Below are 69,871 nucleotides of genomic sequence, written 5' to 3'. Positions count from 1 at the left end.
TAGTAGTAGTAGTAGTGGTAAAGAGGGTAGTTGCAAATACTGCAGCATCCCAAGTTGGAGCTTCCTCTACATTCAGAGTGTAATCACATGCAGTACCTGTGAGGTTTAGTGTGGAGGGTGACATGGCCACTGGATCTGACAGGGAGTTGAGAGGAGCACCGTCCTGCAGCCAGATGACCCTGACGGGCTCTGGGGGCCCGTGGGCCACACAGCTCAGGCTGATGGACACGTTGGCCACTACAGACATGTGCTGGGGCTCCACAGAGAAATGAGGAAGACCTGAAAGAGAGGTGACGCCATTAGTCTGGTATCTATATCACCAAAGCACATGAAACTGGCAGCAGTCAGTAGTTTGTCCTGTACCGAAACAGTGGAAGAGGAACTCACCCTCCAACTGAATACCTCCTTCCTCAGAGACAATCTGGTGACTTTCCGACAAAACAGCACATCGATAAGAGCCCATGTCAGGAAGTTGGACCTTTTCGATGCTGTTAGGTGTGTACACGAGAATTACAATTTATTATTAAATTATTATTATTAAATACTATTATTATTCTTAAATGCTAAAAGATGCTCAGTCATTGGTTTTTAGCATACAGAATCATTTTACAGCAGCTTAGGCTGACAGTGTGGTGTGGGTGGTGCTGTTCTCTGTACTGACAGTTACACACAATGGTGATGTAATCCAGCAGCAGAACTGGTTCAACTTGGTGAAAGTATAAGGCGGAGTATTGAAAAAGAAAGTTCTCTCACAGCTGACTGGTTTGGGCCAATAGGCGTGGCTTATTTAAAACATATTAAAGTATCCTCACCTCAGTGTGCTCATGATGGTCCAACTGTTGCTCCCCGTATGCACTTGAAACTGGTTGGTGTCTGCGTACTGAAGAGGCACGTTGTCCCTAAGCCAAAGAACATCAGGAGGATCCTCTTCCTCACCTCCCATTCCTGTCAGGGCGCAGTGCAAACGAACAGGTTTCCCCAGAGAGGAGATAATCGTAGCGGGACTTCTCTCAAACTCCAGCTCTGAGAAGCAGAAAAGACAAAACTACTGTTAAAAAAATGTATTACAGCATTCATCATCAAATAGGAGCAAATCCATCCCACGCTCTATTCCTTCTGTAGTTGTTCCCTAGAAAATAGTAATGTCATTCTGGCAATTCTTATTAGGTATGTGATTAAATATAAATTAATGCAATCTAATTTTCAGGAATTGTGGTTTCTGACAAACCTTGATAAATGCATTCTATTTGTTAGACAAATTTAAAATTAGAGCTGAAACACTTTTTTAAAGTTTGGGTGACAATGTTTAAGTCTAAGGTTTAAACAATAAATAAAAATGTGTGCACACCAAATCTTGTTTCTACTAAAGCTGCTGTGTGTGTGTGCTCACTCTGATTAATGTGTCTATTAATTCTGGACGTGGTTAATGACAAGTGATCACAACACACAACTTCTCCGTAGCTTCACGAGTCTGGTTATCTGATAGGGAGGGAGGGAGGTGACCTGGGAAGGACAGACACTGATACTGGGACAAAGGGTCCTTGTTAAGAGGACGGCAGCTCTGACAGAGTCAGTGCACGGAGAGCTCAACGCTAACGCAGATGAAGAAATTAGTCCTTGATTTGTAACACTCGGTTACATCTGTGAGTCCATTCAGTGTCCACATGTGATGTAAGGCATTAAATGACGACTAAAGCATTTCTGGGTTTCCTTTTAGTTCAAAAAGATCCAGCAGAATTTAGAAATGATGCTGTGGACATATCACATGTACAGTCGAAGGGTAACAGTTTTTTTCTCGTTTGTCAAATTGGCAGTTGATCAAAGTTCTATGATCTTTGTGTGTGGCTCGTAAACTTTACCTGACACCGAGTTACAGCTACAAAACCTAAAGTGAATTGAACTGCGCACATTTTGGACTGCCTTCCAGTGTGGACTGACAGCCAATCAGCAAACGGCCAAGCAAACATTCAATCACAACTTTCCTCAGACTAATGTGTCTGCCTCTGTTTGTCAAGAGTCAATAAACACATAAAAGAAGAAGAAGAAGAAAAAACTGATAAGAGATCAGCCTCACCGGGTACTGAACAAAATCCAGACACAATCAAAGTATTTATAGAGCTACAAACTTTTTACTATACATTAAGTTAGGGGAAATACTTTACAGCATTTCATATAAAAACTAGTTTTACAGATTTGACTCCATAAACAATTCCTTAAGTTGAGGAAATAAAAGTAATGGAGCAAAAACAAATATGGTACAACAGCGACAACTAGTACTTCACTGCACAGCTCTTCCCAATGAAAGAACTAACGAATTAATGTGCAATAGGAGTAATAAAAGATCCCAGAAATTCCAACTCTTGAACAGTACATTTTTGTCTCTCGTTCTTCTCCTGGGATGTGGGGCTGTGCTATGATTGGTGACTTGGATTAAGTCTCTTGCCCAAGTTGCCACGCAGACAGGCCTTTTGGATGGAAGATGAGCTCCACTGCCAAGCCAATTTTTTTTTGCAGGAAACCTCAACATAATAACTGAGATGAGGCGTTTTCCTGAATATCGAATATGATTCAGGAAAAAGTTTGGAGACAATATACAAATGTTTTAGTCAAATTTTTGCCGACTCTTGTAACTATTTTATCTCGTACTGTTTACGGTGTGTTTGTGGTTTACGCTTAAATGCAAGGACATGGGCACTGATTCCCCGTGCCCCTTTTCTCCATCAAATAAAAATGTGAAGTATGTGCAGGCAGCCATGGCAGAGCCTGCAGCACATGTTCCTGCACTTGAGAAAACAGATAAAAGATAAAAGTAATATGGGAATGTTCCAACTTGACTTAAGCCAAGAATAAATCACACTTGTTTCCCAGAGTGATATCTGTAAAGACTTTCTCAAGCTTGTGTCCCCACCCACCCTGTCTATTTCACAGTCAACCTTCAACCTTTGACTCCACAACCGTGACCTGTCCCACAGCAGCTGAATGTAGACATGCAAAGTAGGGAATACACACAGTGACATTGGACTTGTGTATTGACCATGTGATCAGCAGAAGAGGCTCGGTCTGCCATAATTGAAGGAGTCTCTGCTTCACTGCCTCACTGTCACTGAGAATGCGCCTGGCATCTAAAGTCATTCCTCCCTCTGGTTTTAAGCTTGACTGAGCCTTTTCAAGTATCTGCAGGGCCCTGATTTGTTTTTGTTTTTTCCAGTGGTGCCTCGTTCTACAAAAAGAAAAATCCCTATTTTTCTCCACTGTCCCTGTAATGCTGCATTCATGAATTAATATGTCTGTAAAGCCCTTTATGAAGATGCAGATGAAGACAGTGAGGGCAGGTCACGGTGAGTCTCTCTCTGTGTGTGTGTGTGTGTGGCCCCTGTTTCTTTTGTTCTTATCTCCTTCCCTCTGTCTCCTAAATTCCCTAGAGGTCTTACACTCACTTTGCGATCTGTCTCTCTCCAACTCTTTCTCTGGACTCCTACTTTCTGTCTCTGCTGGAGAATGCTCACATGTTAAATGTCAGTGGACATGCACATACCCGAAATACCCAGCGCACAGTTCAATCACTTATTCTTCTCCGGCCCTTTTTTTAACTTTGTACTTCAGTAATTCAGTCCCGCCATTCAGTGCCGCGCCTTTGCCCTTGTTCCCATTTAGCCCCCTTTTCATGCCATTCTTCCGATTCATTGCTACACATTTTGCCACCTCCCCTCCTTACCCCTATCCTCCACTCTTGCCCCTTTACCCCATCCATCATTCCCACTACTTGACTCAGAGCTGGTTTGACTCTGACTCACAAACCAAAGCATCCCTCTCTCCCCTCACAACCACTTCCTCATGTCTTAAGTCCTGGCCCACAGCCATATACAGCTCTCTACCAATGGGAAGCTGAAACACTAGGAAAATTCTCCAGTGAAACTGTTCAACTGAGCTTATAAATCACAGCAGTGTCTAGTAAATTTGGTCTCTCCTGGTCATGCATCCTCTGAGGGCAGAGGTGCAGCTCCCAGAGAGCCAGCATGACTGTAATGGTCAAAACACATGAGCCAGCAGGTGGAGGCCCCTGAAGGGCCTCTGTGTTGTTATCCACAGTCTGTGGAAGGCGGTGGATTCCACAAGGTTCAAACTGACAAGTTAATATTTTTACCAGAGAAGACCTTACATGTAAGCCTCATAAATGTGGTTGTTTATTTTAATATGTCTGACTGTGGAGTGGATTCTTTCCATAACTTCCTCACAGGATTTGCTGTAAACCTTTCTTCCTGTTTGTAGAATAAAATACCACAGCACTTGGTTCTCCATCAGAACTGCAAAGACAGCATAACTGTTTTTTTGCCACTCATAATCACAAAACATCACTTTCATCTTGGATGTTAGAGAAGAAAAACAGTTTCCCCTGAAAGAAAAAAACCCCTCCTGTCTCCACCGTTATCTTTATTTCTTTTAAATAGTATAGTGATCCCTCATTTGTATTTTTCCTTGATCCCATAAAGGCCATTGTTTAAGGTGGGTTAAATTAATGTTTACGTTGCCCAGATGTTGAGAAGGCACTGGCAGCCTGTGGTCGCGCTCTCCACCCAAAAACAAATTGATTTAACAAGTCAGGAGTAGAAGCTCGCTGTGCTAATTGCTCATTAAACATGTTTGCCTGCTTTGCACTAAAGTTGCCAAACATCACTCGGACTGGATCAAGCGTACCTGTGGCACACAGCCAGGAGTGCAGCTTACCTGTCAGAGTCCCGGCGGTTACTGGTCCCAAAGCAGGTAAAACAAAGCCGAGGACCAAAAGAGACCAGTTGAACCTGCCCATGGTGCTTCTTGGTATGGGTACACCTCTGAGAAGCAGCTTCAAGAGAGGAGCAGTCGCCTTGAGAATCTCACGGGACACCATCACCGCATCTCAGCACTTCCAGAGTTGTGCGCTCTTTAACCCAGATGTTGCAAAAACAATATAATCCTTAAAACAAATCCGTTTGTTTCAGTTCCTCTAATAAAAGGACAGACCCCTGGTTAAAAAAGAAAGAAAGAAATGTAAAAGTCTTCTTGCTTCCCCTTGCGTTGTTGTTTTGGTTGATCCAAAACCGCACGGATGTCCAACAAACTCTCGGGCGAAGCGACCCTTTAGACCGATGATGAAGTTGTCCAAAGTACAAAGAGTGTATTTCTGGAGACTCGCTGGGTATTTTTAACACAGACCGTCCTGTGGTTCCAAACTTCTTTTCTCTCCTGCTCACCGGTGCCTACAGACTCACTCAGACATTCAGCCCCCTGCTCTTTTCTCCACGCTCTCTCTCCCCCTCCAAACAGGATTCAAATTCCTCAACTCAACTTCTTTCCACCCTCCTCCCACTCCTCCTCCTCCTCCTCCTCCCTCCTTTTTGCCTCCTCCTCATCCTCCTCCTCCTCCCTCCTTTTTCTCTCAGAGGATGTGTGAGAAAGAGTGCCGCACGCTGATTGTCTTAACACAACCCCCCATTGTTTTTTCTGATTACGCGCGGATCCACGGAGGTTGTAAATAGCCGCGACTATTTACCATAGTGGAAACAAAGTAAGTCAGATGTCAGTCTGTGGCAGTCACAGAGCTGTAAACCACTATGTTTACCCTCACTTCAAGGCAGGTTGATTTAAAGACCTTTCACGTGAATCGTTTCATTTTCTCCCATGAACACAAAAAGTCCGGCCTAAATACACAATATCTATTAACACCACGTGAAAAACGTAATCAGATTATATAGTGACAAACCAAACACCTAAGTTGTCTTATCGACCCCCTGTGGACCACAGAAGCACTTATGTCAACTCCCAATGCATTGTGACTTTTATTATTATGCTGCCAAATTAATCATTATGTTCGCACAAAAGCGCGTATTTTAGCAATATCAAAAATGCTTGGTTTAATTGAGTTCGCGATGAAATCTATGACGCTGTCTAGACGTTTTTCTACAAACTTTAGTCTTATCTCTGGTATTTTAAGTTGTTCTAAAACACTAAATATTTGCAGAGTGATTAGCCAATTAATGCCGGTTCAAAAATGGACAAATTTGCCATTACATTAAATATAAATAGTAAGCATTAACCAAAAACAGCTAAACAGTAATTTAGGCATGTAGGTTATGGATAAATTAGAGAAAGAAATTAGAAATAAGAAAAGTGAGTTAGAAGATAACCCAATGCTGAAAATTGTTTTTTTTTTTTTAAACAGCAGCAAAAAGTTTCCTCAAACACAACAGGATTAAGAAAACACACACACACACCTAACCAGATTAACCCAGGGTTAGCAAATATTTAGCAGGTTAATTCAAATGTATCTCTCAGACATACTGAGATCCTGGCTCTGTGTTTATCAAACAACTTTATTTACTTCACATAAATGTAGTTAAAACAATGCTCCAGATTTAAGATGTGATTAAGGAGTCATAGACTAAACACCACTCTGTTGATCTCAGCTCCACGTATCTGGGGTCATGTTGGAGCTGCCGTCTAAGTACATGCTGATTCGCAGACGTTCCAGTGTCTTTTTTCAGCCTGTATTGTCTGTGGTGATTTTTGTGTTTAGACAGAGGTTGATGCTGGTCAGGTCTAAAATGGGCCTTTGTTGAGTTCACATACAATTTCTCCACCATTTCTTTAAAGTATGGTCTGATTTTGTACTTGGGCTAAGAAGACCTGGAGCCCGCTGGCCCTTTAAGAGTTCCTCTGTGGACAGTGTTGTGTTCCCAGGGTTTTTAATGGAGACAGAGGGAGACTGAGAAAGACCCCATTGTATATGTTCCCTTTTCAATAGGAGCTTGAGCAATGGAGCTCTCAGTGCTCTCAGATAGACAGAGAGAGAGAGAGAGAGGGAGAGAGAGAGGGAGGGAGGGAGATGAAGGGAGGGAAGGAAGAGGGTCACAAAAGGGGTCCCGTACAAGAATGAAGGTTGATCAAAACAAAAACACAAAGATTTTGGGGGCTGTATGAACCAATCATAGGGCGAGTGTTTAGGTTTTCACTGGGATAGACTTCATCATCAAGTGTTTCTGCTGAGGCAGCACCAAAAACCTGCAAACCGGATTCGCCAACAGCAAGACTTGGCATAATTTTTTTTAGATGACGCTACAGAAATATATAGTATGATGTACAGTGAAAAGCACATGAGCCCAGACACTCCAGCAATACAAGTTATGTGAACTCTCCTTCATGTTCCCTCACAAAGGCAGGCTGTGGAACAAATATCCTCACTGAACTTCACTGCTAAACAAAACAACCTGTTAGTTTAAAAAAGGGGGAGGTGGGGGGAGGGGGGCTATTGGCTCCAGGACATGGGAAACACCTTCCTCATACTCTCCCAGCTACAGGGACACCGGGGGGTCACTAACAATGAAGTCGACTTTTCCCTTTCTTCATGTTGTCTCTGGAGCCTGGATGCAGCCAACGATGAGCTGCTTCTTCCAACCTGTTGATCCATCACAGGGACGGTGGGGAGCGGTGACTAAGAGTTTAGCAAATCACTTCTGCCCCCTGCTGGTTACAATTAGTAAGCTCTTTTTAAATAAATGGAATAAATAGATTCACAGCGACAAGACAAAGACAAGGTCGTGTTTCAATGTCTGAACACAGTGGTAATTTATGGTTTTGCCTGCATTAGAGTATTGTTGTGTATTTCAGCAACAATATGTATTTTCACCTTTATCATCCCATACGCCTATTAATCACATTTGTCCGGATTATTCAATTAATTAATCAAACAATGTTTTTTATTTATTTCAAATTAGCCCTGTAAAACAACAGCCTGCATTAAAAACAACTTATTTTATTTTGCTCATGTCAAAGCCTATGGATGTGGCATAAAAGTACCCAGTGATGACTCAACGGCTGAATAGAAGCCACAGAAGCACGCCATTAACTTTAATGACTCTGGCTAACCCCAAATAGAGTTCAGCTGTTGTATTTGGATTTTTACATCAGTCACCAACTTGCATCATAAAGAGACAGTTGTGGTTAGCAGAGCATCATCAGGGTGAGAGAAATACAATGGAATACAGTTAGAACAGTTCACTTGAAGTAGTGAACATGATGCAAGAGCGAACATTCTGCCAAAATGTCTAAAACAGACTAATGCCAAACTGTCAAGGAGGTTGTTAAGAATCCCACAGCAGCAATTATAAACTACATGGATCTCTGACAGGTCTGACTACTCCCTCAATTTATCAAAAACGTTTGATGCCAATATTAGACCAAGATTCAACAGTTTGGCCTTGATCTAATGCTGTCACTGCAAACGCTGTGAATACAGTGGTGGCAGGACAGGAGGGTGGGTTGGGTTTTTTTTTTTTTTTTTCTCAGCTGCATTAATTGCTGTCGTTGACGGTTCATCGGTCTGTGAAGAAATTTAAGATGAAGAACAATTAAATAAACTATATTTATTAAAGCTCTGACCACAATCGTTTTAAAATCAGTTCTGACGTTGACCTGAAGAGGTCGGTATTTTACACAGTCTGACTGCTTTGTGGTGACCGTGATTTAGATCAGATACAGCGGACAAATAAAGAAGAGGCATAATAAATTAATTTAGTAATAAAGTGAATGCTACATTAACAAAAGATACATTTAATGATAACTACAGTCCATTATAGTACATTATAGTACAGTCAGAGTCTACAGTATGAGAAGATGCTACATTAACAAATGATACATTTAATGATAACTACAGTCCATTATAGTACATTTGTGTCGGAGTCTACAGTATGAGAAACAGATTTCTAATGAGCCCATCCCTAACCTCCACAAAGACACTAGTTAATTCAGCACATCTGCTTTGTTTTAAACAAGCATCTGCACTTGACAGTACACATCTGGGATATGAAGAACAACAGTGGATCAACTATGGAACCAGGTTGTCATGCTGGAAACCCTCGTGCAAAACTAAAGCAAAAACTAAAAAGCAGACTAAAATATGTCTTTTTGCCAAGTGCAAATAAAATACACAGTCCAACCAGAACAGTTCACTGAATAAATCTTAAAATAATTCATTTTCCTTTTATTTTAAATACAGGCTATACCTGTGGTCTTGATGAGACTGAACATGTCTTCATTCACAAATATATCCCCCAGGATAATTAAAGGCAAACAGAGCATTTAAAAATGAAACAAATGAAAGTCAGGTATGATAGATGTGCAGAGAAGAAATATATAGAATTTGAAGATTGTGCAGTAAAGTCTGAACTTTACTGCAGTAACATTTTGACCCTTAAATTTGCAAAGATGCCTTTGCAGTCCTAGGAAAAACTAGGCAAAGCTTAATGTTTTGGTCAAAGCAATTGAATTACACATTACATTTGCCTCTAATTTGGTTGAAGTATTTCCTCCTCATTACAATGACCCACAGCATGATCTTCTTCTTGAATAATCTATTGTTGATATTGGATTTCAAGAAGACAGAGTAGTAGAATACATTAAATCCAATTTGGAAATGTAAAAATAATAAAACAGTTACTCTGTGTTTACCAAATCTGGGCAGATTAAAGTTGGTGGTTTAGTCTCTCTGTGTTATCGCAACTGACTTTCAGGCCTGCAAGAATAGTAATCTCCGCTTTTTAATCTGTCTGAGCGGAAGGTGACCGCATACACTAAATCAGAGGTCATCCAAGGGCATAATCTGAAGCAGATTCGATGATGGTTTGAGGAAGAAGCCTCACATTTTGTCATCAAGAGGCCTTACTCTGTGTGCAGGATGAGAAAATAAAGGGTTTAATCTGGACGCGGACGTGGTCCTGAGAGAGACAGAGCACGATGCACATCTGGTGATGAGATTCACTGGGTGTTTTTGATGGGTGGAGATTAAACACAGTTCAGATTACCGCAGCCCTACATGTTAATGCTACATCTATGTGCCAGCGGAGGGGACAGCTGCAGTTCCACTCACAGCTGCCTAAGAAGAATATCCTAAATAGTCTGGATTATGTCTGTCCGTCTGTCCCCCCTCCTCTCTCTCTCTCTCTCTCTCCCTCTCTCTCTGTGTGTGTCCCTATTTTTCATCATCAAAATCTCTGTGTATTATTTCAGTCCCGGCTTTCATGATGACCACAGGCTTGAACACAGCGGGCATTCACAGAGGTTTCCTCAGAAAATATGGTAGGCCCATCTCCGTTACGTGTTATTTTTTATTTAACAGAATTTTAAATATTACCAATTCAATACAATACTAATGTTTTTTTAAAAAAGGACTTGAATTACACAGCAGCTAGAATATCCAACGGTGTTTACCACATCCATTGTGTTTATACCCTGTAGGTCACATGTCAGAGTCGCTGTGTTTACCCTGATGTTATTTCACAATAGCAGGTTAACTGTAGCTTCAGCAGTTCTCAGGAAAGCTGTGTCATGGTTACCAGGTCATATTGTGTGAACCGAGACTCGTGTTGACATGGAGTCAACAAGCTTTACTTGATTCTAAAAAGAGGTGCATTTGCAGTTTTTCATTTTTATGACCCTTCATGTATTCTGTTAAGGTCACTGGTATTATCAGTGTTGGTCAGTGACCCAACAGTGAGCTGGGAGGCTGATGTTAGTGACTCAGAGGAGGAGATGAGACTTTAAATACTAATTTTGTCCAGCTGTCAGTTTTCATCAGCTGTGTTTATGTGACAACAGCATGTGTGAAAGTATCATGCATCACTGAACTAGTTTTGTTAGCATTGTCTCTAAGTCATAAAGAAGTCTTATATTCAAGTACAGTGTGCTGCACCCTGACCCCCTGTCTCTCTACTTCAGCCATGTCCAAACTATTCCTTAAAGGGCCGTGTGGCTGCAGCTTTTTCTTGAGCTGTCTGAAGACTGAGATCAGTTCATTAAACCTGTCGACTCAGGTTGGAAAAAAAAGCCTGCAGCCACAGTGGCCCTTTGTGGAACAGTTTGGGCACCCCCGCTCTACGTGCACCTGCCTCCTGGGCTTTCTGTGCTTCCTGTTTCTCTGTCTCGCAATCAATCGTACCTCAAGCACCTGTCCTGTGATTACCTGACGTGCTGCACCTTTGTCACCGCCTCCCGTGTCTTTGTAGTCCTCTCTCACTCTCTTCCTATGGTGGAATTGTTAGGTCTTTGCTCTTGGTTTAGCGTGAGTCTCAGCACTTGTTTTTTTCTTTTCTTTTGTAGTCTAGCGTGTTTAGTTTCGTCAAATCACTTTACTTCCAAGGAAAGTTAACAAATGTACTTTGTCACTGATTATATTCTTGTTTACTAGACCTCAAACTAGAGACCTCATAAGACAGGATTTATGTGTTTGTTTGTGCTGCATTTGGGTCCAAACATTTTATTTAAATCTTCTCTCATTGTTATGATCCATACTTGTGTTGTTCAATAAAGACAGAGGCCAGAATAAAACCGTAATGTTTTACAAAACTATGTCCTCACTGCAGGGAACGTGGCCTGAAACCTTTTTTGAACATGTGTCACAAATCATACAACTTTTAATGACAGACTCAACAACACAAATCAGATTTTTTTTTTAATCTGGTGCCTCTCATGTGTGTTCCTAAAACTGTAAACAGATCTGATGTTATTTAAAACTTACTCAGCCTGAATATGAATGTTGCATACAAACATGCATTTAAGACCTTTGACAATTCTGCACCTGAGGTGGCCAATAGTGACACAATCACTTGCCCTCCCCCAGATAATATAGTCTAGAATTTTGTACTTTTATGAGTAAAAATGATGCTTGAACCACATGAGTGATCTCTCTGCAGCTGTGTACTTGTAGCTGTGTACGGTGTAGCTTATATAATGTCTGTGGCAGATGATCCTGAAAGAAGCTTGGGTCAGTGTTTCAAATGTCTTTGTCCATTAAAAAGAAATCAAAAAACAGTAAACATTAGTAAAGAAAAAATAATCTATACATTCCACAGTCTCTACCATTTTCTGTCTGTCCTTTATGTAGTGAAATACTGTATGTCTCTCCCAGCGTTAGCATATGCTCACCCACTGTTATCATAATTAAAAACTGATCAGTGTCTGGAACACTGTGCCATTTAATAAATCACTCAATGCACACAGGTTTTAGACTAAGCTCCCGTAAAGGACTTGTAGAGTTTTGTGTAATATCTTTTAATTTATGAGTAATGTCACTTAGGTTTATTTCACATTTTAATTCACTTCGTGAAGGGACTGCGTATGTTGTCACTTTGCTGATAAAGCAGTTTTTTCTAGCAGATTAAAACAAAAGGGAAAATTTTCAGATTTGAAAATGTCCTTTTCTCCACATGTAGACTACAGTTTGTGTATTTTGGCTGCAGGGGGCTTCATGTTCAAACAGTGGAAAGAAAAGTACCTCGTACTTACCATGGAGGGAAAACTGCTGGTGTGTCGTGATGCAGAGTCTCCTCCAGACCAGGTGGTGTCACTGCAACACAACTGTGAGTCGATTGCAGAGGGACGGGAAATACTTGACTTGCCCAAATTGCCTCCAGGGGGCAGGAGAGACTGCTGCTTTGCCCTCATCCTGCCACAGGACAAGTTTCTGCTGTTGCTTGCGGACAGTCCAGATGACTGCAAGTATGCCTTCCCCCCCTCCCCCCACCCCTCACAGACACTTTTTTAAAAGACTGGGAATACTTAAATAATGACAATATAAATGGAGAATATGAGAATTCTGTCAACAAAACTGAGGAAAGAGTCACTTTATCTGATAAAAAAGAGAAAGCAGGAAGTGCCTTAAGATTTAAAATTCATAAAAACATGTACTTCATATTTTTGTTGTCTTGGCTGAGTGGCATTGAACAGGTCGTGAGCTTGTGTTGTCTGGGCTGTTGTCTGCCTGGTTATCAGTTACACCACACTTAATAACATGCAGGTCATGTTTAACTCTTTCTTTTACAGTTTGTGGATGAATTTAATCAGAAAGGTCAGAGAGGTGAGTCTGCAGTCTTTGATCTGTGTATATATCTCAGTACTCATTTCATTTTCAAGTTCATTGTACATGTAACACCCTTCGTCCTGTGCAATGATTAAAGATTGATTGATTGATTAAAGTTCTTTGTACTTCTACTTAAGTATTACTTAAAACATAAAATGACTACTATAATAGTAAATACAATGTTATTATTATTTCGATTTACTGTGTCTCTGTGGTGCAGTAACCATTTTATTTCCCTCCCTGTGTAGGGTGTCATGTCACCTCTGACCTTTCAAAGTCAGCGCACCATCGCTCCCTGCATTACAGACAGAGACCCTCTGCCCAACTCATGCAGTGACAAAGACCTGGGGTCACCCAGGACGTCTGATGGCGCTTCTTCTCCGGCCATGTCTCAGGTCAATGAACGGGGGGGATCGCTGAGAGAAAGACACCAGAACCAAGGTCAGGGTCGAGCGGCTAGTCGTTTAGCTCAGATGCTAATAATCAGCTTCTATGGTTTATGGGGTTGTGTTATACACATACTGTAATTCTTCTGATATCACAGGACTGCGGAGGCCCCTGCACAGTGTGTCCGGGGCCCCACCTCACCGTGTGTCAGGATGTCTTCGGCACGGGAACGGCAGCGATGCCCGAGCGGTCAGAGCGTTGTGTTTGCTGATGGGAGGGGCGGCTGGCTCCTCCGCCGTGGCGTACCTTAACTCTTGCTCCCCGGCCTCTCCGCTGGCCGGCAGAGCCCCAGAGGTCAGCCACAGTTCAGGAGGCTTCTCTGAGTTTCATTCAGCAGCGTCGTTCCACGGCTGTGGTCAGGACGTGGACCCCCCTCACTTTAACAGCTTTGACTTTGAAGGAGACTCGGACTTTGATGCATTTGACTGTGGAGGATTTGCTTTTTAGCTGTGACTAGAAAACTGACCCATGTTGAAAACCTTAATCCTTCCCGTGAATGTATTCCTATATAATACAATGGCATCGTTATTAATTCATGAATCAATCCTTGGGTTATCTATACGTCAATTTATAAATTAATGACGGTAGTGGTTCTTCCTGGCTCTGTGCCCATGCTCCTCAGCTGAATCATTCATGATCTGACCCCGTTATCTGTGTCGTATCCCTCTTTCCATGCCACAGGTCCAATTGAGGTCAACTGCACAAGCAGTTTAATGACTCCACTCAGCCACAAGGATATATATATATATATATATGGAAATGCATATGCAACTAAAAGCCTCAGGGTTGTAATTTTTCTTTAACATTTCCCTCTAAGAATATTAATAATGTCCTCCTTCATCAGCCTGTTTAGTTGAACCTTTGACATCCCTATGGCCTGTATATAAATTGCTGCATCACCTACCGTCTGCACATATTAACATTAAAAGCTGTTCAAAGGTAATATATACATATATATATATATATGGAAATGCAAGGCTCTAATTAGGCTCTAATTAAATCCAGCTATCATCATGACATGCAGCTTTCGTGTCTACTGTTTGTTTATTGTCATTGGCAGGAGAGAGCAGGGTGTATGACTGGACAGTCTGTCCATTGGTGGTTGGAGTAAAGTAAAGCATGGACAGTCCAGTTGAAGTCAGTTTCAAAGTGAGACCTGATTTATTTAGGATGATTTTTTTTCTCTTGAAGTCAGTATTGTTCCTCAGCTGCAGGACAATGCTTAAAAAATTACCTTTATTGAGAAACGGCTCTTGAGTATGTCCAATTGCCACGGCAAAATTCTAACTAAACAACAACTGCTAAACACTGTCAGGACTGCCAAAGAGATACAAAGAGCACAATAAAAAAGTACCAAGTGATCAGTTGCTTTCCTGGCTTTATTCCCATCTGGATTTGAGCCACACATAGTAAACAAAGAGAGGCACATGCTTCACCTGTGGCCCAGTGCAACACGCCCTCCTGAGCTTGAAGAGCAAGATGAAAGGTGGGGCGTGATGGTGTTTAACTAGTTTAGTAATGAATCTTGGGCTAGTCTTGGCCCTGCTCTGGATTTTGAGATTAAAAATCAGGAGAAATTATAATCTGCGTCCAAGACCTGCTGCTCTTCCTCCTGTAGGAAACCCACCAATGATTGACAAAATAGAAAGTTTAAAAGCAGAGTTAGGGAGAACCATGAGAAACCCAATAATTAATATATATGTTAAGTAAATATGAAATAAGTCCAAAAATAGTTACATCTAAGGCAACTGGACAGAGTAGGGTTTTTTGTTGTTTTTTTAATTTTTTTTTTATGTAACTATTTTTGGATAATTTAATTTTTTTTTTATGTAACTATTTTTTCGGTAAGATGACTGAGAACCTACACAGATATGAAATAAGTCTTTTTTTCCAGTTCAGTGAAACCTATGGTCCGTTGATGACAGTTTACCTTGGCTTTCACACTTCACAGTTATTTTCTCTTCACTATCAGCTCAACACTATATTATAGAGTCCAACCGCAGTCTTTGAGAAAGACTTGCATCAGTGACGGATGAATGAAATAATTCTGTGTGTTTACCCGTGTATTTGCCTCAGCTGCTTTAATCTCTTATCGTTCTCTAATCCTTATCTCTTCCAGATGATGATTTGTGCAAAGTAAGGCCTGCAAATGTTACATAACCTTCTACAAACCTCTATCCATCTATCATCCATCCATCCATCCATCCATCTATCTATCATCTATCTGTCTATCTACAGTACAAACACAGCTGTGATAACACAAGCTCCTTCCTTAAGCTAAGCGTTAGCATTTATCTCAGTATTTTCTTTATGTTGTTCATTTTGTCAGAATGTTTGTGCCTACATCAACACATTAGGTCTTTCTGCCTCTCTGAGCTTCTGTCTGGTTCTCAGTGTTAATCAGTGTCATCAAACTCACCTGTCCCTGCTCGTTCTCCTCACTCCTCTCACCTGGTGACCTGGGTGTTCATACTCTCTACTTCACTCAGTCTTAGTCAGGTTGTTGGTCACCTTTCTGAATCTGTGTCCCTGTTATCCTCGTGGTTTGATCACCTCAATTCTTGTCTGGTCTTGGTTTTTGTGTGAGTTAAGTTTTAGTTTTTAGTTTCTCTACTGAATAAACGTCTGCACCAGAACGCTGTCTCTTGAGGGCTGTGTTTAGGTCTGGTCCCCCGTTTGGCTGAACAGAACAGAAAGACGTTTAAATAATCTACCTGCATTGGATTCATGTCTCTCGACTGCTGGGTTTTACGTGCTTCCTGGTTGTTCCTCAAATGTGACATGCTTTTGCTAAAAAGATTCTCCAGGACTAGTTATAAAAGATTTAGGCATATACTTCATCAGATGGCTAAAGTTTAGCCTCAAACAGAAATCAAATACCAATGCTGAGAAGAAGGCATGAAGCCATGCTGGAAAACTGTGGTTACGTAACATGTTTTCAAAGTGTCCTTAAATGACCCAAATAAACATACTGTTTTGTTTTTTTCATATTACTTCCTACCAACCAGAACATGTCTAGTCATGGCTTGACCTTCCAGCTTGATCCACTCTCCAGGTTTTCCAGAACAACCTTTGCCTTTAAAACAGGACTTTCTGGAGTGCATGTCAACACTGTTGCTCAATCTGCTATCTCAGCACAGACGTGACTGCTGCACAGAAGACGCAGCTGCGAGCCTGTACTCATGGAGACCTCTACTGCGTTGCTTTTAGTATTGTTGCTCATCATCTCTCTGTGTTGGCTGTTGACGCTGAGAAGCGATAAGAAGCATTGTTTTCCCCCAGGACCCCGGGGTCTGCCTTTACTAGGAAATGTGCACCAAGTGGACAAAAAAGCACCGTACTTAACACTTCGGAAGGTACGAACCTCTCTGATAGTTTTGTTTGTACTCAGTGCACAACACAGATTTGTCTGTGCATTAAGGATAGTTTGTTGTTGACATTCCTGATGTTAATTCTTAAACATTATCAGCTCTATAACAGAACAGCATTCATATTCACATGGCTCAAAATCTGTCACTCAGTGTTTTGTGCCTCAAACATAATTCACTTCTTCTTTAGCTGAGTTAAAAACAGTAGTCTTTTGACTGGGTTTAAAAACTTTATAAAGTAATTTACAGAAGTTACAACTGTACAAAGAAATGCAGTGTAGTGGAACTGATTGTTGACACTTAATGCAGATGAGTTTAATATTTATGTAAACAATTCATATTCATTTGAAACTTAGATTTACACATTTGCAACACACACTTGGAGCTGGTTTAGTTGGATCACATGTCTCTTAATTGTTTAAGAAGTTTAAGAAACCAAGGTCTCCTGTATTTACCTAAGAATTCACCTTTGGTTACAGTTTCTGGGTCAACAAAAATCATTTATCTAACCTGTATGAGGTCTGGGAAGGATAATGTCTAAATGCTGTTGATGTGGAAATAATATGGTCAACTTTAAGAGGTTTTGTGATTGCTCAAATCTGGCTTCAGTAAATTCTTATTATATTGTTGACCTTTTTTTTCTTTCTTTTTTAAATTTCCTCTAGTTCAGTGAACAGTATGGTCCAGTGATGACGTTGTTCCTGGGGCTGAAGCGCGCTGTGGTTCTTACGGGATATGACACCGTGAAAGAGGCGCTGGTGGACCAGGCTGATGACTTTGTCGGCAGACAACCTTTTCCGTTACTGGTCAGAGCCACCAAAGGATATGGTACCGCATCAACATCTGCTCTGTACTGGCTTTGCTCACCCTAAAGTTTCAGTTGTGGTTTCACCGAATCACACCCACCAGTGATAGTGTCTTCACATTCAGTACATTCCTTTTCTGAATGATGATGAAGTGCCTTTTTTTTTCTGTGACTGTGGCGCACTGATCATTTCAACACATTTATTACAATTCCTTTTTAGAAACAGCAGGATACATATGTGTGTGTATATATGTGTATATATATATATTTATACGTATAAGTGTACGACATGAAAAATGTTCCTTGACCCTTGGTTCAGCTCCTACTTCTACGTTGTTTTTAAAGGGATGGCGATCAGTAATGGATCACGCTGGCAACAGTTGCGACGATTTACACTGACAACTCTAAGAGACTTCGGAATGGGACGCAAAAAGATGGAGGCCTGGGTCCAGGAAGAGAGCAAACACCTGGTCGCCGGTATGGCCGAACACAAAGGTAAACAATAAATAAATAAAAATGTGAACCTTCATATTTACTTCCACTACAGAGAAGTGGAATACACAAGTGTGTGCTTCTTTTCAACATGTTTCTTTTGCGTTTTTTCCAGGTGTGCCGTTTGATCCAGTTTTCTTTTTTAGTTGCTCCGTGTCCAACGTCATCGGCTGCCTTGTGTTCGGTGAACGGTGCAACTACGACGATAAAGACTTCCTTTACATCCTGAAGTCGGTGGGAGACTTCCTAAGATTTGCCAGCAGTCCCTTGGGTCAGGTATGAGATTGGAAAAACAAAGGATCTGATTAAAGTTCTACTGGTGAAAGGGACGCCTCACTCACAGCCTTGAACTAATGGTTTTCACAGACCTGTTACAAATATTTTCTAAACATTCTTGAGTTGTTTTTTTTTTCTTCAGACAAGCATGTACGGAATGTTTTTTCAAACTTTCTAAAACCTTAAAGCCAGATCACCTATTGTAGGAGATGCCTAATGCTGATGTTTGTCTTAAAGATAGGCTTGTAGCTGGATACACGTGTTTCCTTAATGGCCTCATTTCATTGGCAGGACACAATTCAGTGTGTTTATATTTCACATGACTACTAGGGTGTTTAATCTGGCCTTTCTGACTGACTGTAGAACCATGACAAAGAGAGGTTTTTTTCGTTGTCTAACATAGAAAAGTGCTAGGCCTGTATGCAGTGTCACATTAAATCCAACAGTGCGACAGTGAAGTATTAACATTCTGTTAAACTCCATCACAGCTTTATAACATCTTCCCTCGGCTGATGGAGAACATCCCAGGCCCACAACACGCCATTTTTGCCAGGATTGAAGAATTGAGAAAATTCATTATTTCAAGGATCCAGAAACACGTGGAAACTCTGGACCCGAGTTCACCCAGAGATTATATCGACTGCTTCCTCATCAAACTCAATCAGGTAAAGATACATTTATATATATATGAATGATGTCAGAGCGCACTCAAATTTCGAATGTGACCAAATGTGTTTAATATTTTTATTTCAGGAAAAGGATGATCCTGCAACTGAGTTCCACTACGACAACCTGGTAGGAACAGTTGTGAATTTGTTCTTTGCTGGAACAGAAACCACCAGCTCAACCATCAGATACGCTCTGAATGTGCTGATGAAATACCCCAAAGTACAGGGTAGGTCCCATGCAGTAAAATATTCTAAATGTTTTTTATTTTATTTTTTTTGTTTTCAAAAACAAAATGCCTTCAACATAATTCCTAATTTGATGTGTTAAAGAAAGTGTGTTGTTGTGATGAAGTATGTCAATCCAGGCAGAACGCAGGTTTTGGTATTTTACAAATAATGATGAATAGTCACAGGAACCTCCACACAGAAACGGTGGAAAGATTACATGCAAATGAATTGTTGTACAAATTAAAGCCAAAATGAGTTGTATTTATTTCTAATTTGAAGAGCAAATGCATCAGGAGATAGACTCTGTGATTGGACGGGAGCGATGTCCTCGTATGGAGGACAGGAAGTCCCTCCCTTTCACTGATGCTGTAATCCATGAAGTTCAGCGTTTCATGGACCTCGTCCCCTTCAGTATTCCACACTACGCACTGAAAGACATCACTTTCCGGGGATACACAATTCCCAAGGTCTTGGTCCGAATCTATAAATATACAACAGTATTCCACTTCCTAAATGTTCCCTTGAAGTGACTGTTCTACGTCAACAGGATACAGTGATTATTCCCTTTTTGCACTCTGTGCTGAAAGATGAGAAGCAGTGGACAACCCCCTGGTCCTTCAACCCCCAGCACTTCCTGGACCAAACAGGAAACTTCAAGAAGAACCCAGCATTTCTGCCCTTTTCTGCTGGTAAATTCCAATACAGTAACTGTAACCTGAACCTTGTATTTGTTCCATGTTTTTCCCACTTCAGCTTTGCAGAACTCTCCATAAACTACCTTTACTGAATGTACATTTTTTGGTTTGTTATTTCTGCAACTTCACACCTTTTTTTTTCCCCTCACAGGAAAAAGAGCTTGTGTGGGCGAGTCTCTGGCTCGCATGGAGCTCTTCCTTTTCCTCGTGTCACTTTTGCAGCACTTCACCTTTTCTGTGCCTGGAGGTCCTGACAGCGTGGACCTCAGCCCTGAGTTCAGTGGCATTGGCAACTTGCCTCACCACTACAAAATCATTGCCACACCACGGAACTAAGGATTCGGGCTCTCTGCTTTACCCAAGTGTATAACCTGAAAGTAATTGACCCGTGTTGCTGTGTAAGTTCATTTTAACTTCTCTGTAAAAGGCGTTCTGCTACGACAGGAGTCCCTAAATAATAGGCCAGGGATTGGTATGTTGGTGTGCATGGTGTTTTATTTGAAAAATGATTACTTATGTCAGCTCCTTTTTTCATGCACCACAAAGCCTTCAAACTGACTTCAGTGAAAATGAGTAAAAACAAACGTTGCTCTTTACAAGAGGGAGGGGCTGAATGATGAGACAGAAGAACAAAAACTGCCACTAAAAAGAAAGCTGCATTTATTAGAAAAGAGCCAAAGTCCTGAAATATGAACGTACATTATAAATGTGATAATTAACTCCAAAGTTCTTCAGAGTGAGCCATCAGGCAGCAGTGGGTGGAAACAGACTCCGTGACTCTGTGTCAGAATCACAGTTGACAGTGACGCCAAGACAAGACAAAGTTAACACCAGTGTGGTCACAGGGTGAAGCACAGGTGTTTCTGAGACTTGATCCACACACTGTGAGCCATGGACACGCATTAATCAAAGATGAGCCACGTCATGTGACAGATGTCATGTACACGTACGTGTAAGGTTATGTTGGTCAATATTCATTCATTAACATTTTTAAAAAAGCTAGAATTGGACCAAAAGAAAAGGGTGAAAAAACAGTATTAGTATAAATTGTTTTCTGTCTTGTTATATATGTTGAAATATTCAGAAATATTGTATTATTGTTTATGTTTCAGTGTTGAGAAATACTATGTGATACAGTTTCATGAGCTAAAATTAAATTAAAGAAGAAGAAAATTACATCAAGCTGTTTATTAACTAAACTGTTAACCTCATGCTAAGGTGAAAGTTTTGCACGTAATAAGACGCTGTTTTTTTCTGTTTTACATCTTTTATCTTGACTCAAGTGGAAATACTAACTTTACTGCACAATAAAATGCAAAGGCAATCATCTTTTACTTACTTTATAATACTTATTATTGCAGTGTGACACAATTTCATTTTTTTGGCTTCTCCGTCTTATATGAACCTGCTGTTTTAGACTTCTCTGCATAGCGTTTGATGAGGAGCGTCACTAGTAATGTGATAAGTTGAAGGTCAGGCGATCCATCATGTGTGTGTGTGTCAGGCTGTAAGTGTTCGCACGCACGCTCAGTGTATCACTGCTCTGTGTCTGAGCAACATCCGTGTCAGTCTTTGAGGATCACTCTCAAAGACTGGGGCTGTAATATGTGAAGAACCAATCAAATTACTCTGCAGTGTCAGCTGTCATGGCAGGTTAAATTCTTTATAAGACACACTTCTGGCATGTTTGCCAAACTAGCACTGAAATCATATCTGTTTTATTCATATTGAAACCGCCAGTAAAATATACTTTATTTTTGTTTTGTTCTGTTATACTTATTTACTTAGTTAGTAGTCGACAGGATGGGTTGTTTTTTTTTTTTTTTTTTAAGCCGTTTCACCTCTTCATCCTTCTTCATCCTTCTTCAGCCGACGATCATAATTGAAGGCTCAACCCCAGGTTGTTAATTATTCAGGATCAATCTCTCTGTTCATAGACAGCCGTGTGATTTATGTCACAGCGATGACTTGAGGTGAACCCCACCGTCAAACCCCCTCCCACCTTCACTACATTTTCCATCGCAGTGTAGGCGAAGGTAAAGAACTTCTGCATATATATATAAATATATATGAGTGCTTCAACACTGGTAAAGGAGGAGCAGAGATACTGGCACACTAATGATTTTGAATTTAGAAAAGTCACATGTATTTATTTATTTATTTATTTACAAAAACACACTCGAAACAGTTTGTGGACGACTGATCGTTGATTAATTACGGCCCAGTATACAGCGTTAGACTGAATAGACATGCATAGGTACATGGTGTCTGGTTATATAGGTGATACATTAACAAGTTTTCAGTGAGGTTTCTTTGCTTTTTAACTTAACTCTACAGGTGACGTCTGATATGAGGCCAATAACACTGCCGGTGCTGATGGACACCTCTGGGTGATGATGGCACGCTGGTTAATCTAAATGGTTTTTATACATTAGTTAAAATGGAATTCCTCTGTTTTTTCACACATGAAGAACATACAGCAATATATGGAAATGGATTTTCACAAAACTTAACGAAAAAAAAAACCAACCTCTCAGCTCTGCAGACAAAACACTGTGTAGCAGTTTTCTGCATCATTAAATATTGGGCAGGTGATATTTATGCTTCACCTGTTTCTTCACATCCGGTGCTGGTGAGATGTTGCTGTGTGGTAACTGGGGCAGGTACTGTGCCTACAGGGGGAGACAGACACTAATAAAAAAAGAAAGAGGAGCCAAATTTGAACTTTTGTCAGACTTAGATCTCAGATATTAGCATTGCGCTGTTGTCGCCTGAACTGTAAACATAACGTTATAAGAGTTGTAAAGTTTAGAACACTGAGTTCCATATTCACCCCTGCTTGTCTCCGTCGGCAGACTTTGTCATGTCGTCTTCCTGGGCGCTCAATCTCGCGACCCCAGTTCGCTGCCTCGTCCTGGAAATACGGGAACGCCAGCAGCTCCTCACAGGACAACCGAAGTGAGGGGTCCATTACCAGACACGACTGCTCACACAAAGATATTGACATACAATATGTTTATGCTGTAATGCTCTGTCTTTGAATGTGCTATAATCATGTCATATTCACAGAATGTAACGAGTTACTGACAGACTCAACCACTTCTGTTTCTACTTACTTGAGACGCGATTATTTTATATATAAAAAACGTACCTTCATGACATGAAGAGCTTGAGGTGACACTCCATGAAAGCGCTTCTCCAACGGCTCCTAGAAGCAAGAAATAAATGGCTCTTTATAACCTCTCTATTGACCTTAAAGTCATTTGCAGTAGAATCCGTGTGTTGGTACCATTGTGTCAGGCTCAGGAATACTGACTCCACTGAAGAAAACATTCGAGCGGAACACCTGCTGATGACGAGGGATCAGGTCACCTGAGGTCAGAAGAAGAAGAAAATTAGAGTTCTTGTCAGAATTGGAAATAATGTCTCACAAGAGGATAAAAACATCTTTATAAATTGTTTAGAAAATCAGTATATTGCAAATAGGGGGCGAGACCCCCGGAGGGGCATGGTGAGGTGCCGGGGGGGCATGAAGGGCTTCCAATGTACCACAGCTGTAATACTTATATGATAACAAGCCTCCAGTCACTAGGTGGCAGCAACTCATACAGTCATTTGTACAGATAAAACATAAAAATGTTATGAGGCTCTTGTGATGGGGAGTCACAACAACAGTAAAACATACTGTGCCACTTGAAGAAGACCATGGCTGTGAGCTTTGCCGTATCAGCACTTTATTAAAATGTAAGAAAATGAAACCGTTTCATCTGTATGCCTACCATTCTTTTCCCTTCAGTCAGTTGTCAGCCTACCTAGAGTTTTTCTGATCAGGTAGAGCTGGTCCACATCAGATTTTCCAGGCCAGAGTGGATTTCCATTCAGCAGCTCAGCGAAGACACAGCCCAGTGCCCACACGTCCACAGGTGGTCCATACTGAGTGTCACCAACAAGCAGTTCCGGGGCTCGGTACCAGCGCGTGGCTACGTAGTCCGTGTAGTCGTCCTCTGGTCCGGCTGATCAAACCAGCACACAAACAGTCGGGTGGGTTTGTTTAGACACAGACCCACTTAGATGCTGAATAATGAACACTAAATAACACATACATTGTTGGGGAGGGGATTACAAGGCATGCTGACTGACTCTGTGGTAATGTATGGTAACGTAACACTGAAACCTAAAGCTGGAGGGTAAACAGAGACACGCTACACAGAGGGGGCGCTAACTGGCTGAATGCTCCTTCTATGTGATGCATTTATTGAAACGCTGAAGTGAGGAAGCTGTCAGCAGATGATCGAGGTTCCACGTTGAATAAGTCATTAGAGGCACGTTGACACTAAATGCTCATAAACACCTGGGCTTACTGGAACACTCACTCAGGATGCGTGCGAAGCCGAAGTCACAGAGCTTGATGACTCCAGTTTTGGTCAGGAGGATGTTCTCCGGCTTCACATCCCGGTGAATGCACTGGTAAATAAATAAAGACCACAAATTTTCACAAACGTCAGTTTGGATAGATGTTATCGTGGTGAGATTATAATTAGAAAATACGAGACAAGTCGAGGAAACAGTGATTTAGGTGTCAGATACTGACATTGTGCTTGTGGCAGAAGTTGACGGCCTGCAGTGTCTGCCACACTATACTCTTCAGCTGAGCCTCAGGAACTCTGCCGGGAGAAAGACACAAAGGAATAATGGTTGTCGTAAGAGAAGGCAAACAAAATACGTTTCCTCATCTATCATTTCAGTGATGTTAAAAGAAGAAGAAACCGTGCTTGCACAGTCCTTGCGTCGCCACGGTAACCTAAGGCCTGTCTCTTGACAGCAACAGGGCCTTTGTTTTCAGGAGCAGCTTGAGTTTCTGCTATTACAAACGCACAGCTGAGAAACAGAACTGGACTTTGACAGCTGTTTTTGATCTTGGTACGCACCTCTGACGCAGTATGTGACGATACATACAACATCAAACGCAAATGCAAGTCTTTTCTTGTGATCACAGGTTGCTTGAAACAACAGATGACTCTGCTGCCAAACATGTACTACTTCATTTGACTCTTATGTCTTAGTGTATCATGCACTATATATGTATTGTAACTAATTTCGTTCATCCCATGTCTAACATGTGTTGAAATGGCAATAAACACCTTGAACCTTGAACCTAAGAATAGCGAGGCTGTAGCTTCCACGCTCATATTTGAAAGGCATTGCATTGCCTGACAAATTTAGATTTCTGAGCCAATATCTGAATGATATGTTCACCCTAGAAAGGATTTGTGGACATGGAGGAGTGGTGGATTGGCATCACAACAATCTCTAAAAGAATGCTTTCTGGGTTCAGTTGAATCTATCAAATTACTGGCCAAAACTGGAGGCAGAATTTTTTTTTACCCTGCGGTAAAAACAAAACCAACTTGTGTTTATTCATGAAACCTCACCACACTGGTTAAGCTTTTACTCCCAGCCCAGACTGTTGGTCTAACACCCCTCTGACCTACCCTTGAGGGTGTTTGTCCAGCTCGTTGAGGACCGTCTGTTCACAGAACTCAAACACCAAGTGGAGACGCCTTTTCCTCCTGAACACCTCGAGCAGGTTGACCAGATTCACGTGTTTTAGTTGCTGTGTGAACAACAAGAGACAATAATGAAACGTCAGAGAAATAAGGCACGATAAATGTTAAATATTCTGACTTCTGTCTTTCAACAGGTATTTGCAGTTACTTTGTAAATGAGTTACTAAGTTACTGAGTAACAGCAACTAAATGACACAGTTGTAGCTGTGTGCTGACTGATATGGTGAGAAGTGAACCATAGACTGTACAGTATATAAGGACATTAAAGCTACTTTGTTTGGATGCAAATGTGAACCATAGACTGTACAGTATATAAGACATGGACATTAAAGCTACTTTATTTGGATGCAAACAGGGATGTTCAATATTAACTCTTTGCCAATATCCGATATGCCGATATTGTCCAAATACTTAATTTTCAATTTCGATATCAGCCGATACCGAAATAGGCCTGGTAATATTTATTTATCTGTACAAACCACTGTATGAGTATAAGATTACATGACATGACATTGCATTATCAGGTTTTCATTATCGGAGGATAAACCGATAACGATTCTTACAGATATTACATAACATGCTAATATCGGGCCGATAATAAACATAGGTGCAAAACAAGGTCTTGAAGCCTGAAGATATTCTTACTAATAATGTGATGAACCATAGGCCCACAGTTGTTACCTGGCCATGCTTTAATGTGTATTTTACTCTAAATGCAATTATATTTTTTAAATTAACGTCATTTTATAATGTAGAATATTCTTTTACTAGAAAGGAAACCAAATTGGGAGGCAGGGTTGGCTTCATATTCTGCCGTCAGTCTTCAATACTGACTGAAATGATAATGCAGTGACACTTACCTTCAGCATCCGTATTTCTCTCAGTGCTATCTTCTTGATGACCGGATCATCCTCTGACTCCACAAACTTCTTGATGGCTACTATCTGTCCGGTATCTCTGTGTTTGCACTTGAACACCACACCGTAGGAGCCCTCGCCAATTTTGGCCAGCTTTTCATACTTTTCCATCATGTAGTTTGTTGCCGTTTCCTATCAAAGGATGATAGCGGTGACAAAAACCGTGGAATGTAAATGGATCAGATAAATCAGTATACAGAGAAACACGATAGCCAATATGTGAAAGTATCTGCAAGCCGTTGGGTGGGATTAGTTGTACTTCAAGTTTAAAACAATTCATTATTTATTTAACATAGCAAAGCTTGTTGAAAGGGTTAAGGTACGAGACGACATGTTTTTTTCTGCTTTTTGGACTTTATTAAAAAACAAAAGGTTATTCCAACAACATTGATATTCTTACTGTAACAAATGTGCAAAATATTGTATTTTTCACACTGACACAACCAAAAAAAAAAAAAAAATGTCTTGCTTAGACCTGCCCAAAATAGGTCTTATTTAACAAAACCATGAAGAAATTGTATCTGCATTAGAATGAAAAGAAAATATTTTTTCACAAAGAAGCCAAAAAACAGGCAAGATATTTTATGTCATCAAAAAGAAATATTTCAACTTTAGACCCAAATAAGATTTTAGTGTCAAATGAAATTGACAATTTGAAGGTGCATTCCTGGTTGTTTATTTATGTGTGTGTTGCTGAGAGGAACACTCACCTGTCCAGAGGATCTTCATCCACAGGTCAGCTGTCAGTCTGCAGACAGCTCCACTTCAGGTTCCACAAACGTCCACAAAAGTGCATGTAGCTGCTCAAACAGTCATTTATTAATCTCAACACATCAGCAGAGTTTATCTGACAGAAGTATCACTAAGTGTGTCACACTGTAACAGCCGTTCTATTTGCTATTTAACCCAAGACTTGTCTTCTGGTGCGATGCCTGTCACTGTTCCACCTTCTTCACGTCAAAGACCTTCATTTTCACTCTTTGCCTTCCCGTCATTCTTAACCGTATGGACACAAACACAAAAGACGACGCCACGGTGTTTTATTCGTTACCTTGGAAACTGCGCAGGTGGGCAAGCTATGTACGCATATTCTTTAACCAGATTACGTACGTACGTTTCGCTTGATAGGCGGTAGTTCACCGCAGCGACCTCCAGTGGCTCTAAATAGAAGTAGAACACAGGATAACAAGTCGATGTAGCTTTATGCTAACTTCATTGGTGGAACTTACAAGTTCTAAGTGAGTAAAAACAACCACGATATTAATTTGGGCTACACATGTTTTTCATTATTTTCTGTGGGACTTTGAATATACGTGCGCTCACCTGTGTCCTGTGAGTCCCTGTTCGTTAGACTCACCTGGTGCTTCAGGTATGTATACACCTCTCTCCCACACACACTGTCTTTGTTGGGTCACTGTTGATGTACTGTATGTTGTCATTGCTGCTTGTTCCTGAATGTTCCTTGAATGGTTCTTGTGCTTCTTGTTTTTCCTCTTTGCTACTGCCTGATGCTGTTTTTCTGTAGGTGGATGTATTTAAGTTTGGTCTTGGTAAACAAACTTTTGACACCTGATCTGTGTTTTTTGAGTGCTGCACTTGGGTCCTGGATGTTCTTCCAGGGGCAGTGGTTGCCGTTTCCTATCAAAGGATGATAGCGGTGACAAAAACCGTGGAATGTAAATGGATCAGATAAATCAGTATACAGAGAAACACGATAGCCAATATGTGAAAGTATCTGCAAGCCGTTGGGTGGGATTAGTTGTACTTCAAGTTTAAAACAATTCATTATTTATTTAACATAGCAAAGCTTGTTGAAAGGGTTAAGGTACGAGACGACATGTTTTTTTCTGCTTTTTGGACTTTATTAAAAAACAAAAGGTTATTCCAACAACATTGATATTCTTACTGTAACAAATGTGCAAAATATTGTATTTTTCACACTGACACAACCAAAAAAAAAAAAAAAAAATGTCTTGCTTAGACCTGCCCAAAATAGGTCTTATTTAACAAAACCATGAAGAAATTGTATCTGCATTAGAATGAAAAGAAAATATTTTTTCACAAAGAAGCCAAAAAACAGGCAAGATATTTTATGTCATCAAAAAGAAATATTTCAACTTTAGACCCAAATAAGATTTTAGTGTCAAATGAAATTGACAATTTGAAGGTGCATTCCTGGTTGTTTATTTATGTGTGTGTTGCTGAGAGGAACACTCACCTGTCCAGAGGATCTTCATCCACAGGTCAGCTGTCAGTCTGCAGACAGCTCCACTTCAGGTTCCACAAACGTCCACAAAAGTGCATGTAGCTGCTCAAACAGTCATTTATTAATCTCAACACATCAGCAGAGTTTATCTGACAGAAGTATCACTAAGTGTGTCACACTGTAACAGCCGTTCTATTTGCTATTTAACCCAAGACTTGTCTTCTGGTGCGATGCCTGTCACTGTTCCACCTTCTTCACGTCAAAGACCTTCATTTTCACTCTTTGCCTTCCCGTCATTCTTAACCGTATGGACACAAACACAAAAGACGACGCCACGGTGTTTTATTCGTTACCTTGGAAACTGCGCAGGTGGGCAAGCTATGTACGCATATTCTTTAACCAGATTACGTACGTACGTTTCGCTTGATAGGCGGTAGTTCACCGCAGCGACCTCCAGTGGCTCTAAATAGAAGTAGAACACAGGATAACAAGTCGATGTAGCTTTATGCTAACTTCATTGGTGGAACTTACAAGTTCTAAGTGAGTAAAAACAACCACGATATTAATTTGGGCTACACATGTTTTTCATTATTTTCTGTGGGACTTTGAATATACGTGCGCTCACCTGTGTCCTGTGAGTCCCTGTTCGTTAGACTCACCTGGTGCTTCAGGTATGTATACACCTCTCTCCCACACACACTGTCTTTGTTGGGTCACTGTTGATGTACTGTATGTTGTCATTGCTGCTTGTTCCTGAATGTTCCTTGAATGGTTCTTGTGCTTCTTGTTTTTCCTCTTTGCTACTGCCTGATGCTGTTTTTCTGTAGGTGGATGTATTTAAGTTTGGTCTTGGTAAACAAACTTTTGACACCTGATCTGTGTTTTTTGAGTGCTGCACTTGGGTCCTGGATGTTCTTCCAGGGGCAGTGGTGGCTAAGTGGTTCAGGCTTCAGGTTTGGGTCCACCAGCTGCCAAGTCACTGCTGAGGTGCTCTGAGCATGGCACCATCTCCCCTCACTGCTGCCCACTGTTCACTTTGGTGATGGGTTAAAAGCAGAGGTCACATTTTGTGGTGTGCTGTGTCACAATGACAAGTAGTTCACTTTCCTTTCCTTTTCTTTCCTTGTAATTTGTATGTGACAAAAAGTGTTTTTTCTAAATAGTTGTAAAATCCCTTGGGTTTTTTCCCCGCAGGTATTTCCTGCAGTAAATGAGAGGATTTTCTTTATTTTTCCCCACTGCTGTTAACACACTGATGACTTATACATTATGTCAGGTTCTATGGAAACAACCTGAAATATGTTCATTTCTGAGCATTTGGCAAATAAATCATCTGATCAAATAGTATTGGAAAGTACTGTTGGAATCAAATTGCAGGAAAGTAACTGAAAATAAAGTACCTGGAGAATCCCGTCACCTCACCACACTTATGAATTGTAAACAGGCTGCTGTGATGAGGTGACGTGACTTACCGTCTCTCTGTTCTCTCTGTTGACTGTGAGTAATTTTTCTCCCCCCAGTGACTGATGTGGTTTCGTATAATAACATCCATTCAAGATTCTCACAGAGAGGACTTCACCAGGAATGATGGGAAAGCAGAGCCATGTTGCACTCATGTGCTCAGAGACACACCGACACCTTGGGGCTCTGGCATCGAGAGTTTGTGGTCAAGGGTATGAAATGCCACATGACAGACAGGTAAGATGTGTTGGGTCAGTGGGGCACCAGAGCTGATGTGTTAAGAAGTTGATACAAAAAAGGTTGATTATAGAAGGGTAGGATTTATAAATAAGTTGGCTTTTTTTAGGGTCCAATATTATATATTTTAAGATGAACATACCCACTCCACACCACACTGGTGTTGGAAAAAATGCATGTTTTCCAACTGGGTCACAATCATATATATATATATATATATATATAGTTATAGTTGCTCTAATACACAGTTGATACAACAATTATTATAATAAAATAACATGCAACATTTGTTTTCAATTAATCACGATTCATTATGATTAATCCACAACTACAATTTTTAATATTATATATGAATCCTTATTTGTATCTCTAGATGAAGTTTTGTTTTGTACTTTACACCGTCTACTTGTGGGAACGGTGTACCATTTCTGACCATCAGGTGGCAGTGCGCAACCATGGAAGCTCCCCCTTCTCTGTTCATAGATACAGTCACGGTGATAGTTGATGACATGAAATAACAACCGTCATTTGTTTTCCGTATCATATCATCGCTGTCGTGTCAGTGGGGAAGAACAGCTGTCTCTGTGAGACCAACGTCTCTGTTGGTCTCACAGGGGATTTTTGTCTTCAGTTTCCTTGTGATAAACGTCACTTTCTGTTGCTGCTTTTGATTAATAGCTCATTCTTCTTAACTTTCCCTGACAAAAGTCAACTCATTTACACAGAACATAAAAACCCCAGGACTACAATGACAATTAACTCTTTTTTTTTATTTCCGTGTTGAATCATCCGTCACACAGGGAAGAGATGATTGAAACCATCACCGGGTTTGTTTTAGTCTGACCTTCCTTTTGAAAATATACAATCCAACCCTTAAAAAGCAGCCAGACCTTGGAGAGTGCATGACACAGCCCTGCCCTGTTGGCTCTCCGTCCCTTCAAAATCACCAGTCTACTTTTAGACCAGCCTGTGCTTCAGTTCTCTGGCCTGGCAGACTTTCACCTTCACAGCCTCCAGGTAAATGTGGCCATCAGCTGGCCAGACACTAGCTGCCATGCAAGACTTGTTGACATTGTCAGTCATCGCAGCCTCGAGCTGAGAAGTGCCAGAGGAGTGTGAGTGCCTCTAAAGTCACTAATTCAGCACGTTCAACTCCTGGCTTCCTGATGTGGACGAGTGGCAGCCAGCAGAGCTCTGTTAAACAGCAGATGTTTTACACTGTGGCCGTTACCCTCATTTCCTGGGCGGAGAGCTCTGCGCTGTATTAGACTAGTAACAGGAACCAGAAAAAAAGAGGCAGAGTTAGAGGGAGAGTGAGAGAAAGAGGCAGAGCACAGGGAGCACAGGAGAAAAGTTAGCTGAGCTTTGAGCCACCACAAATCATTTGCTGTCACCAGCAAGCTCTGACAAGTACTAGAAAAGAGGGAGTGCATGTGTTGAACGGCGGAGGTGTGAATAGGGAGTTGTGTCAAAGGAGACGCAACAAGAGAGGTGTAAAAGATCTGTGGAGGGCAAAAGAAACGAGGTGATACCGATAGATGGATAGAAGAAGAGAGTGGACACAGATGAGGCTGCAATCTGATTCCTCAAACAGAGCCAACTGAGAGACTGTTGCTGCTGCTGCTGCTGCTGCTGGATGTTCTGGTCATTTAAAGGGAAGGTTTGTCAAGCTTGATTATACTTTGTAACGGGAGCCTCAGAGCATGTTCTAACGTATTACAGCGTTGGAAAATGAAGACACACATATAGAATGACAGCTGCTGTGTCTGTCTGTCTGTCTGTCTGTGAAGCAGGCATGAGCTGGAGGCACTGAGAGCTACTTATGGTGAAGTGCAGCCGTAGACCGATCACATGCTGTTACTGCTGAAAAAAAGAAAAAAAAAGAGGTAGTCACAGTGTGGGGGAGACAACTTTGTCATTTTCTCATTTTTGATTTAGTTAAACGCGCCTGAGAACCTCAGGCTGTTTTTTTGGCCGAGTACAAAACTGACAGAGACCTTAACGTACTTTAACGTCGTTCTCTGTGGATGCTCGATCAGCACAGATCTGATTTAAAGCCCCAGAGAGTTTGATCTAGACTGCAGAGGAAGCCGGAGGTCATCTGATCAAACCCAGGCAGCAGAGAACTTACCAGAAAGGCTGTTTAGGGCAATTACTGTCTCATTACTGAGTTGACATTACATCCATGTGTAAGATATTGGTGAAACTTCTATAAAGTGACACTGTAGGTCAAAGAGGACAGGAAACTGTGTGGGCTGAGGAGCCCTTGTTTTAGATATTGAGTTGTGACAACACCGTGTTTCAGTTCATTAAACGCTGCTTTTTGTTTCTTTTTGGAAATGTAAAAACAATAGACTTGGTTTTATAAAGTTATCGCAGAACTGTCACATGGAGAGGGGACTCTGGACGACAGGAGCGTTCGAGGCGTAGAGGTTCATGGTTCATGCTTGGATGGTCTCTGTTGGCATTTGACAGCTTCACCGTGGACTCACTGTAGTGTCTGAGACGTCATAGGGTTACCTATGTAGCTGAGTCAGAGGTTGGCTCATCACTCAGTGTCAGTCTGCCCAGCACTGGGATTCTCTCCACCTGTTTTCTTGCAAACAAGTCACGGGCGTTCTGTGGTTTTCACAGCAGTGTCCCTGAAGTTTCAGGACTCTTCACACTGCTTTAGTTGTCCCTCTGAGTGTTAACACCACTGCTCCACGCTCGAGTGATTCACTGTTCCCTACACATCGGCAGCAGCCGCCGAAAGAGAGAAAGAAGAAAGGAAGGACTTGCCAAGAACCAAAGTGTGTCAGTGGTGACAGTCCGATCGACAGGCACCATGAAGCTCGCGCTGTTGATGCTTACGGTGGTGTACATGGTGGGCAGTGTGAGCAGCATGTCCACATGTAAGACTGTAGACCTGGAGATGGTGAAGAAGAAGCGGATCGAAGCCATCAGGAGCCAGATCCTCAGCAAGCTGCGTCTTCCCAAGGAGCCGGAGGAGGATCAGGCTGGAGACCAGGAGGCGATCCCTTTGACTCTGCTCTCCCTCTACAACAGCACCAAGGAGATGTTGAAGGAGCAGCAGACGGGGGCCCAGACGGTCATCTCCACAGAGCAGGAGGAGGAGGAGTACTTCGCCAAGGTCCTGCACAAGTTCAACATGACCAGTAAGTATCACAAAACCTACACAATATACAACAACTGTTAAGAATAGAGGCAAGTACTGATAGAACTGAGACTGACAGGTAATAGAAGGACTTTATTTCCACTTCAATGAATTTTATATTTACACCAAGGTGGAAAAATAGAAAGAAACTTTATTCATTGCAATATATATATAAATACATACAAAACCCATTGCACTCCTAAATATTGGATTCTCTAAAACAACATCAAATGTGTGTATTAATGACCACCTTCATGTAGCCTCACACAGTCAACAGTAAAAAGTGCTTCCCTTGTTTCTGTAGTAATGCTGTATTCATGTACTACCTGCATTATAGTAAATATGAGTTTCCAACATTAAAAACTCACCAGAACGAACCCTTCCATGACTTTAAACTCAGGAGTCTGAAGATGGATTTAGAGATAGAGAGAAGAGATGTATATCCAATTTGTCATCTCACTAAATTTAGTCACAGTGGGTCGTTTTAATAAGATCCTTATTGGACATATCCTCAGCAATGAAATATTTCCATATTCACCCATTGTTTAACAGTAACTGTGAGCTATTCTACTCATGTTTTAATGAGAAAAATCTTTATAAATAGATACACATCTAATTTATATCTGTCTTTAAAATATGACAGCAACTTCTCATTGGATTTTACAACTAAATTAAATTTCAATTTCACTTTGGGGAAAACTTGCAAACTGTGGTAGCTGCTGACATCGCTGTGACTTTTTATTATTTCATAGGATATAATACGAACATTTCTTTTTTCTCCCTTCGTCTTTGAAGAACACGGCCGTTGCAGCCACAACCCTAATTAATCATCATTTGCTCAATAACTTTCGTAAACTCCAATCTCATCCATAAATTCCCAGAACATGTGCAATCCTTCTGATCTCCACCCAACATCTCCAGGCAGAAGAAGAAGTTCAGAGAGCACAGAAGTTATAAGTTAGCAGGACTGTGGGTTTCATCTGTTCTTCAGCCTTACGTTAACTTTCATGGCATCCACAGCTTTTTTACTGCGTTTTTATTGCTGTTTGTTTGGCCGGCCTGCTCGGGCTGTTCTCTCAGCCAAATGGTTCGTGGCTATAATTTAGCAACGACTCCAAAGTTATTAAGATAAACCTCGTCTTTTGTTGTTGTTTTGTGTCTTTGCTCCATTGTTCTCTACATGCCTGTACTCCTCACCCTATCAGGCAGGCATCCACACTATCCCTCCTTCACCCCCCACACACTTCAAAAGAAAGACTTTAGTGGATGGACCACGCTGTGGAGCCCGAAACAGAGAACAAAGCATCTGTTAGAACGAAGGGGCATGATTTTGTTCTGCTTAGATGCAAACTAAACAAGTGGAGGGGAAATAGAAAAAAAAACCGAGATTAAAGGAGACATGAGATGTTCTCCCTTATCTTCACCCTCATCTCCTCTTATTTTCTCTCTCTCTGAGGGACTTGTCTCTGCTTTACTTCTTCTGTCACCTGTTCTCCATCATATTTTTCTGTTTCGATTGGAGCATTTTGTCATCTATTATTTATGTCTTCTCTCCATGATAACCCATCCCTCCCTCCCTCCCTCCCTCGCTCTCTCCTCTTTTCATGCCTCTCTCCGTGCTGTTTCCTGAGCCTATTATCAGTGTGTTTGCAGTGTGTTTGTGACAGGGCAGCTAAGCAGGAAGGAAATCGGGCCGATGGCCACTGAGATCTTGAGTGACTCAGGTCCGGTGTAAGCGGTGCCCATGGGGAGCAATGTGTTTCCTACCTCAGTAGAATGCCAGAGTTCAGTGCTCTGCAGCCTTCGTTCTAACTGTTGCTCTTAAAAAACAAAGCCAACCCGCCGCAGCTAATGCCAAGTGTAGATGCAGTTTTTTTGTTAAAATAAAGGGATTCTGGGAAGTGGGAGAAGTTGTAATGATATTTAATTGATGATTTAACTCATGAACGTTTTCTTACACATCCTTCAGCAATTCTGTTTAGTTTGGCTCGTCTCACTGCACAACAAACTATCCTGATATTGCAAAACAAGCCACAGTGACGTGAAGATTTGCACAGAGTATTTTATAGCCTAATAGCTTAAATACCCAGTGTGGTTATAATGTGGTGGATGAGGCTGGATTCCTCCTGTCAGTTAGCAGAAACACCCTTCCTTAAGCCCACACAGATTGACCTATTGTGTTTAATACGGTCCAAATGTTGCTACGCTCAGCCTTTTTCAGGAACCAACCACCTCCTTCTGTTAAAGTTAAACAAGGCCACAACAGTAGAATATTTATCATAGTCGGTGTAAACGATCTATCTGCCAACCCCTCGACGATGGGGTAAAGCTGTGATGGGGTCAGAAGCTTCACGTGTAAAATAGGGTGAGGTGGGGAAACGAGCCACGGATGAGTGGGATGTAGAAAGGTGGATGCGATTATATGAAGGAGGCAGGTATTTAGGCTGTTGCTGGAATCTGGTTCCTCCCACAGGTAATTACAGGGCTGCCTCCCTACCTGTTACAACAGCTGTCCTGTGGATAGGACACAAATCCCCCCCCACACCCATGTTAAGGTGCCAGCTAAGGTGCTACCTTGAGGGAGATCTTTCTGAGCAGATTATGGAGTTTACACTCACAGCAGCTTCAAAAACAAACTACAAACGTTTTTTTCCCCAGTGCATCACAATCTCAATAAAACATTTATATGTTGACATTTTTGTTGACTAGTAGGGCTGTTAAAATAACCACATTAACCACAATAAATAATTGTTGAGGACAACGTCTTCCACAGAGTTATGAAAGAAATTCTCGACATGTTTTTCCAGATGTGCAGTAAAGACTTTGTTCACCCAACTCTAAAAAGCAACATTTTGAGTTAGCTTCATGTATATTTGTCTGGACATTTTACTGTATTGATAAATTTACAATTTAGACGATTGACAAATGAAAACGCGTGTGAAACACACACACACACACATACCTGCTGTTATTTGTTTTCTGAAACAGCAATATAGCAGATTTCTTTTGTGTCATGTTTGAGAATGAAAATAATCTTCATTAAGCATGATCAATGACAACCACACTGTGATTAATCACATTTGAATCATTTGACAGCCACTAAAATCGTTGTACCATAACTCATGATCCATTAAACACGTGATGGTTAATACAACTATATGGACCAGAAAAATATCACCACGATGTTATCAATTATTTTTACCAAATTACCTGAAACACACCCTGGTCCTGTTTTTTTAAAGCTAAATCTTGGTCTCCAGATAATCTTAAATTGATTCAAACAGAAGAATAATTGAGTATTCTGGTGTCATTCGAGGAGTGGACGATGTATCCATTGTATAATTCATTATAAAAATGATATGAGTCATTTTCCAGTAAAGTACTGACAAAACAATGACTTAAACAGAAGACATTTAATTTGTGGATTGACCCAGAAAAAGCCAGACCTAAATACAATCATGAAAATGTGACGGCGTGGAAAAAAGAGTGGGCACCGATTATGGCCTTCAAAATGTTCTCTGTGAATTTGTTACAGCTTTTGAAATTCAAATAACATTCAATAAGATTAGAAAAGAGAAGAAGAAGAAAATAAAATTAATAATTTGTTTATACAGAATTATGACTATTCCTCTGGCATTGTTAATTTATTTTAATATTAATTTTTTTCTCCCTTGAAAATGTTTCACTTTGTTAGACTTCTTCAAGTTGTACTGTTGTCAAAAATTTAACAAGCTAAATTTAATTTAATGGAATATTGTTAAACAGCAAATCAGGCATTTTACCTGAATGTATAATCTTATAGGTTTGTTTTAACTAAGTGAAGTAAAATTGAAGCATATTTAAGTCATATTTGCTAATGCTAAAGTGCTTTTAAGGGGAAGTGATTCAATTTCCTGTTTCATAAACACTCCTATGACCTTTAACACATTTTACTCAATTTACCAAAACTAGCCAAGGTTAGAGGTTTGCTGTGCGGGGTAGTGAACGCAGTGCCTTAAACTCAACACCTTCCACCTTCTCTGCATGGTTGTGACACTGTGTATTTCCATTGGTGATCATAAAAGCAAACATTTGACTCTGCTTTGGGTGGGACCACTAAATGTCATCTCATTTCCCTTTGCACTCAGCACCACCTCTTTTCACTTTCAGTTTGGCCTCAATACTAGGGCTGAAACACTAGCTGTGCAGAAGAACAACCACAGATGGTGATGTAAATAATACGCATACACAGGCCTGTGGTGAAGGATCCTGGTACAGTGTGGATCAACTACGCAACACAAGTATGTGAGGCCAGATAGTAGCTGCTGTCCAGAGGCAGTTCCTGGATCTGACAGAAGAACGTTGTGGTTCTGGCTGGCAGACACACGCACAGTAGATTCAAACTGTTTAGGCTAGGGTCAGACCCCGGTCTCCAAAAGTCCAATACCCCTTCACTCCCACTCTAACGCCTCACCTCAGTGAATTATAGTCACTGGAGTGTATTCTTCACTTTACTCTTTTATTTGCATTGACCCTGTCATACCACCCTCATGTACTCCACATTCCCTCTCTTTACTGCGTTTTCCTTTCCTTCATCTGAGCTTATCTTTGCACGTCTCAATGAAATGCGCTGGCTAAAGATTTATGGCGTTACAGCCTTCGGTAGCCGTGTTCTGTTTTCTGTCAAACTCTGCGTGGAGAATGTTCTCGCTGCCATCCTGAAAGATAAACGATTGATGTTTACGCAGAGCTAGAAACACCGATATAAAGTAATCAAAAAAAGATTTGGATGGAGTAGTATTATGAGAGATTTATAAGCCAAACCAACCTGGCACCTGGTACTGTGCCAAGTACTGTTTCCCAAAGACTGGGTCCCGACCCTCAGGTGGGTCACAAGAGATTTTTTGGGGGGTCGTCTTACATCATGTTTCCCAGGAGTTTATGAATAATGTCTATTGACTTGGGTCGTGAAGGTTTGTGACTTTTAAAATATGGGGCCCCAGAAAAAAGGTTTGGGAAACACTGCTGTAAACTGCCTGAATAAAACCTGTATGTCAACTGTACAAAGATACATTTGGTGTGTACAAAAACACCATCATTATTTTGTATTTTTTTTTTTAAATAAATAATAATTTCTCAACATTTAATTAAACCTGTAGAAACATTATTCTTATTTTTACATCATTGCGTTTTGGTTACTGTAGTAGGATGTATAAGTTACAGTTGATGTTATTCAGATTGTATAAGAATGTCGTTAACCCTTTATGTACTGACAGCCTTTTTATGACTAGGATATGTTGATTATAAATACTGATTAAAAAAGCTGGGTAATTTTGACATTTAATATGAATAAATCAAATGTCTCTTTATAGATACAGGTACAGACATGAAGGACAAGAAAAGCATCGAATTCCTCTTCAACCTCTCTAATATAAGGCAAAGTGTTGGGGATTACCACCTGCTGACCAGAGCCGAGCTGCGGTTGCTTATCAAGACACCGAACATAGCGACAAAGCAGCGGGTTGAGCTCTACACGGGCCTGGGATCCTCACCCGAGTACCTCACTACTCGCTTCATCACTACTAATCTGAAGGACAAGTGGCTATCTTTTGATGTGACTGAGACCCTGCAGAACTGGCTCAAAGGGAATGGTGGGTATCAGTTGACAACAGCAGGTTGATGATGGTGATCTTGGTCCAGTACCAATCCGATATTCTTCTCACTCAACAGAGACCGAGCAGGGTTTCCAGCTCTGGGTCTTCTGTGGTTGCAACAACGACCCAAGTATGGAAAACACGTTCAAGTTTTCTATCTCTGGGGTCTCTTTTGGGAGGGGAGACACACAGACGCTTGAGGCGTTGACGAAACAACCACCATATATCCTGACCATGTCCATTCCTCAAAACGTCAGCAGCCACATCACCTCCCGCAAAAAACGGGCCACAGATGGGAAAGCAGATACATGTACTACGTAAGAAACACCATCATTTTTCCAATTTTATATATATACATGTATACACACACACACACATATATATATACTGTACCGCCTTCTTCAGCATCTCCAATGATCCTAGAGACTCCTCCCTCTCCTCACCCTATCTCCTTATCTTTTCCTGCGCAGCCAGACGGAGACCTGCTGTGTGCGAAGCTTGTACATCAATTTCCGGAAAGACCTGGGCTGGAAGTGGATACACGAACCGACGGGCTACCACGCCAACTACTGCATGGGCTCCTGCACCTACATCTGGAACGCAGAAAACAAATATTCTCAGGTGTGGTGCCGTGCCTTAAGTGTTGAATACAATCACAGTATGCATCGTCGTTTTAGCACATACAGTACAAGAGGTTATACTTACCAATGTCAATAACGGCTTGCCCTTGTCCCGATGATACTGTACTGTACTGTGCTGTTAATTACCCGGTGTTGTTGAAAAAAATACCATAATGACTCAATGAGATAATGGAGCCGGAATGTTGTTAAACTCCTGCACCTCGTTACAGAGACGGAAGAAAAATGTTAGAACAGTAACAAGAAAATGACAAGACGCTGTGGTGTGGAGGGATTTTCATCATGAAAACAAACGATTCCATCATTCAATATCAGTCGACTAGTTATAGATATGCACAGTGGTCTGTTCTTATGCAAGTATTTCCTCATTTCTTTAGCATTTGAGGTGAGAAAGCAACACGTGGCCATCTGATTGATCTTAGTCCCAGTTGAATTGGTAATCAATAATCCAACCATATCCACTTACAGTTCACCAAGCAAAAACTTGCCCTTTACAGCCCCTATAGAGTCGGTGACACGGCAGAACTTCTCTGCATCTGTGGCGTATTTTCTTTTTCCCCATGAAAAATTCCAATGGTTTTCCCGTGAGTATTGGATGTTTGGTTTCTAGATGCCGCATTAGATTTGAAGGCTACAGCGCTTGTATTAGACTCCACTCCAAACACTGGCTTCTTTGAACTTGCGATTATACTTGTTCAAAAATGCAGCCTTTTGTGTGGGTTTGGCAAATCTTTCTCATTTTTACCACTTTTACTAGAAACAAATGCCCGTTTATTATCTTTGTGCTTTTAAACTGCTGCTCAGTGGTGGGAAACTGATTTATAACATGGATAACAGTGATATCTCTGTTGTCCTAAATTGATGAGCAATGTGGCCCTCGTGGCGTAACTGAATATTTTTTTACCCTTTTGGTGGCACTCATGGCTCAAACATGGGCCACGGTCCGATGGTTGAAAACTGATCTAATCAACTGTATTAGGCAAAACTGAACTTAACCAGACCAATCACTGGATTAGAATGACATTAAAAATATGTTCCTCATGGACCTCTGCAGCTTTCAACTGTGCACAAATGTAATTGTGTCTACAAAAAAAAAATCACATCCCAAATGGAGTTAATGTTGAATTTTTTTGTTTTTTTTTCATTCGCAGTCCAACCTCATTGGATTAATTATACACAACACTGGTCTAGCTTATTCCTGGATTTATTCTCCCTTATCTGTTCCAGATCTTTTGGCTTGTATCATATCGGCAATTAAACTGTGATCTAACATTCTGTTTTCCTGTTTTTCATCACGTTAATGGTTTACAGATTTTGGCTCTGTATAAGCATCACAACCCAGGAGCCTCTGCCCAGCCCTGCTGTGTTCCCCAGGCACTGGAACCACTGGCAATCATATACTATGTCGGCAGGCAGCACAAGGTACCTACAGTGTTCTGTCCTGCAGCCAAGTAACCCTTCTTATGAGGTGAAATTTTTTTCTCACTTAAATATTAATAACGCTGTTATTTTATCACGTCATTTCAGGTGGAGCAACTGTCCAATATGAGCGTAACGTCCTGCAAGTGTAGCTAAAGAAAAAAAAGGGAAAGAAAAACAGTCTCCTGTGTGAGAAGACGTTTGAGATCACACAAAAGAACGCTACGACGGCCAATGGAAACTGTGGACGAGGACGAGGAAATAATTGTTGTGGTCATGCGCTCCACCTGTGAGCTACGCCATTATCACATTGGAAGTGCATCTCTCCATGAACTGCTTTACATAGATATAGAAAATGTTTTTATGTGTATATATTCTATTTTCCGTTGCAGTAGCAAAATTGTCAGTCTGGAAAATCATTAATTTATTTGTTGGTTGGACAGATCTGAGAAAGTTGTGGCTTGAAAACAACAACAACAACAAAAGACAGATGGACCAAAACGACCTTGGAGGAAGACCGTGTGTCCTCATTGGTCTGCTGACTGGTGCTTGCTGTCTCATCTCCCTAAAGAGGTCACTGATAACAGTGTAAGTCCCAGGCATAGAAAACAACGTGGTTGGGGTTTTCCTGGACAGAACTGCAGCAGGTGTTTTATGCAGTAAATTCCACTGTTAAAGGATGAGAGACAGGGATCACAGGGACAGTCCAACTTAGGGAAACTCCCTCTGACTGAGAGGCCGCAACGGTGTTTCACAGAAGCCGTCCGTCACTTTTATGTGTTTGCTTTAGCAACCCACGTGATTTTTACATCGCTTTTTTTTTTTTTTTTTTTTGTCCCTGATTTTGCGTTCATGACTGAATGTCTGCTTGTCCTCGGGCTGTCAGAGACACCGGTAACATTACTGGTTGTGTGAGTGATGAGACCATGTTTTCCCCCTGCAGGGATTTACAGCCAGTGTGTTGTCTTTAGATGGTGAGGGTTGGGGTGTGTGGTTGTGGTGGTGGTTTTTTGACTTAATCCTCAGTTGGGTCTCTTACAGCTGCAGTAAATGAAATGGCAGCCTTCAACTGAAAGGACAGGTATGAAATCTGAAGTATGATGCTTTTTGCACAATTCAGTGTCTTTTGTTTATTTTTTTAAAAAACAATTTCTTTGGTTTACTGTCTTTTACAGTGCACTTACTCTTTGGAATTTGTAATTGTAAATATGTTTTTTTTTTATTGAAATAAACATGGATGTTAAATTATGCCACCAGAGGGTAAGGTTTTTTTTAAGTGAAATCCAAAACCAGATGCAGCGTTTCCACTTGTCAGAGCAGGAAGCCTGGTGTGAGTGTGAATCCATTGCACTTGTCAGTGCATGTATGTGTATGGGTTTTCATTACCGTAAAGGGAGAGAACATTTTTATCAAATGAGCAAAACACACACACACACACGCACACAAAAATGGAAGGTTTACTTTGTTTGTTTTAGACATGTTGGCATCTTCCAAACTAAAATATATCCAGGCAACTTTCAACTAACCTGTGGAGTAAATGTCTGGAGCTCCACATTCGTGTACACACCTGCTCACATCCCTAGCATTTTTAGTGGAAACTAGAGAAGCTCATTATAACATTGACATCAATGTCCCTGAAATACACCAATGTCAAATGTAATAAATTGCTGTGTTTTTTTTTCCTTTTTTAAAGAAAACATAACTTGTGTTCTTCTTCAAACCACATGTAACACATGTAATGACAGGAATATGTTTCACACTAAAATAAGGGACGAGGCCCACGTTGGTTGCTGGATAGCAAACAATAACAGTAATAATAATGTAACAGTGTATTTTGTTTTGTATCTCCTATATTACTACTACTCCTTATATTTTAAACAATTGACATTGAGCAACTTAACCAGCAGTAGAAGTCATTGAAAGTCCCAGTCTATCCATCCATCCATCCATCCATCCATCCATCCATCCATCTATCCATCTAGTTGGACAAACCAAGTGGCTGAGAATGCACCCAAATGCTTCTCATCTTTATTGTCTTTCATTATGGTTCAGCATGCACATATACTCCTTACAGCAAATCCGTTAATCCTTGCCTGTGCAATTAGAAAAGCCCAAAGTCAGAAAGAAGAGTGCTCTACCAGTGGAAAAGTGTGGGCGTGCGCCAGGTGTGTGTGGTCTATTTCTGGGCACCCCTGTTTACTCTGGACCACTGTAGCTGAGCAGAAGAGCAGCCAGCTCTGCCTCGTTGAACCGGCGCCAGGATTCCCCCAAACATTGCCCCATTCTTGGCACCTGAAGCGATGCACACCTTACCAACTTTTCTTTTTTACTATCTTCATGGGCCTCGTCCTCCCCCACCCTGCCGGCCCCACCCCTCTCCCTGCAGTACTCAAGGGATTACTGGCAGCCCACGAGGCTGAATTGGGAATGAGGGGAGCAGGTCCAGGCCCGTTGGTAAGTCCCAGACTTAAGGGCAGTGACTCCATGGAAAATTAAACACACATACACATGCACATGAAAACACTGAACCCACTGACACACACAGCCGAGGCTTGCACATCAACGTCAAATGCCTTACATAAGCTTTGTGTGAGCAAGCGGTGTGGGGGGATGATGGTGCTGCGAACAAGGTGACAGTGATCTGTGCTGTCTTGTTGCAATGCTCATTGTCCTACCCAGGGTTCTTTGTGGAAAGCAAAGGAATTCTCCCGCTGCAAGCCGACGCAGAGACCACTTGTTTGGTAGTGGTTTCTCATAAACAAAGCAAAATGAAACATAATCTGCATAATTAACTCCCTGGCTTTTCTCTGAGGGATCCAGTTTGACGTGTTGCCAGGTCTTGACTCGTAATGATGCTTAGGCAGAATGTGCGCTATTTTAAAGGTTCCTTTGTAATGTAATTGGACTGCTGAAAGGCTTTTTCCTCTGCGAAAAAACATGACTATTACCGATTCCCAACAAGCAAAAACATGGGGTTCGTTAGAGACACGGTCATTAAAATTCGATTGTGAATACTGCTGGTGCTTCCACCTGTTTTACTTTCCCCATAATGACCAAAGAAAACCCGTGGATGTCAAGAGGGTCATAAATCTCTCACGGTGTTAATGGAACAGTCCCAGAGGGAAGACAAACTCAAGTAGGCTTGTCCTTCTACCCGATGTTCACTTCTCAGCAGATGCTTCCTCTCAAGGCCTCGGGCTTTTTATGGGATCTAGACAAACTGCTGACACCTCCTGCTGTACGGACTAGAGCACATCCCAGAAACACACAGTCAGGGGAAAAAGTGGAGTGGGGTTGGCTTAAATTCACGATGCCTAAATGTTACTCCAGAGACAAGAGCGAAAACCGATGCCTGCAGCATTTCAGGGCTGAGCAGGTGTTCTTTTACCGCTAACACGCTCCACGTGCTGACTTTATAAGATGCTGTGAGTAACCAGAAAATTGTTGTGTTGTTGCACTGTATCAAAGTGAATGTCATTCGATTTGAGCATTCAGTAATTGGCCCTTTAATTGCTGACACGTGTTTCATTTTAATGTTCGTGTCTTCGGAAAAAACACGCCTCCAACTGTTTCCTCTCTGTCAACATTGAAGCCAATGCTGCTGACTGATTCACCACAACACGGGCCGTGAATTGTTAGTTTGGGTTCTGTTTTATTACAACATCTGTGACATGTGCAATTATATGTCCACTGATCTATTGCCACAAGTGGTCGTTAAAAGTGGACCAGTGCACTGGCCTGGCGTGATTCCTCTGGACTCACGCCCCGGTGTCCTGCTGCTGCTCAGCTCCGTCACAAAGACGCACAGCTGCTCAAAGCCATTGTTGATCCAGGTGCAGGATTTGTGCACGTGTACGAGTGTGTCACACACACGTACGCAAATAAGCATATCCAACAACATCACTAGAGGTCTTTTTATACCATTTTATTTTATTTAGTTTATTCACTACAAGTTGTCCTTTACAGTGTTGCCCTTTACACTCGTGTGTGTGTGTGTGTGTGCTGATAGGCTATTAAACGTGCGGGGAGAACATACAACCTCCGTCGAAAAAAGACAGTCAGTTATTACCTGGGCTCGAACTGCCGACCTTCCTGCTGTAAGGCAAACTGACCTACAAAGCATACACAGTTGGGGCAGTGGAACATAAAGAACCATAAACAAGCCCATAATGACTATCAAGCATCAGACATGTACCTGCAGAGTCGTGTTAGGATGTTTGTCTTAATAAGGAGCCACTGTGTCTCACCTGGGATTTAAACCAGTCGCCAGAGGAAATCAGCTTCTCTTCACAACAGAGCAGGAGATTTGTGAATGGAAGTCATCAGCACCACCTGTTGCCACAATCAGCAGCATCATTGATTTCAGGTGTAAGGATCAGTGTTACTATTGCTACATCTGAAGTGGCTGCTGATGGTCCGTCAATCAGAGCAGCTCATTTTTGGATAATTAAATGTAAATGATACAGTGTATATATATATATATATATATATATATTTGTCTTAGAGCAATCACCACTGACATCTGCAGAAGGTTAAAATGAGAAAACATGGACATCTGCGATCGCATAAATTCTCCAGGAGGTAAATTAAGTTATTCATTAAAGTTTTTGGTAGTCGGCTAAATCAAACTAACTAATTACTATAGGATCTTCTGGGATATCTGTTAGCTGTTAACATGTGCCTAGCAACAAGGAATATGTCCAGAAACGTATCAACAAATGATGTAAATTTAACTGTTTCACAAATGAAGAACAGACCCGTTTGTTTCCTGGGGTGACGTGTTAACAGATGGTTTGAAACTCTCAACTGTTGCTACAGTCACAGAGATGGTTGATTTTCTTTTACTATTGTTACACATACAGCTGGCTGTTTCTGGTCTGTGAATCGTTTTCACTTTGTTAAAAATATAAATGATGCTCATTTCAGTAAATTAACTGTAAAAACTGTGTTCACCTCTGTTAGAATAGGCTGCAATTGGTCCATTTCTGGCGTTTGGTAGCTGTTAGCATGAGGCAGCAAACGATATATATCCAACAACCAACGAAATGTAAAGTTGCCAACGAGCTGCTAATTGTTCATTGTTTCACATGTTGTAAATAGTCCCCTGTGACTGCACTGTTTGAACTTTGAACTGCACTGACAGGCACAGTTGACTCTGCTACTTCTAAGTCACCACCAGGGGAACAGTTAGCCAGTGACTAACTGCTGCCAATGCTTATTTGTGACTAATTCTGAGGTTGCAGTTATCTATTGTGGTGTTATTTGAGGAACGATGACAACACTGTTCTATCTTGGAATTCACCAGAAATGCTAATGAATTCTGCTCACGCTACTATTGTGCAGCATGTGGACTGCCAGCTGGGAGTGATGCGTTACATGTGACTCACCCATGAATGGGAATAGTAGTCCTTGAACTGAGGCATTTCTGAGTGTCTTGTTATGTTACAGTTTGTTTGCCAACCCAGAGACAACCTGAGAGGTGAGGACACGGGAGAAAGTTTCCCTCCCCCGTGGGCACTGCAGGATCCCTCCTTTGTTTTTCCAGCAACAGAATCCAGTCCAAAAAGTGCAAGCATATGAGCGTGCAGGTTATGACACACAGAGACCATGACACACGTTGTTAGTTGGCCTGTTGTGTAAACATAGTTGATGTTGAGAAATTCAGTCTAAATGTAAGTTTTGAAAATACAGCTTTATTTACCCTAACAGGTTAATTTGATTTTCTCTGATGTCATGTATACCAGGGAAAAACACAATTTACAAAACACCGTGTCGTTCTCACATTGTGTAGAAACATGAGCTGAGCTGAGCTGAGCTTTCCCCAGAAAAAATGTGTTTTTAGTGCCATCCCTGTCACTTCACACCTGCAGTTAAAGTCAAGATGGTTATCACGTCTGACTCAGCTTCTTTTCTCCTCCCTCATCTTTTATTTAACTCAGCTCTTTCTATTCCTTTGTCCTTTCTACACAATCTAAACAACAAGACCAACCATGGGGGAAGAAGACAGATCTGAGGGGATGAAGGGGGGGGTTGGAATGGAAGACCACACAGCTCTTTGTGCAAGGAATTCATGGAGATAACTTGAATAAATGAAGAAAGGCTGAGAGATGAGTTAAAAGTATTACTTCATGGGATCTTTGTTGAGCTCAAGCTGGAAAAGCATTAGTTGTATAAAAACCATATGTGGAGCCAGGATATTTGCAATTTTAGAGTCAACAACAGCTGCAGTCCTAAGGCCATTGAAGGATAAAGATGGACTAGATCACTTTCACGACAACCATGTAAGAATTTAACTTCAGTCAAACTAATAAAAAATGTTTCATTTGAACACGGATATCTAAGGCATTTACGTCTGGACCAGATTTATTGAAAGGAAAAATGAGAAACAGGATTTAGCTTTGCTATTACAATGACTCAACACAACGATGACACAAACAGATCATTCTTACAGTTTTTAATTTGCAGAAGAAGTCAATGCATTACACAAATGTGTCAAACTCCCACGGGAGCTTAAAAAGCATTTCATAAGGTCCATGCAGCAGAGTTTCTTAACCTGATCAATTTTAATTTTAATACACACAGCAATGAACAATATTTGTAACTTGACTAAATTATAATCAATTGCAGAAACATTTATTAATATGTAGTAGTTACATCTATCATCTTCAAGGAGAACTGTACTGCTGATGTGGCCCTCTGGTGAAAATGAGTTTGACACCCCTGATCCAAACCATGCTCAAATACAACAACTCTTCTTGTAATTTGTATATTCACTTCTGAATTATCTCCTTCATCTGCGTAAGTAATGTTTGTCGCCTTTATATCATTATGCCTGTGGTTTTCTGGTCTGTTTGTTTGCGCTTCGTACCATGTCATCAGGGTCCCGCGCCAAATAAATACAAGAATGATTAAATGAATCAAGAGAAGGAAAAAAACAAGGTGACAAATGAAACAGATGAGAAACGACTTCCTTGTCACCAGATGTGCTGCCGCTTGCATAACCAGTAGCTGAATGTGTGCGGGATCAAAGACGGAGGGGAAACTCAAACCCTCTTCAAAGTGAAAACTACAAAGAGGAAAGTATGATGAAGCCGGCTCGAGTGTCTGAGTGTGGTCATAAAGCGCTCCGTGCCTTGACTCATTCGCTGGACTTCAGTTGGTAAGAATCGTTTTCTAAAAAAGGAAAGGTACCAATTACATCTCTCAACTGGCTCCATGTCACTGCCCCTGCATTTCATTCCTCTCTCTCTCTCTCTCTATCTCTGTCTCTCTCTCTCTCTCTGTGTATGTCAATACAATGTGAACTTATAAACAGCGACTATCTCCCTTGGTAATAAACACAGGAAAAGCTCCTTCTCTGGGGTCTGTAAAAACAACAACATCCACAGAATCTGTACCCCGAGGACAGGCAGCCCCTAAATAGCAGTTTAATCTCACAGGAACGACCCCAGTGGGTGTCCATGACAGAAGAACAGTGGCTGAGGTTTGAGAGGCTCATTACATCGCCCCAAGCTGGCGAACTGAGAAAATGACTATAATTGCTAGGTTCATTTAACTCTGTAGTTCTAAGTTGGTTTTGTAGAAGTAGTAGAAGTGTGGAGTAAAGAACAAAGGCGCACGCCTATTGGGCGGACAATTTCAAATATGGTTTTCATCAGATGCGACGAGTGACTCAATATGAGCAGCTCTTATTCCTAGTGGTGAAGTGAGACTATGGCTCTGTTATGTAGTCTGGTCCCTGAGACCAAAATAACTGTCCCAGGTCTCTGCCAAGACGGCTGCACAGTGGCCAGACGTTCTTTCACGGACTCTGGTTGCTCGGAGAAAGAAACATTTTAATGTAATTTTAAAAAATTCTCTGCTGCATATTGTCTAACAGTGGTTTTCATATTATCACGGCCTGTGACCCACACCCTACCTTTTAATCACAAGCAGATCTCTATGACAAATATAGTACAGGGACTCACACAGTGAAAGAGTGGTTAGTACTGTTGCCTTACAACAAAGAGATCAAAGGTTTGATCCCTGTTAGTTACATCCACAGTGTCCTGCATTCACTGGATCACTGCAAATCAAGTGGTATTTCAACGAAATAAGTTTGAATATGAAATGTAGCCTATACATGGAGTTGGTAGGTTGGATCCAAATGTTATTTATATTTATGGCTAACTGCCTGAATGACATTCTCGTCTTTTTCGTTGAAACATCGACGTGTATGAACCAACAGAACCTGAGACGGGTGAAGCTGAAGTCCAGTGGAGACAGACTGGGGAGGGACGGTGGGTGTAGAGGGCTTCACCTGAACTCAAATTTCAGTTCACACTTACTGGGAGTAACATTATTGCCTAACACACTGCCTCTGTTCTCTCGCTCTTTCTAAAGAGTCATGACCAAAGTCACAAATCAGCCCCAAACTGACACGGTGGACAGAAAGAAATATTGTTTTTCTGTTCTGTGTTCACACACATACACTCACATCCTCAAGTGTGCACTTTGTCCATATCACATGGTAACTTGACTCCTCTTATTGAATAAATTGGGGGGGGGGGGGGGGGTTTGTTTTTTGGGGGGGGCCCGCGGGGNNNTCACACACACACACACACACACACACTCCTTACTCCTCACATAATATAGAGAATTAGGATTCGGAGTTGGTGGGGGGGGGGGGGGGGGGGGTGTTTGGTTTTCAGAGGTAGCTCGGTGGAAGGTCTGCTTTAGATTAGGGCAGCCGTGATCTGTGGCCTTCTGTGTCAATGGAGCTTTTCAGCTGAGTCCGTGCCATACAAAGGTTACAACTGCAGAGAAAGACGGGCTTCACCGTGGACTCCTCTCTTAGAGGGACGTTAGGTCAGTGCGCCCCCACCCCTCCTTCCTCTCCTACTGGCTCAGAATTCCCCAATGAACAACACATTCCTCCCCAGTCCCTGTGTTTATGACATGCCATCCTCTGAAGCAGCACTGTGTGTGCGTCTATGTGCATGTGCGTGCGTTAGCCTTTAGCGATGTAGTCTTAAACGTTTCATCATGACAATATGGCAGTAGCAGCGTGTTTGTTTGTGACTGTTGGGCAGCTAGAACACACCTGAGCAGGTATGACATCTGGGCAACAGCTGTTTTCCAGGCCGTATTGCAGAATCTAGGCCAGTTGTATTACGCAAAAAGAGGGAGAGTTCGTGGGAATGATGGGTGGAGGAGAAAGCTATGACTCATCCGCCAACCAGTGATGCACTCACGTAAAAGAGAAGAGATGGATAGGCTAGACAGACAAAAACTAACGAGTTGCTTTTCTAATTAAAGTAGCCCTGGGGAGTTTTTTAGGGAGTCGTTGGGCTGGGGGTGGGCGAGTCGGTGGTAGGGATGAGCTGAGTCATACTTTTACACCCATTTCCTGTGATCAGAGCACTTGGAGGCAGGCAGCAGGGTGAAATGATTTGTTTGGTTTGTGTGACGCTCCCCTGTTCAGTGCACTCTCACTCGAGCTTTACAATAAAACCAAGAGAACGGATGTAAAAAAGGCCATTCATAAATGTCTGACAGATGTTCGTCACATCAGGGATGACGAATTATGTCAAAGGCTCGTTTCAAACGCCCTTCAGTTGGAAGTGAACCAGCAATTTTCACCACTATGGCAATATTATACCTGTATACATGGTACTTTGACATTTAATTACACTTCACTGTCTGTAATTCTGTCTGTAAAAACTTTTTTTTTTTAATCTCAGTTGTTAAATTCATTACAAGCCTTGATCGCTAAAACGGTAAAAAAAAGGTCAGCCAAACTATGGGAAAGGAAGAAACTTAAAAAAGCTTTGGTCTGGTAACCTTACGGTTCTGTAATAAACAGTTGGTCATGTTTATACAGACCACATGAAAAGACAGAGTGGCATACCTAGTGATTGTGCCTTTGCACTCCTTTAGAAAATGTTTATTGAGTTTGTAAATCAAGTGTGAGCTAACCCTGTTTTATCCTAAACTACTATTTATACAGAATGACTTACTATAAAAGGACTTCTGCTCTAGTTTCTGCAGCTTTGTTCTGTAACTGCAGTCTGTAACTAGACCTGTGTACGACCTACAGTGCTGCTTCATGGAGGTAGATAACAGAGAGGACATTTGTCTGTGTGACCCTGGTGGTCGGCTGCTGTAGGACTGTCATTTGTTATCCAATTAATATTATAAACTATATGTACTGTTTAATTGACAAAATAATTTGTATAAAAAAACACAATTCCCATTAAAGGTATTTATTTTATAAAAGTTTGACGCAACTTGAGCAGATATTTGATCATGTAAGATGAACTGTAACCCTCTACCAAAACCTCAGGACCAGAGGCAACTTCTGCTTCTTATGTTTTATTTCCTCTTTATATATATATGTTGACGGACTGAGGTAAAAACTCTCTGTTTGGCAAGTTGTATTTTTGCCCACTCCTGCAGTACATGCCTCTAAATGCTCACGAGTTTGTGAATGCTGTCGAGTGACTATGGCCGTTGTGATACAACTGAAATATTTAATGGACGATTGTGACTAAGCAGTCTAAGCAGGAAGCACATTTATTGTTACTAGAGCTATGACTGTGTAGTTTCTGATGTCAGAAGCACATTTATTGTTACTAGAGCTATCACTGTGTAGTTTCTGATTTCCAAAAATTTGGCATGACAGATTTTTGAAGTACATTTTAAGCCATTTTGGTAGATAACGACAAGCTTTATATGTTATAATATTTGGTAGATAACGACAAGCTTTATATGACGTTAGTTGGCTGACATTTAAACTCATCGTTTCCATATGACTTTCATATTTTTACTCCCTGTGTGATGTATGATCAATAATTGAAAGATTTGTCTCATTTATAACACAACTAAGTTGATACGTCAACAGACAAGTTCACAGATCCAGCTCAGAGATACTGCACTCACTTCTCAACCAATCAACGCTCAACCTTCCACAAGATAACGAATGACGTGGCACATCCCGCCCCATGACGTGAATAGCGTGTATATATAGAGTGTAGTCTGCTAATGAAGGTCGTTGAAGCTTGGCTTAAATCATCTACAGCTTTGTCTTCCTCCGTTTTAGGCACCAAAGAGAGAAATCATCCCTGACGACCGCTTTCCCGTAAACACTGATATACAATGAGAACAAACCCAGACCAGACCAGTAATTCAAACCAGTATAGCTTAACAATTACAAGGTATGGCTAACAGACAGAGGCTGGAGCTCAGTCGACAGGAACGACTCAAAAGCTCCTCACGGTGGAGTCAGACTCCCCAGAGGCGTCTGACCAATCTTTGATAAGTCTGTATGATCATCAATGTTGACCACAGGAAGGAATGTCTGAAGATTAGAAAATAAATATGCGTTCCATGGAGGTCCGGTAAGAGTTTCTGTGTCTGTGGTGGTTCACACCTCCTGACGAACACATGTGTGGTCCGCTTTTTTAAAATGGACAGTACCCACAAATAGGTGAACACGGGCCATGTGCTCTACAGTGAGTACCTTCATCTGATGCTTCTTCTCCGTCTTGGCCACCCAAGTGTACAGGAAATGAACAATTACTTAACAGTGAGGAATTTTACTCCCGGGAGATAAAATATGGTCCACGGATGAGTCTGGAAGGCACCCAGAGTGTCAGTGGTTAACGCTAACTGACAGGAAAATCCAACAGCCAGAGTAACAGGAAGAGGAAACTCTCCCCCACAACATCCTGAATGGATTGGCTATGTGTGACCAAATATTTTCAGACACTATGCAAAGTTTCTGTGTCTGTATTTGTCCTTCTCCTCGACAGACGTGGCAATGTTTTGTGTGTAATTGTGCGCATGGATGTGAGTCTGCCATCGTGCAGTTGCTGAGAAAGCGATGTTGACAGATATAAAGCATGTGGCGTGTTTTTCTGTCTGCTCCTCTGCTTGTTTGTTATTATTGTCTGGCCGCGTCAGATCCCGGCGATTCAAGCCACCTTGAGACAATTCAGCGCTGTTATAAGAGGCTGGGGTATATTTTCTCAACAACCTTGTCCTATTTAAGTCCTCCTTTCCTTTTAAGTCCGGTGTAGTCACCTAATGGTCAGAGTGTGTGCAGTACACAGACATCCTGAGTCAGTTATGATGTGGGCTCCTTTCTGTGGGAAAGCCTGACCATGTGTACTGAGCTTCAGCTTCATTGCTCATAAACAGTAGGAGCATTGCCTGTGATGTTAAATAAACTGGCTGCCACAACATGTCGGTGCTGCCATTAACGAACGTGGAAACAACAACCGCAGTGCCAGATGAGAGGGCTGCAATGGGTCACACCACTGCTCTGCTTCTGCAACACTGTCGCTTTGATAGATAACCCATTTGGTTTAATGGTCCGGGGCTTTTTCCTCTGTGAGCGTGACACACAGAACGGTGTCACCTGCGTGTGAAAGAAGCTGTTGTCCTGCTCCGCCTGAACTGAACATGGAGAAGGTGATGTTGACAAAAGAGGACCTGTAATGACACACATCGACTGTGCAGTCTTTATTTTTTGTGTTTATTTTCTGCCAAGGACCTCCTTCAGAACAAAGGGCCTCCTGCAAGATAAACACACAAGGGATGCCATTGTGTATTTCCCTTGGAACAAATTGAATTGTTGTTGAACTACAACCTATTTAAGTAACAATGAATTTACGCTAACACTCAGATGTCAGAATGTGATCTTTGTAAATACCACACATCTACACCAATCTGACTGAAACTTGAACTTATCATGCGCATACATTTGCATTTTCATTTTTGCCTTCACTTTACATAGACACTGGACACAACTAGCCACTCATTTGCATTTTCATTTTTGCCTTCACTGGACACAACTAGCCACATAGCCCACGTAGAGCAATGCATTATGGTCCTTCGGAGGCCCACCTGTGGCATGTAATGTTGGCCACAATCGTAAACTAAAAAAGCTGCTAAAAGCTTGAAGATCTTTGATCATAGTTTGTCTGGATATGTTTGGTCACCATATGGCCCACACTCTGGATACCTGAAGTGGACCACTAAAGGCACATATTTTATTGCAAATGTGTAGACGGCTGGTTGGGCCACATATTTTAGTCTAAAACTGATCCGGACCTAAATGTTGAACTAAGCTGGTGTAGCTGTTGCTACATTTTCACTGCTTCCTTTTTACTAATCTATAGGCCCCACAGCATAAAGTCACCTGTTATATCTGATTGTAAACACTAACCGTTCCAGTTGCTATTCTATTATCTAACAGTAAGTTCTGACTAAACACATTTTATGCGGGAAAAACCCATCATATATTTTCTAAAATTTCCATGTTGTTGAGCTTCCTCTTGGACTTCCTCTTGGAATTTTTTGCCTTTGTCTATTGAGTTCCATGAAATTAAGTCAAGGTGATCACTCTTGTGTGATAGTATTATTTTCATTCATGCGAACTCGCTCTTTCCATGTTCCTATTGTTTTCACTACGTCCATTGCTTCTTGTCTGTACGTCAGTATAGGTTAAGCTCGGGCAGAGTGACCGTTGATGGTCCTGCTGTCAGAAGTGCCAATGCCAACACACAAGCTATAAAAAGTGCTGTGATGCACCTCAAAGCTGAAAATTGTGGTCGATTTAAAACTTTTATTAGGCCTAGTCTTGGTGTTTCAGTGGGAGGGTTGATGTCATGGGTGAGGTAGAGCAGTGTTTGGGGTGGTCAGTGCCTATAAATATCATAGTGTGGGTGTTCCTACTCTGTCTCTGTCCTCACACAGTCTGTGTGTTTTTAAAAGCCTCTTGATTCAGAGTGTATTTCACAACTTCCACCATCTCTGGCTTCACTTTTTCAATCTGCATTCCTCCCTGCGAGTACTGTATGCGTCTTTCTTTCTCTTCAGGGCGCACACACACACATACACACACACACAAGCATGAGTCTATTTGCTTCAATTTCTCATTTCCTGTTTGGGGTGTGTATCCAATCCCTTGTTCTCATGCCCGGCGCACATCAAACATTTTCTACTGAGAATCTGAGAAAAAGTCAAAAAAAAAAAGAAAAAAAAAGAAAAAAAGGAGAATGCGTTAAAGTCTTTTAAGTGAGAGGGCACGATGGCAGACAGAGATGTGACTGGGCGAGGGCTGGCTCTGTGTTTGTGCAGACAATAAGGTTGAACTAACGTGCGAGGACAGTGGAAGGAAAATCCAGACTGATGTCACAGACAGTGAAAAGCAGAGGGAAAATCACAAAGTGGTGGATCATAGTAATATCCACTGATTTGACCAAATAAGGGAAAGCCAGTTCACATTTCAGACCGGTTAACCTCTGGTCGACCTACAGATATATTGTTGGAGGTTTCAGTGGGACATATTGGGCTGAATTGGTTATGGTACAAACAGTTGTATCTACGACAGTGGTTCTCAAACTCTTTACCCACTTTAGACAAATGGGGATTTTCAAGTCCCACATCAATAACATCGAATAACACAAGGTCCCAAAAGAGAAAATAAAAATGCTGTTGTGACATCATCATTTTAAGCTTGTATTTCTTCCCATTTGTCACGGCCCACCACTGGGCCCCGCACCGGTCTACAGAGTGTCATACTTAAGTGCCTGTTTCCTTAACATACACATTTTTTTAATAATCCAAATGCGCTGTTAGATAGTGACTTCAGTTTGTTAACCAATGAAGGCCGGTTATCAAGGACTATACACCAAGGTTTTATCATTTCATGTCTTTGTTTTGATTTTCTCACTTTTCAAATGGCAATGGCAATGAAAGGATCCACACTCTGTTTCTTGTTTGTAGTCTCTGCGCTAGCTGCTGCTGTGGCGACGACTCTTTTCATGTTTAATACTTCAAAAGGGCGACGGCAATCTTTTGAATGTTCAGTCTGCGAGCGGCTGAGCGCAGAATTGGCTTCACCTGCATTATCAGAAACACATTGTTTAGCATCAGTTAGCATCAAGCACGCTGACTTGAAAAACAAAGCTCACCATAAACCACAACCTGATACTTCAACACTAGATTGTACTAAATCATTCAAAGTATGGACAATTGTTATTTATTATATTTGTTCTGCTTAGTCAGCAATTTTAAGAGTTGATTTAACAAGGCGGTGGTGCCAGTGGACCTGGAGGGCTCTGGTGGGCCTACAGTAGGCTGTTAAAATCCTGCCTCGCGTCTACCCTTTAAGAATTAATTAATCCAGGCTGTGTGTGCGCTCACACTTATGTATGGAGTTGTTTTTTCAGCAGCTACTGCAATTGTCCCAATCAAACTAGTGCATGAGTCAAAACCGCCAGTTGGATTTTAAATTGTTTAGGGAACCACACACGTATGCAGTCCAACAGGATATAAAACCAGACCCATGCTATTTGTTATCATAGACAGTGCTGAAATAAAGTTTCTTAGAAAAGAGTGGTTGGGGGGGGGGGTTATTTGAGATTTGCACAAGGGAAACGTCATGGTTTCAACTTCCAGTACATTTTTTGTGAATGGAAGAAAAATATAAATGCTCTGAAAATGTGTTAGAGTTGTACCTTTGACTCAACTTAAGTCCAGTAAAACATTTCTTCTTCAGTTCACAGACAGCCTAGATCAGAGGTCGACCCAACATTCTTCAAGGCAGAAGATTGTGCAGAATTGGACCTCTGACCTTTTGGTTTTAAGGAGAAAGTAAACATTCACTAGAAACAAAAAGATAAGATTTTTAACCCACATTTAGGGTGCATAAAAGTTGAACAATTACTTTGCATTCAGAATTTAAAACCTTTAGCCAAACGTAAAGCAAAGAAACGTCAGTTTTGTTGGGGGTTTGTGGCTCATATGCAGGATGCCAGATATGGGATGGCCCCCATTACTCTTCTTTTGATAGGCCAAGGGACAGTTAGTGTCTACGTTATAAGCAGAATCCAAATTTTTCAGAGAAGTTGATTTATTTAAAATTAAAACTAAATTTAAAAAAGTAATTAACTAAATTTCAAGTATAACTGTTCCAGCCATTTCTTATTAGTAGTAGGAGGTGCTACCAGTCATTGGGTCCTTGTGTCATTTTATGGTTGTAAACTTTGACTTCATCATCACTTTTAATACTTCCTATTTATTACTCTTCTTCTTTGGCTGTTATATGCAGCTAACATTCTTACAGCTTCGTTACTGCCAAGACTCCAGATCAATCCAATCAACCCGTCTCAACACGAAAACTTCTCGATGAAAGTCAATGTTCCCATGACATTCAGTGGTGGTCCATTTAAAAAAGATTTTAATTTTTAATTATTCTGGGTTTTTTTTTTCACCATACTAAAATACTTATGATATGATAAACTCAAATGAAAAGAAACCTGTGAGCAGAAAGCCAAGTGGAAAAAACAGTTCACTAGGATTTTTATAAAATATTATCTGCTCACCAGGTTTTTAAGGCAGCTGTTTGCACGGAGCTCAACAACCTTTACTTTAAACAGACATTCGGGAAAATATAAACACAATTGCTTTCTATACACTGCCCTCTTCATTCCCCACCTAAAACCACCTGGTTCCCAGGCCAAGAAACACAGGAGAAAGCAGGAGAGGTTTGCATGTGGGAAGGTGAGGCCAGCAGCAGACCTCTGAGGCAGGTATGCATCATGTTTCTTTTTCCACTCCACACTAAAGTTGCCAAATCCTCACTCCTCGCTGCAGCATAAATAACTTTGGCGTACATGTGATGCATCGTTGCGGGATGGTTGATTTACACGTGGTGATCAGGAGTAGGTTTTCCTTGGAGGTGGAAAGGAGAGATTGTGACACGGCTGTGTAATGTGAGCAATCCCTGTGAAATGAAAGTTCCTAAGAGACAAAATAGTCTTCTTACTTTTAAACAAACTTGGGCAAGATAGAGAGGGGAGAAAAGGAGGAAGGGTGGAGCCCCAGAGGATGAGTTTTTTTTCTGAATTTATCTTTAATTCTGCTTGAAGTCCTTTGCCCTGCCTTCAAGAAAAACACATGGACCCAATTAGTTCGACCCCCCACAAACCCTTGATGTCGGGCTCTCATTAGTGAATTATTTGGACAGAGTTGAGCACAGGAGGGGAAACCAGTGTAACATGTTGACCAGAGGGATGGATTAAAAATATGGGATTTAGAAACTGGGAGTCAAAACACAATGTCATGCTCTTACATGCAACAGGATAATAAATGGTAAGGGGGTCTGGATCAGGGGTATGTAACGTATACTCTACTCGCTTCAAGGCCTCATCATTCATTGGCTCGCAGCCCTGGAATGTCACTCACATTCTCCTTGACCTTCATCTGTCTCCTTCTCCGGTTGCTCATATATCTTCAACACTCCTCCATTTGTGTTTGTTTTAACTTTCTCAGGACCCCTCTGTAGCCTATGCTCGTGCTTCGTACACCCAGGAGAACGGAGATTTCCCTCCTACGTCTTTAGGGTGAGCCAGATTTTCGCTACCTCTCTCCCTCCCACACAGTCTCTCCCACTCACTGTCTTCGTTTACTCTAATGTGAGGGCTCAGGCTGCGTCAGCTTGTCCTCAGTCCCTCTCATACCTCCTCCAGTGCTGTACTAGTAAAACCATCACAGACTGAGGTGTTTTATGGCTCAGAGAGGAGTCATAGCTAATGCTGTAAAGAGAAAGTAAACTCACACTCTGGGGTTGGTTAGTAAGTGTTCGGCAGGGGTCGCACTGAGTCACCCGACTGCTTGGCCTCTTACTCCTCACTGCGGGGTGTCTCCTCTGAGTCTGGCCCACAGACTGGGTCAGTGTATATCCTTCATGTCACACAGTTTTCTGAAATGTCTCCCATACTCTTGAACTCCTAACCCTACAATCCAGAACCTGAACACACCAAACCACAATCCCTTTTCTCAGAGTGTTATTTTTTTTTCCATCTCTGGTACATGAAATAAATGTGTCTCTCTGCTGACTTCACTGATGCACAGCTTTCTCCTTAAAACAACGGCATACAGCGTGGAGTCTGTGGTAAAGGTGTTTCAGCTTGAACGTGTTTTTGTTCGAGGTCGCGTGATGCTTACTGCACACCAGTTATGAGGAGCTGGAGTGTGTCAGCTGCCATGTGTGAGTGAGTACATTTGTTGAGACGTGCACCTGTGCTATATTTGTCTCCACATTGCTGCGTATGAGATTTTTTCACAGGGCAACATGGCTACGTTCAGTCAGCAGGATGTTTCCCTGAAGGCACCTGGGAAAAGACCAAGCATTTTTCATTGGTGTAAAGCCAGTCTAATCTTAATTAATGGAAAATTGTGGATGTTTGTGTCACTAGGTGGAGACCTACAGACATGTTATGTCTGTTCTGACAATTAAAGTATTGTGTAATTCCAGATAACAGACAACAGTAATTATTAGGTTTTTTAAACAATGACTCATAAAGATGGTTCACCTCACACCGATGTAAATCCCCTTTAGTGATGACTAAAGTCCCAAAGTGTAGTGCCGTTGTGTTGTAGTAGTTTAGTTTACCTGAGAGTCTCTACTGACCTCTGCTGGTAAACAAACTGAAAGACATCTAATACGTGTCTTCTAATATACAGTATGTAGGACACATCACAAAGTGTTATGGTACAGTAAGTATAATTGCACTTTTAAAAAAAAAAGACTCTTCTTTTTTATAAGAGAGAAATAAAGGATAAAAGGACAAGGGATTTAAGGTCCCAGAAATGTTTATATAGATTATATTTTTTACAAAGACAACGGTTCTTGAAGTTTTACCAACTAAATAAAGACAACAAATGATTTTGCATCAAACTTACACCACCTATTAAAATAAGTACTGTTAAAAATCGTTATGATAATGAATAAAAATATCACAAAAAATCAGTTACTTTTGGACAAAACTCCAAAACCTTTATCAAACTTTTCATTAACCATTCAATTGCATTACAACATATTAACAAAAAGTTAATATGCTTTATTAAAATATATTGAAGGCATTATATATGTAATATGTTTGTATGTTTTTTTTTCTTGAAAACAATAAAACTACTCTATCTTGGTTGTAGATTCTTAAACCTTTGAGGCTTTCAAGCCTTTATAAAACTGATCCACAAGAGGAGCTCCATGTTCTAGTCACCAACCACCAGAACATTTTACATTATATAATGGGAATAGGAAACAGTGCATATTTAACCTAGTTTGTCTCTTTATCCATAAACAGCACATTTTTGGAAATGGGGGAATTTCTGGAACACAGTACGAGGACAACATGCAATACCCCAAAGGCTCATCAATGGGCCAGGGGCCACAGTTTGCAAACCACTGGATTAAGACTTGCGACCTTTGCGACAGTGCAGTCAATGGCGCAGGAATCAGAATACGGCAGTGTGAAGAAGATGGCGCAGGGTGGCGATGATGCAGAGCTACTCAAGGAGAAGGCAAATAAGTTCTTTAAAGGTAGTTTTTCCATCTTGTCACGTCTCTGGTCTCTGTCATAGCACTATAACCGACACAGCTTTGGCCAAATCGTACAGAAAGACAGGTTTTTATAGCGAAACGTTCTAGCCGGAGCCGGTCGCTCATGTGAGGCTAAGCTAAGACCGTTCAGAAAGCATGCTAGCTGTGAAGTCCATTCATTGGATTAGCTCTAACTAAGTATAAATAAGCCGCACTTTGGAGTTTCGAGTTACACCTTTATATCTAATATATACGCGTTCCCTGCCTCGCTATAACCCCTGTGCATGTATATACGTATATACGGCTATTTAATGACAACTGTCAGTCAACAACGTGCTCAAGCAGCACTTTGTCCCAGCATTTCGTGTCGTGCACACACTTAACGACGAATGTCCCGAACCAACAGTAATTTCCTTTAAAGAGGAAGAGGGACAGTCTAAGAGGTATGGTTTACTCCATATGTATTTTGACAAATACAAAACATTTCAGCACCACAGCTAGTGCAAACTGTTTAAGGCGTCTTACTATTACGTAGGTGTTCACTTTATGATTGACGGAGTTTGCGTTTCCGTAATGGAAACGGGGAAATTACCCCGAATGAAAATAACTGTATGAAGAGGCGTCTTCTCTATGAATGCATTACTGTGTTGTTTAGAACGAATTGATAATAAAGCATTTATTATGCACATGTATGTAAACAACAGTTGGGGAAACGTCTGTTGTGTGAATTGTATTCTCTGTCTCATGTCCAACTCGTTGGTCCCCCCCCTAGCATTTAATTACATTTTATGTACAAAATTGTCCTAATTTTTAAAGACCATGTGTAGTAGCTAAGATCCCAAATTTTATAGGTTAATTTAGAGTTCAACTCGAATGACATTTTATGATTTTTTTTTCTTGCAAGAATTAAGAAACAGTTAAATTTGATGCAAAAGATTCCACATGCTGTAATGCCAAAACAGAAGTGTTAGAACACAAGTAGTTGTTTAAACTGAAGGACTTTGGAACAGCTAGAGAGACACATACTGTTCATGTTAGAATAGGGTTTACGCTCGGCATGGACAGGATTTTCCTTTTCTTTTAGAAGCCTACAATATGCTAAAAAGTTACTTATTGCTGTTCCTTTTGTGTGTGGCATGCCATTCATGAAGTTATCAGTGGACATGGTTGTAGTTTTTTTTTTTTTTTTTTCACAGCACCGTTCAGTGTGACCATTTCTTGTGCTGCTTTTAGCCGGATGTCATGTATAAGAATTATTAGATGTTGTAACTTTAGCCTAAATGAGATTCCCACCTCGGATCATTGTTACGCTATGATGGAGCAAAATTGTGCTTTGTGTCCAGGGTGAATTACTAATCTTTATTTAGATTTCCACAAATGTGTATGTGCAACATTAGTGAATAATTTTTTTATATTGTAAATAACAAAAAGATAAATGTAATTATGTCACCATAATTCATATAACTATGTATTTTGCATTTTCTTTTCTTTTTTTCACAGAAAAAGACTATGACAATGCCATTAAGTACTACACAGAGGCCCTGGAGGTTAATCCATCCAATGCCATCTACTACAGCAACCGAAGTTTGGCATATCTACGCACAGAGTGCTATGGCTATGCCCTGGCCGATGCTACAAAGGCCCTGGAGATCGACAAAAACTACATCAAAGGGTATTACCGCAGAGCCACGTCCAACATGGCACTGGGAAAGTTCAAGGCTGCACTTAAGGACTATGAGACGGTAAGGTGGTGAAAAAAAATGTTGGTAACTTCAACCTGTAGTTCAGTGGCATTGAGTTCATTTGTGTTTTTACTCTAAATGTTGTTTTGTAAAAAGATACATCTACAATTTAACCATTTCACCAAGAGTCTACAAGTTGCCCTAACTAACATGAATATGGATTATAATTTAATCCAGCCATGGTGCCAGCGCCACTGCAGCTAATTTGGTGTCAGTTGTCATTATGAGCTATTCTGATAACAAGCAGCACAAACAAACTGTGGCTGTGACAGCAAAGACCTTTTCAGCTCCACCTTCACGATTTATTACACAAACTTGTCAGACTGCCATTCAAACAGAATGAAAAATTAATCCAATGAAGTTCATGTGTTATTTTTTGCCAGTAGACTCCAGTCTGTGTAGCTATAAATATAGATGTTTTATTATTTAGAGAAATGTACGTTATTATACACACCATGCATGACAAATTACAGTATAAATGTGTCATAATAAAGAGGATTACGAAAGATGGTTATAGGCTTTACCTTGAAAGATCACACCCTGTGTTTAAATGATGCATTTTCCTTTTTTGAAACTAGGTAGTAAGAGTTCGACCCAATGACAAGGATGCAAGAATGAAGTACCAGGAATGTAACAAGATTGTAAAACAGAAAGCTTTTGAAAGAGCCATCGCCAGCGACGAGATAAAAAAGTCTGTTGTTGACTCTCTAGACATCGAAAGCATGAGTATGTTTCATTCCCATTTAATTAAAACACTAGTGATACTTAAGCTTTATTAAAACAACATCAAAGTAGGATTTAAAAAATCTCAATTGTCACATTGTTGCTTCTGCTGTTTAATTTTTATATTTTTTAATCTGAGCTTTTATTTTGTGTTACAGCGATTGAGGACGATTATGTAGGACCCAAACTTGAGGATGGAAAAGTCACTGTAAAGTTCATGAAGGAGATGATGGATTGGTTTAAAGATCAGAAGAAACTGCACAGAAAGTGTGCTTATCAGGTAAAATATGCTATATTATAAGACATGTAATGTTAAGCCTCATAATAGTTATATTTACAGCTATTTCTGACATTGTGTTTCAGATTTTGGTGCAAGTTAAAGACGTTCTATCAAAGCTACCCAGCCTTGTTGAAATCACATTAAAAGAGGTGACTTTCTTCAGGTTTTATTTTTCAGCTATTACTGTTTAAAGGCAGTGAGTGCAAATAAGTTTTCATTTTGATTTAATGTTAATTTATTACTTAAAGTTTTTTCTATGTCCCTTTGCAACAGACGGAACAAATAACTATTTGTGGTGACACCCACGGGCAGTACTATGATCTCCTGAACATCTTCAAGTTGAATGGGTTACCATCAGAGACCAACCCTTATGTATCCTTCACAAAAAAAATCTCATTGTTGTATATTTGAGGTAAAAACTGTCTGAAACCCTTGGGTCCTTTTCCTTAACCACACACCTCAGCTCTTCAATGGAGACTTTGTGGATCGCGGCTCTTTCTCCGTTGAGGTCATTTTCACCCTCTTTGGCTTCAAGTTGCTCTACCCCGACAACTTCCACCTGCTTAGAGGTACGAACACCTACTGTTGGTGCATATGTGTAGTCTGCACATCTATACCATACCAAAGTCTGCAAGTATAAAGAACTTTCATAATAACCAAACCAACTATACATACCAACAGGTAACCATGAAACAGACAACATGAACCAGATGTATGGCTTTGAAGGTGAAGTGAAGGCCAAGTACACGGCTCAAATGTTCCAGCTGTTCAGTGAGGTTTTCCAGTGGCTTCCTCTGGCTCAGTGCATCAACACCAAAGTACTGGTACGTACTGGTTATTCAAGCTTACTAATAACAGCAAATTGACCTTGACCGCCGTACTTCACAGCAATAAAGCTGTGACTCCAATGACCATGTGTCAAACTGAGAATCCATCCGGCAGTCTGCTTTTGAAAAACAATCCTATAGTTTTGCAAGATTTGACAGATTGTTCTTGTTGGACGCCAACTGTTGTGAATGAACAACACAAAAATAACCTGTTCCTCGTTTTTGTTCCCTCACTTGACCAGTGTTTAATCACTGTTGTGGTTGAGTTGATGTCAGCTGCAGCCTCCCCTTTTTGCAGGCAATACAGGAACTTTATAAGAGCAGCAATTGTTGCTGATGTTTTGTGTAACACTGAGTCTAATTAAAATTTTCCATCTCAGGTTATGCATGGTGGACTGTTTAGTGAAGATGGTGTCACATTGGAGGACCTCAGAAAGATTGATAGAAACCGACAACCTCCTGACTCAGGTAAGACCAGTTTCCAAACACAACTAAGAAGAAGGGGATTACAGGAACATAACTTTTTTTTTTTTTTTCCCCTCAGGTCCCATGTGTGACCTTCTCTGGTCAGATCCACAGCCGCAGGTCAGTTTCCCTCCACATTGTATATCTGAATAAGCACTGGCACCTGTATTTAATTCACACTCATTTGGACTGTTTTCCCCCTTCCTTATACAGAATGGTCGGTCTATCAGTAAGAGAGGTGTGAGCTGTCAGTTTGGGCCTGATGTGACGGAGCGCTTCTTAGAACAGAACAAGCTTGACTTCATTGTGCGGAGTCATGAGGTCAAAGCAGAGGGTTATGAGGTCACTCACTCAGGGAAGTGCATCACCGTATTCTCAGCGCCCAATTACTGGTAAGTACTCACAATGACTGACCTATAGGTTTTTTGTTTTTTTCACCCTGTAACTGGGATGTCTTTTCTGCCTCTTACAGTGATCAGATGGGAAATAAAGGAGCGTATATTCACCTCAGGGGATCGGACCTCAAGCCAAACTTTCACCAGTTCACTGCTGTGGTCAGTAGTCTTTACTCCTATGTGTCATTATTCTAATGAAAAAGCTTTTGTTAGGACACTGTCTTTCTGTGTATAAAAAATAGTCCACTGCCTAAGAAACAGAAAATGTACAATGGTGCCCACTAGCGTTTGTTAGCTGGTGCTGCAATCCTAAGCATTAGAGCGCGTTGCTCTCAACCAATTCCAGATAATGCATCATTCAGTCAGACATATAATTTTACTAAAATCAAGAGCAGTTGTCAAAGTTTGTAAATTCGTTTTGGAAAGAAAAAGGCACACTTTCTTTCATTCTAGAGTTCTGAAATGATATTTATTATCCCAATAGAATAAAAACATTTGACATTATGTTTTTTTGCGTTTCCGTAATGGTTTCTTTCCTTGCCCCATTTTTTTTTCTACAGCCTCATCCGAATGTCAAACCCATGGCATATGCCAACACGCTAATGCAGCTGGGGATGATGTAGAGGCCTCGCTCCAATGTCCATGACACTGACCACATCCCATCTGACCTGGACCATCCCAACCACATCACTTCCTCCAGTGCTCGGAAATGCTTCATGCTTGGCCCATGAGATATCTCTCCCTGACAAACCTCCACTAGTTCTGCACAAAATCCATGTTAGGTAGTAACAAGATGAGAAGAGGTCATTTGTACCAACCGTAGCCCAGTATAGAACTGTTCAAATCCTCTCATCTTATCAGTTATAACTGGAACACCATAATGTCTATTTGTCTGCTCGTGTGGGCAAAAAAATAAACTTCAGTTTGGGACAAGTTACATGGGAGCTGCCTGGCTTTCAGTTAAATGATGTAACTCGGCAGAGGGTGTAATGTAATGGTAATTACCAAAGATCTGTGATGGAAGAAATTATTGTTCATTTATTACACAAGCTGTATTTTGACCCTGAAGTATAGAATTGTACTGAATACATGGATTTTCGGCTAACTAGATACAGAGCAGCAAGCTAAACAGTGTTTCCCAACACACCCTACAGTATGTTAGTAATTTTTTTCCTGAAATCCCTCTCTAAGTATAAATCATTATTACACGTATGATACCACTGCAGAAAAAGACACATGGTGTCTCTGGATACACGTAAAGGTGCTGTTTGCCATTAGTGGTGTATTTAGCTGGTCAGTCATGTAGCTGGTAACACTTATATTTGCACTGCTGCAAAACTTCCGACTGAGGAAGATATTGCTGCTCTTTATCTTATCATCCCTGACTGTCATTGTGCCACTCACTTGGCAGCTCTTGCACAGTCTTCTATCCAAACTTGCTTTGGTTTAAGGTAAAGTACAGAGGGCAACTCATTACCGGTGACTTTGGGCCCCACCTGCCTGGCCCTCTGCTACACAGATGTCTCCAGATCACATATGCTCAAAATGCATATCCTGTCTTGAAACGCACAGCTGCATTGTCCTATGGCCCTCGACTTTTTAGATAAAAGAATACACTCATGTGTATGTATATATACTGTATCATTTAAAGATTCTGTGTAATGTTTGGAGAAAAAACGTTGAATTAAAAAAAATCCAGTCCTGTGATTTTAGAACTAAGCTGATTTAGTTTGTCTTTGTATCTGTTTTCTTTCTGGATGGGTGTTCAATGGGTGTGTATTTAAATACATCACGCATTTACAAGCCCTGTGTAACAGCAGCCTTTTGAATACAGTGGTCAAAGTACATTTTCACAGCCCTGCCATTCCACTCCTGAAGTGTCTCCTTTCTTTGTTTATGTATTTAATGCAATGCCATGACTCCTTGGCTGCAGAATTCTGTTCTATGGGTTTTTCAATGCTTAAAAGCAAATAAATAAGTCATTATTTTACTGAACTCTGCCCAGAGATTTCCAAATGTATAAAATTGTTTTAAACTAGTAATTGTATTACAAACTTGGAATCAAGAGTTTAAAAGAAAAAAAGACAAAGTTTTGCCAAAAGCAAAACAGATACCACTGCCAAACAGCAGTCTACAAGGAATAGGTTTAACCACACCAGAAATTGTGTAGTTTATAAATACATTGATCAAATTTGACTTGCTTAAATCATAGCTAGCTAGAAATACAGAGGGTAATGTTAGCCATACAACAGTCAAAAAATCAATAAATGATAGCTCAAAGCAAGAAAAAAGACGATATTCCCATCTGCAAAGGAATTAATGCTGTTCCATCGGTGAGTTGATACAGTGTTTCGTGTTGATTCTATGACAAAACCATAAACATATAATTCTGTCTCAAATATAAACATTTAATTATAAATTAAATGGCTACTTTTTAACGTCTACACGTCTACACCCGCGTTTTTCAATTATAAAGACTGGTATTAGTTTTGTGGGATTAACACAGTCCTGCCTAGCAACGTCTTACTAATTGCTCACGTGAGCCTTTTTCTTAATCTTTCTCGCGGCTTCCGTAGTCCAGGAAGTGAAATGTAAACAAGTGTACTCTCAGTTCGTACTAAATACAATCCGTCGTTTTATATTTTACTATTATGTGTTACTTTCTGGATCATTCGATAAGTTTGGCGAATGTATTAATATATGGTAACCCCTGGCAGCTAAACAGCTAACATAATATAAATATGTAACATGACTGGTGTATATTTCAGCGGCTTCCTGTACAACAGCTGAATGTAGGTCACGTGCTGCCCAAACACTTTTGCAATTGCTGACACCACAGTCTCACTTCCTTCCTCGGACGGACAGGACAGGACAGGACAGGTCTCGTCTTTTCCTGTGTCTCCTCCTGTGTTAGATCACGTGAAGTCATCATCACCGACTGAAGCAGCAGAGTAGGAGCCGGTGAGCTGCTACTTGTTTCCACACCAGCAGTGATGGAGGCTGGAGGCAGGAGAGACGCTGCTGCTGTCTGCAGCCTCCTGTTTCTCTGTTTGGGTTGTTTCCATGTGATAGCTCTCAAGCCACAACTTTTCAGACTCGGTGCTTCCCCCTTACCCAGTGAGACCCCTATCAGCTATGAAACGCTATACTTTGACCAAAAGGTGAGTTCATTTCTTTTTCTACTCGCGCTTTGTCCGTTAAAATAACATTCGCACTTTTGTCTTGAAGGGAAATGTAAACATTTGCGTATAAATGAGCTTTAGTAATTTTAATTAGTACAATTATAAATTATTTAAAAGGACTAATTAACTCAATCCACAAAGGGGTCTTTCTCAATCTATGGTGCTCGTAACACTGGTAGTACCAGGGGGAATGTGTTTCCTATAATGATTTGGTTAGTAGTTATAATTTACAGCAGTTATATATCGTGTCTTCCCTGTTTGTCTTGTATGGTGACGGAATGGAATCAATCAAGTAGTTTGTGCAAATTCATAGTCTTTGGTGGGTAANNNNAGTTAAAGAGAGTCGACCTCTGATGCTTTAAATTATTATTGGTCAAACTTGTGACTTTTGAGGAGCTAGATTTTTTTTCAAATGTGACCTAAGATTAAAAAAGCTAGGGATAGTGGGATAGAGATACTAGAGTCAGAAGAAAGTACTGGCCTACTGGACTATACACAAAGCAGGGTTGTTGTACTAGAAACCTTTGATTGTGACAAAATGTTTAAGAAGGAGTGGCAAATTTAGGTTAAAAACTTTAGACCCTCTGCAACAAACCAAAATGTGCAGTGTCATTCACTCACTCCATGATGATTCTGTGGTCATTTCTAACTCTGTGCTCTGAATGACCCTGGGTGTTAAAGATGTAATGTAAATTAAACACAAGTCACTAAGTGGATACTAATTTTTTTTTTCTTTCTTAAACTGCAAGGATGTTGGAAAATGCCTAGTTGCCAAGGGTTTATGTTTTGTCTTTATGTTGTTCAGTAATTCCAGCTGAAAAAGCTGAAAACTGATCTGACAAATATAGTAGGAACACATCTGAACAGTTCAAACAAGAGAAGAATTGATTTAAGGCCCAGTTTAATTCCTTTGTCGTAGTGCACGCCAGACCATGCATCCAGACCTTGTTTTTACTGCTAATGCTTTTACAAGGCCAGCAAGTGGAAAAAAGCAAGTAAAACCTTCAGTCACTGTTAAGGAATTTTAGGTAATCAAACTTTTCCCAGATGTTATCAGATTAAAAAAACATTAAATCTTAAACACTAAGTGTTTTGCATTATTAAAACAAATGTTTAAGTCAAAGCAGATGACGTAAGATGTTGTTGAAGGTGCTTAAATCAAAGTTAAAATAAGGCTAATAATGACTGATTCATATTTTCCTCATCTCTACTCACGTCGGCCCCACTGTGAACCTTTTACTACTATCTGCACCAATTTCTCTTTCTAATCTGTAAAGGTTTGTCTACGTTGTGTTATGTCTCTGGACAATAGACGTTTCACTCTGGTTTCCTGTAGTGAAGGGAAATCTCCACAATCAGTCCTGTTTTTGCCAGCATGGCCGGAACTGTCATTCCTGGCTGCTGGCCTAAAAAGCTCTCCAGGGCTCAGTGAAGCTGAGCTACTTCTCCGAAACAGATACCTCTCGAACAGATCTTCTTTCAGCCTTAACATTTGCCATTTGCAGTTACTTCCTGGTGTGTCAGCTTGCATGTTGCATGAGTGATCATACAGTGGAGGATGAAGCAGTGTCATGCTCAGTGACTTGAGTGGTTGACGCATATAATCTTAGTTTTCCTCTGTGTCGTCGTTTGGAGTAGTATCTGGAAAATCTATTTAGATTTTTACTGCAGGATATTTTTTATATTTTTTTTACCTTAAAATCTCACACTGTATGCCCAAAGCTTTCACCTAAAAAACCCTGAGACAGAGTTTGAGCTTGTAACGATAAATTGTTATTG

The 69,871-nt window shown here is 40.9% G+C and overlaps 7 protein-coding genes across 9 annotated transcripts in view; 5 read left to right on the top strand and 2 right to left on the bottom strand.

The window, feature by feature from the left end:
* Window positions 1-4,888, bottom strand: part of axl (AXL receptor tyrosine kinase) — a 26,697-nt gene extending 21,809 nt beyond the window's left edge. The window contains exons 1-4 of the mRNA XM_008308815.3: window positions 4,726-4,888; window positions 813-1,023; window positions 388-488; window positions 97-279 (exon numbers count right to left, since the gene is read on the bottom strand). Of these exons, the coding sequence (XP_008307037.1) occupies window positions 97-279; window positions 388-488; window positions 813-1,023; window positions 4,726-4,888 (658 nt within the window). The remainder of the gene's footprint in view (window positions 1-96; window positions 280-387; window positions 489-812; window positions 1,024-4,725) is intronic.
* A 4,872-nt stretch (window positions 4,889-9,760) lies between these two features.
* LOC103377886 (uncharacterized) lies at window positions 9,761-13,973 on the top strand. 2 transcript variants are annotated; one of them, XM_008308857.3, is made up of 5 exons: window positions 9,761-10,110; window positions 12,270-12,528; window positions 12,853-12,886; window positions 13,138-13,330; window positions 13,434-13,973. In XM_008308857.3, the coding sequence occupies exons 1-5, from the start codon at window positions 10,053-10,055 to the stop codon at window positions 13,781-13,783; spliced, it is 894 nt and encodes a 297-aa protein (XP_008307079.2). In that variant the 5' UTR covers window positions 9,761-10,052; the 3' UTR covers window positions 13,784-13,973. The 2 variants fall into 2 exon arrangements, with proteins under 2 accessions (XP_008307079.2, XP_024910785.1); XM_025055017.1 differs by lacking the exon at window positions 9,761-10,110 and adding an exon at window positions 10,373-11,092.
* Window positions 13,974-16,399: 2,426 nt separating this feature from the next.
* Window positions 16,400-21,206, top strand: cyp2y3 (cytochrome P450, family 2, subfamily Y, polypeptide 3). Its single transcript, XM_008308812.2, has 9 exons — window positions 16,400-16,692; window positions 17,370-17,532; window positions 17,855-18,004; window positions 18,117-18,277; window positions 18,766-18,942; window positions 19,031-19,172; window positions 19,453-19,640; window positions 19,721-19,862; window positions 20,020-21,206. Exons 1-9 carry the CDS (start codon window positions 16,519-16,521, stop codon window positions 20,202-20,204), a joined length of 1,482 nt encoding a protein of 493 aa, XP_008307034.1. The 5' UTR covers window positions 16,400-16,518; the 3' UTR covers window positions 20,205-21,206.
* An 808-nt stretch (window positions 21,207-22,014) lies between these two features.
* LOC103377846 (cyclin-dependent kinase-like 1) lies at window positions 22,015-29,243 on the bottom strand. Of its 2 annotated transcripts, none has more exons than XM_025055016.1 (11): window positions 29,184-29,243; window positions 28,571-29,020; window positions 26,296-26,484; window positions 25,361-25,482; window positions 24,460-24,532; window positions 24,242-24,332; window positions 23,681-23,881; window positions 23,158-23,240; window positions 23,020-23,076; window positions 22,702-22,851; window positions 22,015-22,540 (listed from the first exon to the last, which is right to left on the bottom strand). In XM_025055016.1, the coding sequence occupies exons 3-11, from the start codon at window positions 26,464-26,466 to the stop codon at window positions 22,445-22,447; spliced, it is 1,044 nt and encodes a 347-aa protein (XP_024910784.1). In that variant the 5' UTR covers window positions 26,467-26,484; window positions 28,571-29,020; window positions 29,184-29,243; the 3' UTR covers window positions 22,015-22,444. The 2 variants fall into 2 exon arrangements, with proteins under 2 accessions (XP_024910784.1, XP_008307033.1); XM_008308811.3 differs by lacking the exons at window positions 28,571-29,020; window positions 29,184-29,243 and adding exons at window positions 27,063-27,512; window positions 27,676-27,733.
* Window positions 29,244-30,922: 1,679 nt separating this feature from the next.
* tgfb1a (transforming growth factor, beta 1a) lies at window positions 30,923-41,269 on the top strand. Its single transcript, XM_008308810.3, has 6 exons — window positions 30,923-33,414; window positions 38,765-39,043; window positions 39,123-39,363; window positions 39,517-39,667; window positions 40,996-41,106; window positions 41,212-41,269. The coding sequence occupies exons 1-6, from the start codon at window positions 33,084-33,086 to the stop codon at window positions 41,257-41,259; spliced, it is 1,161 nt and encodes a 386-aa protein (XP_008307032.1). The 5' UTR covers window positions 30,923-33,083; the 3' UTR covers window positions 41,260-41,269.
* Window positions 41,270-60,172: 18,903 nt separating this feature from the next.
* On the top strand, window positions 60,173-66,905 carry ppp5c (protein phosphatase 5, catalytic subunit). The gene is made up of 13 exons (XM_008308809.3): window positions 60,173-60,478; window positions 61,979-62,220; window positions 62,799-62,946; window positions 63,102-63,223; window positions 63,307-63,372; window positions 63,497-63,595; window positions 63,687-63,792; window positions 63,905-64,047; window positions 64,431-64,518; window positions 64,595-64,635; window positions 64,729-64,907; window positions 64,988-65,069; window positions 65,471-66,905. Exons 1-13 carry the CDS (start codon window positions 60,256-60,258, stop codon window positions 65,531-65,533), a joined length of 1,602 nt encoding a protein of 533 aa, XP_008307031.1. The 5' UTR covers window positions 60,173-60,255; the 3' UTR covers window positions 65,534-66,905.
* Window positions 66,906-67,501: 596 nt separating this feature from the next.
* Window positions 67,502-69,871, top strand: part of prcp (prolylcarboxypeptidase (angiotensinase C)) — a 10,771-nt gene continuing 8,401 nt past the window's right edge. Inside the window, exon 1 of the mRNA XM_008308808.3 lies at window positions 67,502-68,071. Coding sequence (XP_008307030.1) covers window positions 67,904-68,071 — 168 coding nt within the window. The 5' untranslated portion in view covers window positions 67,502-67,903. The remainder of the gene's footprint in view (window positions 68,072-69,871) is intronic.

This window comes from Cynoglossus semilaevis, chromosome 4, assembly GCF_000523025.1.
Source record: "Cynoglossus semilaevis isolate Cse_v1.0 chromosome 4, Cse_v1.0, whole genome shotgun sequence".
NCBI lineage: Eukaryota > Metazoa > Chordata > Actinopteri > Pleuronectiformes > Cynoglossidae > Cynoglossus > Cynoglossus semilaevis.
Note: the sequence above shows the minus strand (reverse complement) of the source record. Positions and strands in the feature narration are given on the sequence as shown.

What these genes read in the sequence shown, in the direction of transcription:
- LOC103377886 (XM_008308857.3), top strand. Translation starts at nt 10,053, where the DNA reads ATGATGACCACAGGCTTGAACACAGCGGGCATTCACAGAGGTTTCCTC. An exon ending in GACAGTCCAGATGACTGCAA is followed by an intron (nt 12,529 to 12,852) that starts GTATGCCTTCCC and finishes TTTCTTTTACAG; the next exon opens with TTTGTGGATGAATTTAATCA. An exon ending in AGAAAGACACCAGAACCAAG is followed by an intron (nt 13,331 to 13,433) that starts GTCAGGGTCGAG and finishes CTGATATCACAG; the next exon opens with GACTGCGGAGGCCCCTGCAC.
- cyp2y3 (XM_008308812.2), top strand. Translation starts at nt 16,519, where the DNA reads ATGGAGACCTCTACTGCGTTGCTTTTAGTATTGTTGCTCATCATCTCT. An exon ending in CGTACTTAACACTTCGGAAG is followed by an intron (nt 16,693 to 17,369) that starts GTACGAACCTCT and finishes AATTTCCTCTAG; the next exon opens with TTCAGTGAACAGTATGGTCC. An exon ending in ATTTCTGCCCTTTTCTGCTG is followed by an intron (nt 19,863 to 20,019) that starts GTAAATTCCAAT and finishes TTCCCCTCACAG; the next exon opens with GAAAAAGAGCTTGTGTGGGC.
- LOC103377846 (XM_025055016.1), bottom strand. Translation starts at nt 26,466, where the DNA reads ATGATGGAAAAGTATGAAAAGCTGGCCAAAATTGGCGAGGGCTCCTAC. An exon ending in ACTTCTGCCACAAGCACAAT is followed by an intron (nt 24,333 to 24,459) that starts GTCAGTATCTGA and finishes TTTATTTACCAG; the next exon opens with TGCATTCACCGGGATGTGAA. An exon ending in TTCCTGAGCCTGACACAATG is followed by an intron (nt 23,077 to 23,157) that starts GTACCAACACAC and finishes TCTTGCTTCTAG; the next exon opens with GAGCCGTTGGAGAAGCGCTT.
- tgfb1a (XM_008308810.3), top strand. Translation starts at nt 33,084, where the DNA reads ATGAAGCTCGCGCTGTTGATGCTTACGGTGGTGTACATGGTGGGCAGT. An exon ending in GAACTGGCTCAAAGGGAATG is followed by an intron (nt 39,044 to 39,122) that starts GTGGGTATCAGT and finishes CTCACTCAACAG; the next exon opens with AGACCGAGCAGGGTTTCCAG. An exon ending in AAAGCAGATACATGTACTAC is followed by an intron (nt 39,364 to 39,516) that starts GTAAGAAACACC and finishes TTTCCTGCGCAG; the next exon opens with CCAGACGGAGACCTGCTGTG.
- ppp5c (XM_008308809.3), top strand. Translation starts at nt 60,256, where the DNA reads ATGGGGGAATTTCTGGAACACAGTACGAGGACAACATGCAATACCCCA. An exon ending in TTGAAATCACATTAAAAGAG is followed by an intron (nt 63,373 to 63,496) that starts GTGACTTTCTTC and finishes CCTTTGCAACAG; the next exon opens with ACGGAACAAATAACTATTTG. An exon ending in CAACTTCCACCTGCTTAGAG is followed by an intron (nt 63,793 to 63,904) that starts GTACGAACACCT and finishes ACATACCAACAG; the next exon opens with GTAACCATGAAACAGACAAC.